The sequence below is a fragment of the Cryptomeria japonica genome, chromosome 11 (assembly GCF_030272615.1).
Source record: "Cryptomeria japonica chromosome 11, Sugi_1.0, whole genome shotgun sequence".
NCBI lineage: Eukaryota > Viridiplantae > Streptophyta > Pinopsida > Cupressales > Cupressaceae > Cryptomeria > Cryptomeria japonica.
In genome coordinates, this window is record NC_081415.1 from 178293375 (window position 1) to 178365463 (window position 72089).

At 35.6% G+C, this 72089-nt stretch overlaps 1 protein-coding gene across 1 annotated transcript; it reads left to right on the forward strand.

Moving 5' to 3' along the window:
- The first annotated feature begins 22432 nt into the window (after positions 1 to 22432).
- LOC131036916 (lysM domain receptor-like kinase 3) lies at positions 22433 to 51042 on the forward strand. The gene is made up of 11 exons (XM_057968925.2): positions 22433 to 24502; positions 35887 to 35958; positions 41162 to 41452; positions 41866 to 42011; positions 42152 to 42241; positions 42370 to 42475; positions 46595 to 46746; positions 46890 to 46987; positions 47097 to 47244; positions 50544 to 50651; positions 50780 to 51042. The coding sequence occupies exons 1-11, from the start codon at positions 23800 to 23802 to the stop codon at positions 50942 to 50944; spliced, it is 2079 nt and encodes a 692-aa protein (XP_057824908.2). The 5' UTR covers positions 22433 to 23799; the 3' UTR covers positions 50945 to 51042.
- The last annotated feature ends 21047 nt before the right edge of the window (positions 51043 to 72089 follow it).

Genomic DNA, 72089 nt, shown 5'->3' on the forward strand with positions numbered 1-72089 from the left:
AAGGTTGTCTTCCACTCATCTCCCTCTCTTATCCTGAATTGATGGTAACCGCTCTTCAAATCCACCTTAGAGTAGTACTTCGCTCCTGCTAGACAATCCATCAAGTCCTCTATCCGAGGCATAGGAAACCTATACCTGATTGTGATCTTATTTATGGCTCTTGAGTCCATACATAACCTCCATGTACCTTCTTTCATAGGAACCAATATTGCAGGGACAACATAAGGGCTAATGCTCTTCCTTATGAACCCTTTTTCTAGCAACTTGTGTACTTTCCTTGCAAGTTCTTCATTTTGATCAGGGGTCAATTTATATGTTTCTTTGTTGGGCAATGTTGAGCCTGGTATAAGGTCAATATAGTGACTCACATCTCTGAAAGGTGGCATGGTCTCTGGTTTGCTTCCTGCAACTATACTCTTGTCTCTTTCTAACAACTCTTTCACTTCCCTAGGACCTATAGTCCTTTCTTGCACCTTGTCTTCCATTTTCTTTCTCACTTCTTCTCTTGGCTTCACTACTATGGCAAAGCTTGGGGTACCCTTCTTTCAGATTGTCTGCATAAACTCCTCTTTACCTAATAGCATGACACTAGTCACAACATGACTGTCCTTACCATCATCTGGCAGTGGAGGCATAGTGTATTGCACACCATCTTTGGTCAACTTGTAGAAATTTTTCCTCCCATCATGTCTCGAGTTTACATCATATTACCATGGTCTTCCAAGGAGTAAATGGCAAGCATCCATATTTGCAACATCACGCAAAATCTTTTCTCTATATTCTCCTATTTGGAAATCAACCCAAACTTGTTCACTTACCAAGGCTTGTTGCTCTTTGCTCAACCAGGAGACTTTGTAGGGGTAGGGATGAGGAAGTTTCTTCAATCCAAGCTTCTTGACCATCTCAGTTGAATCAAGATAATCATTTGACCCTGAGTCCACAATGACTCTACATACCTTTCCACTTATCTTGCAAGTAGCTCTAAACAGTGTCTTCCTCTATGGTGGCTCCTTGATGGGTGGTACCTTCAAGAGGGTCCTTTGGAACATCAGACACTCCCCTTGCTCTGGAGTTCACAATTTGGGTGTCCTCCTCCTATGCCAAATGAACTCTCCTTTCTCCACCTTGACTGTTAGAGCCTTGTTTTTCCAGGCATCTAAATGATTGATGGCCAACTTGATTACATGTGAAACACCTTCCGGTGACACATTGGCTCCTCTACCCCCAAATCTACATCAGCCATTTGGTCTCCTTCCTCTAAAACTACTCCTATGACTTGGTTCTCCTTTTGATTCCTGATTACTTAACTCTCCTTGTGGTTTAGGAGATGTTCCTCTTCCACAAAATTTGCCTCTTCGTCTAAAGCTGCTTCTTCTTCTTCTTCTTCTTCTTCTTCTTCTTCTACAGATTTGAAAGGGTGCTTCTTAAACTTCAGGAGGGATCTCTCAATGATATAAACTACTGAAGGTGCATCCATTTTCAGAAATATCAAATTCACAAACTTCACAGGAAAATACATTTCTTTGTTGGATTAGGGTTTCACGCGGAATTGCCTTCACACTTCATTCACATGGAAATATTCTTATAGAGCACTCTAAACCACTTTCTCATTGAATGCAAAGTGATAAATGAGAGGGTTCGGTTGCTATTTATCATTCACATATCTAAATTTTAGGTGTAATACATGCGCTTTCCCTAAACCTTCGAGATGCCATGTTTTCACAAATTGCTCCACAAAAATTCTCCAGTGGATCATCAATGACGCTCAATATCTTCTAGATATCCTTCTAAAACATCTACAATACCACAATATACAACTACTAATAATATGACAATCTTCCAGCACTAACTTCTGGCAAGGGAGAATAGGATCTTCTTGAAAACTCCCCCTAGGCCAGAGGCCTTAAATCAAATTCTCAGAGGAATTTATAGCATTAGATTTAGGTGTGGATCCATTTCCTGCATCAGAATCATTGTTCTTTACCCATGTCTTCCTTATTTGATTTCTTATCTCCTCCACTTTCACTTTTTCTTTCTCATTTATTTGCACATTCTTGTTCTTGTCTGCCAGACCATTCCTATTCACATTCTTGCTGCTGCAGAATCTTGCAATGTGACTGGATTTGTTACAGTAATAGCAAACAACATTTCTCTGTCCATATCTATCGTTTCCTTGATTTCCTCTAGATTTGCATTGATTAGCAATGTGTCCAAACCTACCACATGCATAGCATCTAATATTCCTTCTATTGAAAGAGTTATTCAACATACTTCTACATTCACTTGATTTATGTCCATACTTATTGCAATTGAAACATTGACCAAAGAAATATGGACTATTTTGATTCATTCTACTTCTGCATTGACTAGCTCTATGACAAAATTTGTTGCAAACAACACAATTACCATTGAACTTTTGAGCATTAGGTTTTTTTATCGAAGACCTTTTAGTTTTGTTCTTCTGATTTTATATCTTGGGATTGCTTTGACTAGATTTAGAGCTTTCACCTTTCTCTAATCCAGGACCTTGCTTGTTATCTTCCTTCTTTTGGCTTCCAAGCATCTCACCAAGTTTGGCTGAGATAATCTTAAACTTTTCCTTGTACTCATTTGCAGTAGCAAGTACATCCCTAAGAATGACAATTTGCCTTTGAAGCTCTTCCTCATTGTTTTTGGATTGTTACAGTTCAAGCTTTAGCTGATCATTCTCATAATTAATTCTGCACAATTTGTCATATCTATCTTTCAAGGATTGAGTAAGATTCTCTTTATTTTTCTTTCTTCCCTCAATCTCCTTGGTCAACCCCATCACTATAGATTCTATCTCATGCTTCAAGAAAACATTGTCTTTTGCAAGATTCTCACATTCTTTTGTCTTCTCCTTCAAGGCTTGACTCAAGCGATCATCATCTATGCTTTGGCTTTCTTTCTGCTTTAGCTAATCATAGAGTTCCTTTCTCTTTTCCCTAGACTTGTTCAATTTCTCTTTCAATGATTGAATGAAATTCTCATCATCCTTAAGGTTCGCTTTCAATTCATGGACTTCAGCTTTGGACTAATCAAGATCATCTAGTGCAACAAGAAGCTGATGTTGAAGACCACTGGAATCCATTGAATCACCTTCCCGAATCCTCCTCAAGCTATTAGAATTCTTATGAGGAACTAGGCTCTACTACCAATTGTTAGAATAAAGGAACACTGAGAGGGGGTGAATCGGTGTTCTGCAAACTTTAGCTTTATCAATATGCTTTTTCAACCACTTAATACATCAAACCAAAAGAAAAATGCAAGAACACAAAACAATCAACTCCAACATCATAACACAAAGATTTTATACATGGAAAACAAAATCAAGGGAAAAACTATGGCAGGGATGAGACCCACAAATGAGTATACTCAAATATAAAGTTTTACAATGAGAATGCACATGCATTCAGGCACACTGCCTACAAATAAATTACAACAAATCACTGAAGTACATGAACTAAATAATAACATCTACTTCCTGATTATAGTTCCCGTTAAGCACATTTTACAAACATTTCATATTTTGCCTTATACTACTCCAACCCATTGTTCTGCAATAATCTGGAGCACAAATATCTAACTTGTGTATGTGAAACTATGCACAATTGATCACCAACACCTTTCTCCTACACACTAATATCCAAAATAATCATAACAATTGATCTTATATATTTGCAACAAGAAATCATATCCATCGCTAGTCGACTCAAGAACACTTAGAACATTGTTGAAACGTGTTCACATAGGTGGCTCAATCCGAACTCAAATACCAATGTGGACCAAAATAATTGTCCACACACTACCACAACCCTCAGACAAAATACCTACATCACAAAAAACATTACCAAAATTGATCCACATAATTTGCATAAATATTATCAACACAAGACTGCCATTCTGCACTTCCAAACTAAAAAACCAATACACAAAGGCTTCAAACACACAAACCAAACACCACCAAAGGCTATAGCTCTGGAATGGGGCAATCTAGACATCCATCTACCTTCCCTGAAAACAAAATGATAACCCAAAAATATGTACCAATAAAAATATTGAACTTTTGTCAGATACTCTATTCAAGCATGTCGGACTTGAACCAATCTTCAATCTATCTTCCGGTAGGTTCAAATCACATAGTGCGGATGGGATTACTGACTTAGGTTTCCATCAATGACAACACTGAATGACCTGTGTCATGTCTCTTTCCAACATCCCCAACACCTTTGATTAAATTATAAAATACATTTGATTGAACCCTACAAATCAATTTAACTCAAAAAATATTAAAATTCATCATATTGTCAGAATTTTTATTGAAAGTAAATACAATAAAAAATATTTCCTAATGATAACAAGGACACTTTAAGGATTGTAATAAAAGTTCAAAATCATTCATTGCATTCACATATATAATATTTCATAACCCACCTTCCTAAAATATGACACTAACTTATACCTGCATCATATTAAATACTTTTGACTTTCATGGATTATAGGTATCATAGATGCTTGGCTCTTTTCTTTTGAAAGATGTTTGATCTTCACTAATGTTTAGATAAATATTTTTTTCTATTATGCTTTACACGTGGAGGATTACTTCTTTCATTCACCTTTGATAAATAAATCATAACTTATAGATATGACAAGATGTGCAAGATATTGAAAGCTATCATTTATTTTCTCTTGGGTATTTATTTGATTTTTAATTTTGAGTTTGTTAATAGTTACACTTTTATTCAATATTCCTTATTTATTATTATACTTTACATAGCATAGAGACACGAGTACATACTTGATATTTTTCTACCTTGTTTTATAGTCATTCTAGTACCCACTTATTTAGTAAACATGATTTTTACCATTTAAACTCTCGTGGAGCGTAAATAATCACAAAAAATCCCTCATTTCACTTGGAAATGATCCTTCACATGGCAAAACCATGTTCCATAGGTCTATTCCACACCTTTCCATCATATGGAATACAAACACACTACACCAATGTCTACTTGGATGGTACCATGTATGTTCATGTCTTGTATATTCAAATTTACCTTTCCTACCAAAATATTTTATTTTTTAATATTCCATGACCCTAAATAATCTATAACATTCAAAGTATATGTACACAAGTTTATTTAAGTGGATGAACTAAAAGAGAAGCATCTAACACTCTTCATGCACCCATCTACCACATCTAGCTTCGTCTAACACACCATTTTGAGACACCTAGAGTATTCTTCATTGTTGCATATAACTGCATCTATAGTTAAGGCTTCATGAACCTATACATAGGACTAGACACTCTAAAACTCTTTCAACTACTTTTGTTAAAATATGCGTAGGGGTTTGACCAAGGAATGCCCCTAAATGTGTCATAAACACAAAAAATCCCCATTCAACATTGACAAGTATTATAGAAAGCACAAATGAAGTTGATAGTTGTAGGTAATATATATTTGTAGGTCTCAAGGATGTTACCACACAACTGCATACCACTATGATGTCACTTTAGACACTAACATGCCATACATGAAACTAGGGTTTCAAAAGGCACATACATGCACAATACTATCTTTGATAGATTCAATAAATTTAACACATGCACAATACCATGTATGATCATGTATTTTAGATTCAAAATTACCTTTCCTAGTCAAATATTTTATTATTAATAAATCCATGCTCCTAATTCATCTTAATGCAAGAGCATCCAAGCTCACAAGCAATCCTGCATCACTAAAAAAAGTAACTTGTTTTTTATGTTCAAGTTCTTCAATTTTGGTGTAGGCTGGAGCTTCAAGAGCATATTTTGGAGTGTTGAAGGATAAAATATTATTTTATAAATACTTGGCTTCCATCTCAAAAATAAGAGGCAAATATTATGTTTAATGTGATTTTTTTTTAAAGTATTATATTGCATAATTTCAAGGTTTCAAAGGTTGAAGGGATTCATTGTCATATTATAAATTAAAAATTAATTAATTTACTTAATTTTTATGCCTAAGGAAGTGTTCATAAGGCAATTTACCTTTTGCATTCCATTATTGTTTTATTCTTTCATTTTAGGTGCTTAAAATGGAGGGAAACGCTAGTGATTTTTGAGAAAATAATTAAACACTCTTCATTTTCCACATGAGAATGAGTTGGTTTATGTTTATCTTCATTTTTAAAAGAAAATTATAATAACAAGGTGTTGGATATGGTGCAACAAGCTTGGGTTTCATATTTAGGAGCATTTAATGAAGAATTTCAAGCATAAACAAAGGAATTTCAAAAGAAAACTGGAGGGAAATAAAAGAGCAAATTTGAGTACATCTCTGCGATTGCTCACAAGGGTTATAATCTCTATGAAATGAATCATTCAATGGTGTTAAGAAACAACAATCATTAGCAAGAAGGTTGGAGAAAGAACTTTTAGGTTGCTCCAAAGGATTGTATAAGTAAGACTGCATGAAGTATGAAGTTAATCTTGCAAAGATGAGAGGAATAGAGGAAAGAAAAAAAATGAATTTGTAGGTGGGTTTGTGGTGATCAAGGAAGCCATAAGATCTATAAAATGAAGTTAAAATCAGATTTTCAAAGAGGAGTGAAGCCATATAAGGCATGCAAGCCAAAAAAGATATCACAAAGTCAATTAAATAGCTCAATTTACACATAAGCAAGAAATAATTAAGAATATCAACAATGTATGAGTACATATTGTTGGAAATATGAGTTGTTGTCATTGATGTCAACTCGTTTCGTATTATCATTGATATTAAAGTAAGAATTTAGTATAGTAAAAATTTCAATATGAAGGAAAGAGCATTAATGTATTGTTGTTGAGTGTTTAGGGATTGGTGTGTGATCTGATGAAGATATTGAGGTGTTTCAGGAAGATTGATGTAGTGGAAGTCTCAATATGTAGAAAACATTATTTATGTAGGAAAGATTTTTTAATGTCTTGGTGGGAGAATGTCTTGCATTCCTCTGATATGTAAAGACTATGTGCTATGGTTATGAATACAATGTCCATATTTTTTGTATATTGCACTATCAGGTTTGCAAATCCTCTATGGCTTAGTTGGCAGAGTTGATTGTTGATGTTTCTAATAGTAAGGTTGTCAGTTATAATAGGTCCAGAAAAGGTTTGATGGCTTCTGTATATGTGGATTCATGTGTTATAGTTTGGAGGATTTGTTCATGTGGTCTATGTAGTGTTCCAGTTTAGTTTTTAGGTGATAATTTGATCGACAAGTGTGTTGGCAAATGCACACTCCAATGAGACATTGTAGGTGATTGAAGGTTTTGTCATTGATGGCAACCTTACAATCCTATGACACTGACAAGGCAATCCACAGGCACCAGCAAAGTCAGATTCTACACCAGCACACAGACCACCAGCACCGACAGTGAAAGGAAGCATACCAGCACAGAAGCTGACAGGAATTTTGTTTGTAATTTATTTTGTTTATTATTGTAAAATCATTGTAAACCGACTTGGCAAATTGCAAAATGACTCATATATATAAGAGATCATTGTAGAACAAATATGTAAGTATGAAGGAATGTAATTAGGCGAAATAAGGCAGACCTATTATGTGAATTATAGGTTAAGGGTTTATGTATGTAGTAGAGCTATAAACTGGTACTGGATCTAGCATAGTAGATGCTATTTTGAAGCAATACAAGACACTGGATTTATATAATCCATTTTGTAAGTCAGTGAGACTTCCCATTTTGTAATTGAGCAGTGAGCTCTAGGCACTTGGCCTTCCTGCATGTGCAGGCCCCTCTTGTAGCAGTAATATTCTCTTATTGGCCAGTAAGTGAATATTGTGGGTCACAAATCCCACCAAGGTTTTTCCTACACCGGTTTTCCTCGTTAAAACTACTGTGTTATGGTGTGTTTCTCATGTGGTTGTTGTTATCTTTGTTTACTGCATTATTTCTTGTTTACCGATATACAGTATTAATATGCTTTACATGTTTTAAGTCAAGAAAATCAATCAACCGGTTAGATACTGATTCACCCCCCCTCTCAGTATCTATGGGAATCCTAACAATTAGTATCAGAGCTTAGTCCTCTATTTTCAGAAGCCTAACAGCTTGAGGAAGATCTTGACACTGGTAGAGATGAAAAACTTGATGAAGCAACTAGAAGCAGCTCTCTCAAACTATGATGCAAAAAAATTGAAAAATATCAAACTTGAAGATGATCTAAAGGCTGCTCAGGATATCATTCAAGCACTTCAAGAAAATCTCACCATTTCAAGAAACAAGAGAAGAGAACTTTGGGAAAAGATGCAAAATGAGAATGATGAAAATGAAACTCTTAGTGATCTGATGAATAAGTTGAAACAAGAAAACATGACAATAAATAATGAGATGCAGGATATGACTATGATATTTTGTAAAGAAATTGAAGATAGAAAGAAGAATGAAGAAGACTTGACTAGAAGATTGAATGATGCTGCAAATGAAAACACAAGACTTAGTTATGAAATTGATATGTTGAAGACAGATCTAATGCATGCACAAAATGACTCAAATGAACTCATGAGACAAAAAGGTATCTTGGAAAGAGAACTAGCTGTTGCAAATCAACATAGAGAAAAATTCAAGAAAAGCTCAGAAGAACTTGGTGACTTGTTAAAAAATTAGAAACCTAATGGTGACACTAATGGTCTTGGCTTTGAAACTGGTGAAATCTTCGGTATTGCAAACAAACAGGATCATGGCAAACCGGTAAGACAACCTACTGCTTATAAATTTAATGGCAAATGCTTTAACTGTAACAAGTATGGTCATAGAGAAAATCAATGTAGATCTAGAAATTATCAAAATACCAATACACCCACCGGTCAATGTTCAAAATGCAACAAATTTGGTCATAATTATGAAAATTGCAGAATGAATGTGAGATGTTATATTTGTGGAAGATTCAGACACTTATCTAATCAATGCAGAACACAAACCTACATAGGTTATGGGAAAGCTATTCAGAAAAATAATGTGACTTGTTATGCCTATAACAAGATTGGACATATTGCAAAATTTTGTAGAAGCAAGTCCTCATCGATAAACAACAATGGTACTAGTTTGAAAGGTAACGAAAAGGTTGAAGAAGTAAAGCAGGAATTCTCAAAACAATGGATCAGAAAATCAGAACTAAATGTTGATAGGAATATTCCTCCACCGACAGAACAGAGTAACACTCCACCGGCAGGAGAGTCTTCATCTAACTGAAGAAAATTTCTTTGAGGGTTTGGAAAACAAATGTGAAACATGCTATTATTCCCTCGGTTGATGGTAAGAAGTTAAAATTACTTCTATACCAAAAGATAAAGTTAAGTGATTACTCAACTGACAAGCATTAAATGTGGTGGTTGGCAAAATGAACATTATAAATTAGTGTTTTTGGCTCCATTCTACTTCACCGAACATTCAAACATTTGAAGAGCACAAAAATTCTGAGCAAAGTAGCAAAGCAATTCAGCAATCAATCATTCCTAAGGCAGAGAAAGGTATTTATAATCATGGCATCTTCTTCTATACCTGAATTCATAGCAAACCCTACAGTAGTCAAAGTAATCAAATGCCCTAGGCCCGTATTTCAGTTAGTTCCTGAAATAGCTAAAAAGGATGACAATGTTGGTGCATTTTCTCAAATCCCCAAAGGAGTAGTTTTTGCAGAAGACCCTAGAATGTACATTCATTGCCACATAGAAGAATTAGGTGATGAGGAAATTAAGAACATATATAAGACTGTAATTTGTGATTGTTCTAGTAATGTGAAACCTGAACACAAAATAGTCGAAACCCTAGGATTCACTAAAATCCTCAGTATTCTAGAATTCCCTAAGGAAGTGATAAGGATAGTTTTAAGTAGGGTTCATGGTGAATTTTTCTAGTTAGACTCAGTTCACAAAATAACTAAGGAGGCAGTAAAAGCTGTAACAGGGTTACCTTCCACCGGTAACAGACCTGATAAGACAAAGAAGGTCTCAAATGACCTAGTGACAAACCTGACAGGAGCAACATCTAACAAGAGATCTTTAAGAGTGAATGATGTAACCGACATCAATGTCAGATTCATTAGCATGATTTTAGGGTATAAAACAACACATGCAAATAGGTTAAACTCAGTTTCTAGTTTATGCATAAAGAGTGCTTATGACATGATCAATGATAATGCAAAAATTGATGTGTGTGAATGGTTGAAGGATGAACTAATTGACAATCTTGGAAAGATCAAGAAAGACAAAAAGGGGACATTTAGATTTGGTAACCTACTTATCTGTTTAATGCTACATATAACAAAATAGGTGCCTGGTATAGGTAACAAGAATCTTGGTTTTGACATACCGGTAGGCAAACAATTGTCTGATTTACTGCACAACATGGGTGAAAACAGAGAAAAGTATTAATGAATACTTTCAAGCATTGAAGGCCCGGATGAACACTAGAGTAAGATTATCACAAACAATTGTAGATAAGTATAACAATGAAATATGCTTTGTTATTAAAAAGGATGAGATTTGGATGAAAGCAGTTATCCCAAGAACCATTTGGGTTACTGAAATGGGTTATGAAACCGATGACAACATAATTGAAACATATGCAAAAGCCCTTCTGGAAGCACCTAAGGAACCAAAAGAAGAGGTATTTGGCAGTGCTGAGACTATTGAGAATCAAATTCAATCAAAGAAAAGAGTAAAGAAGGTAGAAGCAACAGTGAGAAGAGGATCAAGGCAGGCTAAGGCTATCAAAGAAGATGTACTTAAACAAACCGGTATCACTGAAGATGAGTTACAAGCACAACAACCAGAAACTCACCTTTCACCGGTAGCAACTTCTTTGAAAAGTGACATGTCAGCTGCATTTAAAAGAGTTGTGATAAAAAGACAACCTTCACTGGTATCCACTCCTTTGCCTAGAAGAACCAGACAAAAACAACAGTCAGTAAGGCCCTCGGCTAAGAAGATAACTCCAAAGAAGAAAAAGTTAACACCAAAGAAAAAGACTCAACAAAATATTGCTCCAATTGATAAACTACTAGATGAAATAACAGAGGATAGACAGCTGAAAAACATCAACAAACTATATGATACATTATCAGTTGATGACAAGGAGAAAGTTGAAAACAGTGCAATTCTACACGTGGATATCTATAAGAAATTTTTTATGCAAATTGTAGATGAAGTACCGATAGAACTATTTAAGAGACTTGAAGCTAGAAGGCAAGCTGTTATAGAGCTTGACAAGAAAATAAAAATTGAGAAACTACTTGTTGTTTATCCTGTTAACTCACCAAAGGAGATAGATGATATGATCTCAGAGGCTAACCGGACAATATTCTCAACTGCACACCGGCATGTAGCACTTATGGTTGGTAGAGTAAATGAGGTTATAGAGGAAACTGCTAATGCATGGGACATATTCCTTGTTGAGAAGGAAAAGTAGGAAGAGTATAGAAATCCTAAACCTATCAAAGTATATCAGAAAGATAAGGATAAGGGTAAAGGCAAGGTTGGTGGACCTCCGAGCATAAAAATAAAAGATAACTTATCCCCACCACCTCTGAATACTCCACTGGTAGTTACAACTGAAAGTCAACCGACTAATGAGAGTATGGAGATACCACAAGAGGACACAAATCCAAACTCTGAGGTGTTATACACAGTTGACATTGATACTCAGAAAGTTAACATTGTGGTAGATAAGGACACAACTGGTAAGACAGATATGGCTAGTGAGCCACCAGTAACTGATAACACAGAAGGTAAACTGGCAGATGGTAACACCGAGCAACAAGCAGAACAACAGGCTGAGCAACAGGTTCACACAGAGTCAGTACCACCGGCATCAACTGAGCAAGACAAACCTTTTCTTAAGGAAATCGAAACACAAACTGACCTACTAGAGGTCACCACAAGCAAGGATATTGCTCCCACCGGTGGAATATAGAATGTTCGCACTTCAACTGCAGGATTCAAATCAACTAATGTAACAGAAGTTGTTTTGTACTCCTTAAAGAAAATAACTAATTGTATCTGACAAGCATACAAGGCTATAGATGATACAATTCCAATTTTGAAGATGATAGCTCCAAAATGTAATGTAGACAATAAAGATTCTTTGAGTCAACTTGACACTTTATCTAAGTATATTACTGACAACACTGTGACAGTTGAACAAATAAAAGAGGAAGCATTCAAGGAGAGGTTAGAAAAAGAAAAACACAAGTTCTTTGAGGAAGAAATAAAGAAGTGTACAAGGCAGTTTGACACACTTCTACCAGAATTATGTAGCACATTAAAGGAATTCAAAACTTTGTACAGAGATACTTGTAAGACTAACTTTTTGACAGTTGATATAGACAAGAAGATCAGCAAGATACAGGAGGAAATAAATCAACTAGCTGACAATTTCATTAACTCATCTGATTCATTATCAGTTTTTGAGCAGAAGATAACAGGTCTTGAGGAAGAACTATTAAAGCTAGAAAGAGAAAAGGAAAGAATAAAAAGTAAGGCTAAGGATATTAAATGGAGACTAAGTCCACAACTGGATTACCTCGCCACCTTAAGGAAAGAAATATCTAATGCCCTTGTTCAAGGACAGAAAACACTGACAGAGCAAATGCAACACCTCATCGGTACAATTCAAAGGATAGAGGCCGCAATAAAAGACAGTAAAAAGTTCATTGAGAGCTTGAATCTGGTTTTGGCAGACCTTTTTCAAATTGTAACCAAATGGTTACAAGGATGAAGCTGGAAACCACACTCAATTGACACTTTGACAACCTTTGTCATTGATGCCAAAGGGGGAGTAGTGGTATGAGAAAAATCCAATAACTTAGGAATCATCTGCTCAGGGGGAGCACACATTTTTTGTAACAATTTTTGGACTTCAATTTTTGGATACACTTCTGAATTTTTCTCATGAGTTTTGCCATCAATGCCAAAGGGGGAGATCGTTGGCAAATGCACACTCCAATGAGACATTGTAGGTGATTGAAGGTTTTGTCATTGATGGCAACCTTACAATCCTATGACACCGGCAAGGCAATCCATCGGCACCAACAAAGTTAGATTCTACATAGGCACACAGACCATTGGCACCAGCAGTGAAAGGAAGCATACCGGCACAGAAGCCGATAGGAATTTTGTTTGTAATTTATTTTGTTTATTATTGTAAAATCATTGTAAGTCAACTTGGAAAATTGTAAAATGACTCATATATATAAGAGATCATTGTAGAACAAATATGTAAGTATGAAGGAATGTAATTAGGCGAAATAAGGCAGACCTATTATGTGAATTATAGGTTAAGGGTTTATGTATGAAGCAGAGCTATAAACCGGTACTGGATCTAGCATAGTAGATGCTATTTTGAAGCAGTACAAGACATTGGATTTATATAATCCATTTTGTAAGTTAGTGAGACTTCCCATTTTGTAATTGAGCAGTGAGCTCTAGGCACTTGGCCTTCCTGCATGTGCAGGCCCCTCTTGTAGCAGTAATATTCTCTTATTGGCCAGTAAGTGAATATTGTGGGTCACAAATCCCACCGAGGTTTTTCCCACACTGGGTTTCCTCGTTAAAACTACTGTGTTATGGTGTGTTTCTCATGTGGTTGTTGTTATCTTTGTTTACTTTATTATTTCTTGTTTACCGGTATACAGTATTAATATGCTTTACATGTTTTAAGTCAAGAAAATCAATCAACCGGTTAGATATTGATTCAGCCCCCCTCTCAGTATCTGTGGGAATCCTAACAAAGTGAAGTTATGATGTTTTGAGTTTTTTGTTGTTAGTTGGTCTAGTTTCCAATTGACTGTGGTGGTGTATCCTACTTGGATCATATTTTTTTGGTTCATGTTTTATTTGGAAGATGAGTATGGTTAATGTTTTAGGTCTCACCATGACATGTGTAGATCTGCATTTGTGTTGGAGATTTATTTATTTGGCCAACTAGCTAACATGCTTTAATGCTTATCTACACGTTTCATTTGATGCCGACTTTGGAAGATGTCTTAGTATGCGAGGTTCATTGAAATAGTTTGAAAGGATACGTTATAATTTTTTGGGGTCTTCTTTATCTCCTCGAGCACAATTGTTGTTATTGGTTTGGGTGGCCAAATTTATGTAATATTGTTTATTCGATATGTGGTCGACCTAGTTAGAGATTGTTGTGAAGAGATTCAATGATGATATCTTCAATGTGAGAATGTTTAAAGATTATTTTTAAAGCTAGATGATTTTATCAGGACATTGATCACTTGACACATTGATCAATTCAAATTAGCTTTTCTTTTCTCTGTCGGAAGATAGTGAGTCTCTTGGTAGCTTTATGTATCTTACCTTGAAACAATTTGTTTCAGCTTTGAAAGTCATTTGTATCTTTCCCTAAGGTTGAGCACCTTAGTTTTGTAAGTCCTCTTAGGAGCAATGGGTTCTAGAGGCAACATTGTAATATATTATATTTATATTATGAGTTTATTGTTCATGTGTTTATTGTGTTTTATGCTTTCATAATTTATTTTTGTTGTGATTATTTGCTTATGGTTTAAAGATTGAAGATAAAAAAATCAAGTACTTTTGAAGTCCAGACTGATTCACCCCCCTCTCAGTCTTGTGGTGTATTAAAAAATTGGTATTAGTGAAAGGTTTCTCTTAAGAAGCTCAACTACTTGAGGAAGGTCCAAGATGGCACAAAAATACACATTCAAAGCTCTAAGGTTTTATGGCACAAATTATGCTTATTGGAGAGAGAAGGAAATATCATTTGGCTACCATGTCAACTGAGATTTGGGAAAGCATTAAGAAGGATTATACTGCTTTACAGAATGGTCCTACAACTCTAGATGAAATAAAAACATATGAGATTAATGCAAAGGATACAGTTGCAATTGTCACCTTCTTGAATGATTCAATGTTTAGAAAAATCATATGGGCTAAGTTAGATAAAGAGATTTGGGATAAGTTGAAGAGCGTATTTGAAGGTGATGAGAAGACCAAGAAAGCTAAGATTGTGAATCTAAAGCACAAGTTCGAGAATGTGAGAATGTTTGATGATGAAAACATTGAAGGCTATATTCCTTAATAAAATTGTAAATGCTCTTAGAAGTGTTGGTGGATCAGTAGAAGAAAGTGAAGTTGTAAGGAAGGTAATGACAACATTACCCAAAAGCTATAAACTGAAGAAGTATGCCATCGAGGAAAGCCATGACATGGATAAGTACACTTTGAATCAACTCCTCAATTCGCTCACTACCTTTGAGATTTCTAAATTTGATGACATCAAAAGGAAAGGTGGGAAGCTGCATTCAAAGCCACAAAAAAGCCTAAAGAAGAACCATAAGCGAATGAATACTTGGATGAGATTGAAGCAAACTTTATAAGAAGATTGAGGAGAGGAAATGGCAAGTATAGAGGCAAGTTACCCCTAAAAAATTTTGATTGTGGAAGAATATGTCATTATGCTTCTATATGTATGTATAAGGAAGATTATGGTGGAAGACCTAATGATGAAAACAAAGGAAAGGAGAACTATAGATGAAATAATAGAGAAATAAGAAGAGATGATGGATAAAAGTATAAGAACGGTTTTTGTTCAATAAAGGCCTACTCATATAAAGAAGAAGACGACAATGACTCAAATGAAGAATCTTTTTTCCTAGAACTATAGAGGAAAAGAATGATGGATGGTCCAAAAGTTCAGAAGAAAAGAAATATATAAGTATGAAGACTGCTCTACGTGCTATAGTGGAACCAAAGACATGGATCATCAACTCAGGATATTCAAACCATATGACCAATGATAGAGATAAGTTTATTAACCTTGAGAAATATGATGATGGATTACTTAAGTTTGTGGGAGAAAAAGCTATACATATATGTGGAAAAGGAAGCATCTCTATTGATGGCAAGCATATTATGTTAAAGTTCTAAGACATAATCTATTGAGTATGAGTCAGATGTATAGCAAAGGTTATAAGGTTATATTTTAAGCATCTAGATGTGCAATCGGAAAAGGGAGCTCCAGAAGATTGGTTGCAAAAGGTACAAGGACTAATGACAATGTCTACCATGTGAAGAACAATAATGAAGGCAATTGTTTACTGGCACAAGTTTGTCATCAGACTAAGGATGCATCTATGATTGTAGCTATCCCTGCTACTGTAATAAAGATGATTGACTTGAAAGATAAATTTTGGGCAAAGATTGTAGAAGAAGAATTGAATCTGACACAAGAAAGCTAGACAGATGAACTTGTACCTGACCCTATAGACAAGAATTTGTAGAAGACTAGTGGGAGTTCATGAACAAGAAAAGTGAAGCTAGTAGAGAAAAAATTATGAATAAAGTGAGGAACTTTGGTTAGATTTGGAACATGAAAGTGTCTAAGAGGTTTCATGCTTATCCTGTTCAAATTAGTACTCATCAATTTTCAATGGTAACTATTTTTCATGCATTAAGTTTGGACATAGAGCTAGTGAATGCAGACCTCAGATTATATCTCAATTGTTTATATAATTGTAACAAGGTTGGTCATAAAGCTAATGAGTACAGAAGTAGGATAATGTATAATTTAAATAATATGAATGTTCAGTCTTTCAAAGGATATTGTTATACTTGTAATAGTTTAGGTCATAAGGCCATTGAGTGCAGAGGTGTTATCAAAAGGGGTGGAATTATTAGAAAAGATAGATGTTTCATAACAAATGAAAATGTTTCTTACGGTCCGGTATGTTTCAACTGTAACAAACTTAGACACATTGCCAAATTCTACAGAGGAAGAAATGGGAAGAATGGTCCATTAAAGCAGATTGATATCAATGTAGAAAAGGAGAAGATACAAAAGATGTGGGACAAGGAATTATAAGAAAAGGAGGAAGAAAAATGTGAGGATGGGTCCACACCCTTTGGTGGTTCTGATTCTTCTTCCAATAGCTAGACAGTATGCACTATGTGAGGGGGAGAGTGAAATGAAGATCATATGATGCCCCCTTGTGGATTGATGCTAAATATTTTTTCATCATGACAAAGATTCTAGTATCTACCTCATCATTGGCAAGCATCTAGAAGTATATAGAGGATGGACCATGCATATAGATGGAGAAATTATTGATATCACAAAGATATTTGGGCTCTTGGAAGTTGTTGTGTTGGTCCAGGTCTGAAAGCTAACTTTGACAATGTAGGTATACTAGAGGAAGAAATAATTAAAGATTATGTTGTTGGAATGATCCCAAAGATTCAAGAAGATATGATAGAAATTATAATGAGAAAAAGGGAGGTGCATCTATCGAGGGGGAGTTGTCTGGTATTTGTTTATGTTTCTTGAATTGATGTTGTTTTTGTTCTCATGGGAGCATACAAGGATGAGGTTTTCTAAAATCCCTCTCAGGGGGAGTATTGTAGTCTCTTGTTATATTTCAGATGTGATGTACTCATTGGGAGAAAGAGTTTCAAATGAAGGTAGAGCTATTCAAATGTGTGTTCGTTGTCCTTGATGTCAAAGGGGAATGAAATTCAATTTAGTGTCCTTTGTCCTTGATGTCAAAGGGGAAGAGATATACAGGTTGAGTTTAGTTGTTTTTGCTTGATGGCACATGTGTGTTGCCATCAATGACAAAGGGGGGAATGTTGGAAACATGAGTTTTTGCCATTAATGTCAAGCTATCTCATGTTGCAATTGATATTGAAGTAAGAATAATATAGTAAAAGTTTCCATATGCAAGAAAGAGTACTTATGTATTGTTGTTGAGTGTTCTAGTATTGGCGTGTGGTTTGGTGAAGATGTCGAGGTGTTTTCAAAAGATTGGTGTAGTGGAAATCTTAATATGTAGGAAACACTATTTATGCATGAAAGAGTTTTTAATGTCTCAGTGGGAGAATGTCTTGTATTCCTCTAGTATGTAAAGACTATGTGCTATGGTTATGAATACAATGTCTATGTTTTATGTATATTACACTATCAGGTTCACAGATCCTCTATGGATCAGTTGGCATAGCTGATTGTTGATGTTTCTGATAGTAAGGCTATTTGTCAGAACATGCCTAGGAAAGGTCTAATAGATTTTAGATATGTGGATTCATGTGTTGCGGTTTAGAGGATTGTTCATGTGGTCTGTGCAGTGTTCCATTTCAATTTTCAAGTGACAATTTGATTGGCAAGTGAAATCATGATGTTCTAAGTTTTGTGGTGTTAGCTGGTCTAGTTTCCAATTCATTGTGATAATGTATCCTGCTTGGATCATATTCTTTGATATAAGTTTGCTTTGGAGGATGAGTATGGTTAATGTTTTGGGTCTCACCATGACATGTGTAGATATACATACATACATACATATATATATGTATGTATGTATATGTATATATATATATACACACATATATATTTATATACTTGTGTGTGTGTACACATATGTATATGTATATTTATATGTATATATACACATATATGTGTATATGTATATTATATATATATACACATGTATATATATATATATATATATATATACATACACACATATGTACATATATATACATATATGTATATATATGTACATATGTGTGTATGTATGTGTGTGTAGTGTATGTATATATACATATATATGTGTGTGTGTGTGTACATGTGTATGTATGTGTGTGTAGTGTATGTATATATACATATATATGTGTGTGTGTGTGTGTACATATATATGTACATATATATACATATATGTATATATATGTACATATGTGTGTATGTATGTGTGTGTAGTGTATGTATATATACATATATGTGTGTGTGTGTGTACATATATATGTGTATATATGTACACACACACACACACATATATGTATATATACATACACTACACACACATACATACACACATATGTACATATATATACATATATGTATATATATGTATATATGTATATGTACATATGTATATATATATATATATATGTATATGTACATATGTGTATATATATATATATATATATATGTATATGTACATATGTATATATATATATATATATGTACATATGTATATATATATATATGTACATATGTGTGTGTGTGTATATATATATATATATATAGTGTATACATGTGTATATATACGTAACATATATGTGTGTGTGTGTGTGACATGTATACATATATGTATATATATGTATGTATGTGTGTGTATGCATATACATACACACATATATATATATGTATATGCATATATATACACATAATATATATGTATATGCATATATATACACATACACACATATATAATATATACATATATACACATAATATATACACATATATGTATATACATATATATCAAATTCTTACATATTGTCATGAAATTAGTCTTACCAACCTTCCCTTTGATCAGCTATTTATGTATGTATGTATGTACATGCATGCATGCATACATACATACATACATTTGATCAAAAGGAAGGTTGGTTAGACTAATTTCGTGGCAATATGCAAGAGTTTGATATACATGTTACAGGCTATAAATAAAATCTGAGATAAAAGTTAGCATACAAATACATATCGATTATCTTTATGTGCAACAAGTTCAAGTTCATAATTTACTAGTAAACATACATACAACCATCCAAATTCACATGAAATCTTAGCATAAAGTCCATCAAAAATAGTTTATACATATTGCTTAGAGAGGGAAATAGGGCCTGTTACTGGTTGTTGCCTATGTTCTTGTCTACACAGTACCAAAAATAGAGAAATCGACCCCCTGTCTCAGTTGTTCGTTGTCATTCCAAATGGTTCACCAATCAGTAATTGCCCAAGGGTTGGTTGTGTGTTTCGCCCAAAATTACAAAGTGTTTTTAGGCCAAAAATAGTGCCTCTTTTCGTAAAGGCATTCTCCTATGTTTATCACTAATTTGACTATGGTTTTGCCCTGTTTTTGGGCACATGCATCGCTCCTCTACCAAGTCGACTATTTAAATGGGGGAGTTGCCGTATATTTGTCTGCCAATGTTTTAAAATCTGCCACTTATTTTATGAAATTGACCCTTCTTGACCTGCAGTGTATATATATATATATATATATAAACATTATGAAACAAAATAAAATCTTTGATTTTTCTAATTAAATTAATTTTCACAATTAAATAAATCATATGCAAAGTGCATGTCCATTAAGCTGATTTTTTAAATTTAAACAATCATGGTGCATAATCATCAATAAGTCAATCATAAGACATATAATTCAAATTTTAACTAATCATGAGACAAGATGTACAACGTATACATGTTAGAAATAATTCTATATGCAAGATGAATTCATTTACGTGAGTGTGTATGGGATTCCGTCATATCAATCATTGTCAAACGGCTAGGTCAACCATGTTTTCGTCTTCAACATGTTCCCTACACTCACTAAAACTCAATTCTTGGTCAATATGTTAGTACATAAATCCATAATCATAATAAAAAATGTTAGCAATAAAATAAAATTCATCCAACATTTGAATCTAAATGCATGCATTCTTAGTAATCACAATCAATTACCATTCTCTCTCTCACACACACACATTTATCAATGCATCAAATAACATATGTCCAACTGTCTTGTCCATTTTCCATTTATTATTAATATTAAATTCATGCAAGCAAAATTAGAGATGTGACAAGCCATGATCATGTGAAGGCATGGGGGTTTGAAGATTTGAAGGCATGAAGTGCCTAAAAACATTGTAATGTTTTGAATTTTATCTCTTGTTGAAATCCTCCATGTATGTAGTTGTTCTTGAGGTGTTTGTTATATAAATGTACAACTGAAAGTTTCAATCAAGATATGTTGTTGGATGCCTAGGGTGTAATTATATATTAAATTATAATTTAGATTCTTTGAGAATCTTGGTTTAGTTGTCATATGCATTCATGAAGAAGGTGACATACAAAAATGACATTTTATGTTCATTTTGAACTCACTAAAAGCACTTTCCCAATTCAAGGCACTCAAATTGATGAGTGAATAATTTAATATGATAGACAAGAATCGTATGAGTTGGGCATTCTATTTTATAGTGCTATGCTTGAGGATTTGAGTCATTGGGGGTTGTGATCCACCTAAGATGTCGTTGGGGTTATGTTTACTATTTTGGGAGCTAGTTGATTAGACCCATGTAATGTCTATGTGAAGTTATTGATGCATTTGCTATTTTTAGAAGATGTTCTCCAAGGTGGGCATGTGGTTTTCGCATAATAACATGGTCTTGGTATCTATTAATTTGGTAAATCATTTAAGTGTTTTTCTTCTCTAGGTTCTTACATATTGTGAGTGAGATAAATGTTTTAGATAAGATTGTTTTATAGGTACACAAGTGCTACTAGAGCATTGATAGAGAGAATATAGTTTTAGTATATTATATATATTTCATATTTAAAAATAATACATACTTGTCCTCTTTCTTGTGTGGAGCTTTTTTCTTGAAAGAGTTTCTCCACATAAATCTTGTGTTGATATGGTTTGCTAATTTATTTCTTATTTTCGATTTATGCAATCTCTTTAATCGTCTTATGACAATCCTTGTTTAAAGAAATATTTTTTTTATTTGCAAACACTTGAAGAACAATTTATTGATATAGTTTCACCTTGTTGTTCAACAACACCAAGACTAGTTAAGCATGTCCTTACTAAAGGTGAATACCTCATTACTATTGTGTATAGTCTACGACTTTTTTGAATGAACACAAGAGGACATTCTACTCTATACATATATTTCTAATGGCATTAAGGACAAAGTATCCCTTTGAATTAGAACCTCTCAACTAGTGAGTGGACTCTCAAAGGATTTCAATGTGATTGAACATCACAACAATTGCAATTATAATTATTTAACAAAATTATCTAAACTTAATTATCATCAAATACTAATAATGAAAATGCTTTCAACCTATTTACAATTACATAGTAAATGAAAAAAATGATAAATATGTAATATAATTACCTTCTTAATTAAAAAAAATAACATTTATAATTAATTTCATTACTTCCAACACTATATCAACCAATTCATTTAAAATAATGTTATCTGGAATATAAGAATGTTCTTAATACATCTATCAATGTGCCCATCGACCCTTAGAACAATTGCTGATTAATTAAATATATACAATCCCATAAACCAAAATATTTTTTCCTGCATATTAATATATTTATCTCTGTAACCTCATCCTAAAATTGCTGATCTTGTCCCTCATGGAAGATTTTTTATATTCCTGATTTTCTCATTCTTGATTTCGGACTCTAAAAAGCGTTAACATTGACCCCGCCCATGATGTCCAAATCATACGGTCCTGTCCACATGATCAATAAATTAAAAAAAAAACATTCAATCTACGTGATCGGGAAGAAATAGGCTCAGCTTCTGGAATGTCCTCACTCCCTTGGACTATAATTTGCACAGATACAGTTTTGATTAGACTAGACCCTAAATGATTTACTATAATAACGAATAGTTTACTAAAACTATGTCATATCATGTTGCCAGCACAAAATCTGTTGGGTACAAGAGAAACCTGTTTGTTTTCCATTATATGTCAGTACAAAGCGAAAGTGTGACATTCATGGTGAAGTTGGCCAAATGGCCCACCTTATTAAATTTAGTGGACTTAAATCTTGCTGTTTGTAGTAATGACTGAACAGTATATCCTCTAGTTTGCAGTAGTATATTTTCATCTATGGTGGTTTTTTTCGTTGAAGGGGGTCTTGAAATGAGGATTCTGCACATAATTATTTTAATCACTTAATTCGATGCTTTGAAAAAATGAGCCTGCCTTGTTGAAGTTAGAGCTTGTCTGTGAAAAATCTGATTTTGTGCTCAGTAAAGTACTAATCTATATAGGTATCCAGCTAATTCGTTCATTCGTGTACAAAGGAGGAATAAGCTTTTTGCATAGAAGTAGGAAAAAACTGAACCATGTCTTTGTTTGGAAAATTCAGCTAGAGATAGTCAGATTAGTAGATTAATTGGCGGAATTTCAGATGTTTGATTGTTCTGTGCTAAAGCTCGTGCAGTTTTATTTCTAGTGGTATATGAGGGGAACTAAGCTCTGGTTTCTGTGCACATGGATGACTATGCCGAGGGAAGGTTTTTTCAATGAGACTAAGATTGTAAGAAAATTTCAATTGTGATGCATGAAACAAAATTTCTTATGGTGGGTGGGGAAACCCGAATTTGCTTTTCCAAATTATGAAAATTTGAGGATGAATTCTGTTTGTATAGTCCAGGTTAGTTGTGGTAGGATTTGATGGGGAACCGATTCTTGGTTTAGAGTATACGGAGAAGGTATGTAAGTTGAGGAGTAAGCTTGTCTATATTTGTTTGAGAATCGCTGGTAGTTGAGAAAAACCCAGGTTTTGTTTTTGCAGAATTCATTACAGAAGCGTAAAAGTGGGTTAGCAATATGAAAGGAAAATTACTGTTTTGGTTGTTCTGAAAGTTCCGATCCTAAGTGTTTTAGGCATCTTTGATGGGTTTCATGTATTCCCAACTCTGCTACCATCAGAAAGGAAGCTTGCCATTCTAATTGAAGGCTGAGCTTGTTAATCTAATTTGGTTCTGTGACGTCCAGTAATACTACTGCTTCACCTTTCATGCGGATTATTACAGTACTAAGAGTACCTCTATTGCTATGTCTTAGCTCTCTCTAGTTTTCCATTAAACAAGCTATCTTGGCATGTTGGTTCTTCCAAATTACTATCAAAACACATCTATTTTGGCTTTCTGATTTTTTCAATTGAAATTAATGACAATAATCTGCAAGTTATCAAGACACAAGCGTCTGGCTTGTCCTCTGAAACAAACACCTACAGTAATGTCAATGAATCATTTTCAGCCTCCCCGAATTATCATTCATCCAGTCTTGGTTTTGGCTGTTGCATCCCTTGTGTGCAGCTTTACTCCAGCATCCGCTTATTCTTCTGCCCCTTTTAATTGCTCTGATACTACTAGTGTGTGCGAATCCCTTATTGCTTACAAGTTACAGTCCACTGATACACTGTCAAAAGTTCAGTCCCTGTTTGATGTTACTCTTGCAGAACTTACATTTGATCAAAGCTCAGCTGTTAAAGCTCAGTATGCGTTTGTAAACAAGAGTTGTGGCTGCTTCCAAACTAAGAAACAATATCTGACTACAACTACATATACTGTCACGAATAATGATGGGTATTTGGCACCAATGGTGGAGAGTGCTTATGAAGGTCTTGCACAGTTGCCCAATGCTTCTAGAATTGCACACATGGGAGCGGTGGTGACAGTGTACCTCCTTTGTGGCTGCTCGAGTGACGCTTCAAACTATCTCATGAGTTATGTACTGCAAGATATGGATACTCTTTCATCAATTGCCAGTAGATTTGGAGTGAGCATGCAAGATATCGAAACGGTGAACAATATCACAGACCCAAATGTCCTTTCAACTGGAAAGGTTTATTACATACCGTTGAATTCAGGTGAGAAAGTATCCTATTTGAAACTCTTCATTTTTTTGAGTTTTTGTGTTTTTTTTAAACAGAAGAAATTTACTGCTTTTGTTCTCTGTCTATCTTATATGCTTGCAAAATCTCTCTTGAACAGAAGACGGTCTATTCTGCAAACAAGAACCTTAGGCACCACCCCTAACAGAGATAGAATCTCAGTTTTATCCTTTTGACCCTATCTGCTATTCATTCCTTGTCGTAGGAAGTAGGAAACTGAAAGGTATTGGTTCGTCTAGAGGCTCCATGTTTAACTTTGGCGGGAATAATGCTAAGCAGTCTGCATAAACCATTCTTGTAAACGAGAATTTCTTCCAAGTCGTCGCTACTATTTCCTTTCATATCTCTCATGTTCTCCTTCAGCAGTTTGGTGGATCCTGATTTTGCCAATATTATTTCCAGAACTATTTTCTTAGATGCCTTTGCACGTTCCTTGACGTAATTGTTTTCTCAACTATTTATTTTGAACAATTTCGTTATGTTATCCAGCGAATGTCTCTACTGGCATCTGAACCTGTTCCGATTTGGTGGAGACTCAATTTAAATGTAACCATCAGATCACCGTTCTCTGGACAAATTCAAGTTAAAAAGCAATGTTTTTTTTAAATATAATTCAGGATCAAGTATGTATAGGAGTCATCAAGACGTATTTAACTAAAATAAAGAGATCATATGATTATTTCCTTTAGATTCAAACAATTATATGAATAAATTTGTAATTGTCGAACGAAAACCATGTCCTTTTTGGAGGATTCTTTAACAATGCTTCATCTCCAAGCCATGAAAATTATGAATTTCCATGCGCATATGTTGTTCCTTATATAAACCATCCTTCATTCTGTATAGATCCTGTTGTCCTAAAATGCGATCAATTTGATGCCCTTAAGTTGACTTCACTTTCTCTGATTTAGATGACAAATCACCTGTGCAACTTAAGGCTTATGTAAGTAGTGTACAGTTACTCATAAGAAGCTTCTTCTATAAAGTTTACAGAAAATATGCAACAAATTTCAGCAGCCAAAGAATAATGAGGTGAAGAGTTACACATATATAGAATGAAAAAGGTTTCCTTGTTCTTTCTAAACGAGATTAAATTTTTTTCAAAAAGGGTTTCCTTGTTCTTTCTGTTCATTCACTTGGGTTAAGTTTGCTTGTCCTTTTTGGAGTGTGAGGAGTGAGGTGTTACCTCATCCCTTGGGAGTTACAATTCTTGGAGGGTGAGTTGCCATCCTCTTCTCCTCAAACCTTCCATAAATGCAACTCAATTTCATTTATCCTACACATTTCTATGAATGAAATAGCTGGATTTTGTTCATTAAATGTTGCAGTCATTTCTTTTGCATTTTGAAGTTATGTCATTTATTTGAGGAAATAGGTTATTGTAAGTAGCTTTAGGCATTTGTTCCTCGGGCAGAAATTTCATGCTATTATCTGAAATCTTACAGACATCATTGAGCCCTATTAATGAAATGTAGATTAGTTTTGAGACACAGGTGGCCCTAAGTGGTGCATGATAATTATTTTGATGCCTAAGGAGAGTTTGTTATGGCTGAAATTATCATTTAATCTTTATTCCAAAATAAAGTTTCCAATGATGGCCTGAGAAATTTGTGGTGTCCACATTGCAGCTCCAATGCCAAAATTACTACAATTTGGAAGAGAAATTTGTACTACTTTTATCCAATTAAGCATATATTGTTAGCTTAGTTTTCGGGAGCTGATCGAAATATGTTTTCAATTTATAAAATAATTGTAATAGTTATGTTTTGTAGATACTATTGCTAATTGAAAAATACAAAAAATCCATAGTCTATCTGGGGCAATGTTGAAAGACTCCATCAAATTCATAAAGGCTAGGATTTACTAAGCTCAAATATAGAAGATTGACATTTAGTTGGCAGTTCTTAATAAATCCAGATGAGACTGTAGCTTCTTAGGATTTACCAAGCTCAAATATATAAGATTGACATTTAGTTGGTAGTTCTCGATAGATCCAAATGGAACTGTGACTTCTTAAGCAAAGGGATGCCTTTGTCTTTTATAATTTTTAGTTGTAGTAATTTTATAGTAGATCTTGGGTGATGATTCATTGGCTGTGAGAATGTGTAAATTCATTTATAGCAGTATAGACAGAATTCTAATCTCGTGCCATGTTATCCCTCAAGAGATTCTTTTCATCTTGGAAATGTAAATATTAAGTTTTTCTAGGTTCCATGTCAGTTATTGTGCTTTCTTTTATATCTCTTTTATTACTTTCTTCTGCAATTGACTTGATGTCGTCACATCATATGTGGTTCCCTTATATCTAGTCAATCTTCTAACCTCCTTGAACATGATGAAGATTATTGACCCTATAGCTTATGTTATCTCTACCAAAGACTAGAGGTCAATCTAAGTGCTCAATTCCGCTATTGTGCTATAAGCTGATTTTTTTCAGCTTTTAGACATCATGTTTATTGGCTATTGCTGATTCTATGTTGATCTGGCTAACAGTGAGATGACAGTCCTTGCAAGCATTTTGTCTTTCAAATTAGCCCACTTTACGTCTTAAGTAGTTATTATCATAATTGTATTGTAGTGCATTTCCTTATTTCTGGGAAAAGAAAACTCACTGTGGTCTAAGTAGATTCTCCAAAGGCAATTCTAGTGACTAGTAAACTCATTTCCATGGTCTGTGGTACTTCCAAACACATCCTTGAGGCTTGCAGCATCTTCAAGGTCATCAATATATATTCATCGAATGCTGCACACTTTTTTTTATAGGCACTAGACAATCTGGGTAGATTGCACGTGGCACCATCAAAACACACACTGAACCTTATGCAGTCTTCATCATCAACTTCGTTAAGATTTTAAATACGTACAAAGCAAACCACTTAGGTCCATTCTTAATACGTGGTACCTTCAAGTGCTGAATGTGTTGCAGCCTTAATCATTGAAAGGGCAGGTTCATCTGTTACATCTAACACTGTTTGAATCAATCTTTAGAAGGTGAAGAGTTTTGTGGAAGGTCAATCATTTCAACTTCCATAATGCTTCTTTAGCATTGATGGCTTTGCAATATTGTGCATACACTTGTACTATCAGATTACATAACTCTAGTCATAGCATAGATGAAGCTTGGAGGAAATAGACATTCATATATCTCTCTTGAGTATTACCATGTACAGAACACACATTATAATTTTGTTCTAGTTCTATTATCTTCCCTGCAAGTAATTCTTTGATTGGTATTCAACATCTCTGAAATATTGTTAATATTGCTTCCACACATACAACACATCTAGCTCCACATAGTTTAGAGTGTAGTGAGTTGTCACCTCAGATACTGCTTGGGGTAAAGATTATATGGTGTTTGATGCTTGCCAATCTAGTTATATTACCGTGTTCCTTTTCTAGAACTTTCATCCTAAAAGAGATGCCTCTACCATCGGGTTGTTTATGATTGTATTTAACTGAGTACCATGAAATGCCTTCAACATCCAGGAGTTTCCGAATGTATTTAATTGTATGAGGAAAAAATGTAATTAGTTACATGTCATACCTTAATATTTGTTGTGGTTGCAACCTTAATTATTAAATTGCATCTAAAAATAATTGTCCTTTTAATGCTTATATAGATATATTGTTCTTTTGCAAGTTATTATCATTACATTGTTGGTGTTTCTGTAGGGTGATCAAGAGATCGTATTATGTCTCATGTATTCTTGAACTTGAACTTGATTTATCTTGAAGGGAAGTGTTGGTGTCTGTTTTATCATCTACCAAACATTAGAATAGGATACCCGAAGATATTCTATCCTCTCCTGAAAAATCACCACTGATTCCAACGTCTATATGTGCGAACAAGCGACTTTAGTGAAATAGCTTCTTGGGTAGTGTATGCTGAAAATCTCAAGGGGGACTTACATTTAACAACTGTCTTGAACTGCTGGACTTAGATGGATTTAGCAACTTTAGGCTCTTCTTTTTTTTATAGATTTTCTGGGGATTAAGACTTTCAAAAGAAAAGGAAAAAGGGATAGGGTTTGAGAAGGCTAATTTAATCCTACGAACTCCAGAGACGGTATCAATTGGGTGCTCTCGAGAAACCAAACTTTGCTTCGCCACACTAGGGACAACTACACAAAGCCGGTGCAATCTTCAATGGATTGTGCTTGTGATTAAGATGTTGGGATGCACAGAGGATGGGCTCAGACTAACTTTGCACGGTGAAATGGAAATCATCCATACACCAAAAGTATGAGCGGAGATACACCATCGATTGACACTTATCAAATCCTTCATTCAAATTAACAACAACGAAAGCAAATCTAAATTAACTTAACTAAGTTTTGAGGAAATTGAAACAATGCAAATCATTCAAACAATAGGGATTACAAAGCAAGCGCACATGCAATATATTATCTGGAAATGACCTTACGCAACAATACATCAAAACCTCACCCTCTCCAAATGAGAGGAGGTAACCTTATATAGTTTCTCAAAAATAAATGAACGGTCGAGATCAAACAGTGATCAAGGGCCAAGATTGAAAGCTACAAACCCTAATTAGGGTTTCCCAAAACTAACTACCCTTGACCAAAGAGAAAATTACATTTGGGACACTTGTCCTTCTTGCTAAATATGAACCATCAATGAAAATAGAAGGTTGTTGCATTGTGAAGTGTGCCCTTCTAGAAGCTTCTGGATAAGTCAGGTTCATCGAACTTGGACATGTTGACTTGGAATGATCTGATTGGTTGGAAGATGACGAGGCGCCACCTCAACGTGCTGGATGTCTTCCTTGAATTCTCCAATTTGTGTCAAGAAATTGTCTAAGTATGGAAATTTGATTCCTTCTTGTCACCATTTGATTCTGCTTGGGAGCTTGTCTTTCAGGAGATGAAATCTTTTCCATATTTTCACCAAGTTTGAGAACTTTTCTTTCTTGATGCCTTGAGATTCTTTCAAGTGCCTCGAATTTGGAGAAGAAATCCCTTCGTGAAGTATTTCTCATACTTAGCCAAATTTTGGCCCTCTCTATGCTCGGACGAACCTTGCCCATGGTCCCGTCTTCAATTCTGAATTTGGCTTGAAACTCCATTTGTGTTTTTTGTGACGATCCTGCCTTCAGCTGCCAATTTATGTTGCGCGGGAGGAGGGTAAAAGCTCTAGATAACCCCTTGCAAATATGAAATGATGGGATCAAGCTGTTTAGGCATTCGCTGTGATCATGCCCTCCCTCTCAATACCCCGAAATTTGGAGAAGGATTTCTCCTTGCCTTCATCATAATTGAGGAAATTGGAATTTTCTCTGTGAAACATTTCCCACACTTAGTATCTTCACGCCCGGATGAACCTTGCCCGTGAACTTGTCCTCAATCCTCCGTTTGGCTTGAAACTCCAACTGCAATCTCTATGATGATCCCACTTCTATTTCCTCCTGCGACCTATAAAACCAAAGGAAAATAAGTTAGAAATCTATCTTGGATTAAAGAAAATCGAGGCTGCGAATGGCTAAGTGTTTGGAGATTTCATTTCATTCTCATACTTAGCCATAAAAACTGAAATTTCATTTGAAAATCCTTCAATCTCAAGGATGGTTGTGATCGTAAATCAACACCAAGTGCTATAACTTCGAAAACTTTCTTATACTTAGCAAAAAAAAATGATTTTCCTCCCCATAGAAATTCGAATAAATTCACTAAAAATCATTTCTCAAACTCTAAAAAATACTCAGAAAATACATAAATCTGCATCATGAATTCAATTTCACCTTCGAATGGATGGAAGTAAGGCTGGAAATTTCTCAAGAATACTCAGAAAATTCAGGAAAGATTCAATAATTCTTCCTTATACCAGCTGGCTTCACTCAAAAATCTGTGAATCCTTCGTCACGAAGTTTGTCCAACTACCAGCAATATCAAAACTTTCTCCAGATGAACTTCAAACTGAAAATACTTTACTATGCTCTCCTTAGTAACTTCGAACTTCTTGGTGTGTAAAAATGAAGTTACAACAAAGTATTTGTAAACAAAGTTGAATCTTCAATTAGAAATACTTAAAATCGTCCAACTCATGTTTCCAATTTTAACTTCACCCTTTAGGAAAGTGTTGTCATCTTTCCAAGTTCGAAGAAAATATCTTCCAAAAGTTTCCAATTTGGCTACAAGTTCAAAATGTTTGGCAATCTTCCAATATTCCCTTTCAAAAAAACTTTCTATCTTGGTTTTTAAGTTCGAAATCTTTATCAATCTTCCAATATTCCCTTCCAAAGAAAAACTTTCTATTTTGTTTTTTAAGTTCGAAATCTTTATGGATTTTGATGACATCACTCAAACTTGTTGACTTTGTTTGAGCCTCATGCTTGGGCGGACTTTTGGAGACTACCCAAGGCATGGCGGAGTTTGAAGGACACCAAAGGCGGACTTTTTGAACATCTCTTACAACCTTTTTAAGGCCTAGGGCGGAGTTTAGAGGGTCTATAACATCATGTGTAGCACCTTGGGCGGAGTTTTATCTTCCTCTTCATCATGGCGGATTTTTTATAACTCCCTTCATGGGCTGCCTTTCTACTAAGGCATAGGGCGGACTTTCTTGACCCCTCTATGGCGGACTTTCAAGGTATCATGGAGGGCGGAATTTGAAGGCACCTACTTCAACATAGAGGGCGGACTTTTGATGTGACCCCAAGTCATGGCGGAGTTTAGAGGGTTTTCAACATCATACTTAGCACCTTGGGCGGACTTTTGGCTTAACCTTTTGCATGGCAGACTTTTGAGACTTCTCCATCAAGGTGGACTTTCCAACTCCCTCTCCAAGGCGGACTTTAGGAAGGCAGAGTTTAATGTTACCTCAAGCAAGGCCTAGGGTAGAGTTTAATGTTACCTCATAGCCTCTTTAACATATATGGCAGACTTTGACATCTTGTTACCAAGGGCGGAGTTTGAAGGCTTCTCCTTGGGCGGACTTTGATGCATATCCTAGCCAAGGCAGACTTTGGACTTACTACCCAAGGCGGAGTTTAGGAACATGTCTACATGGCGGACTTTGAGGGGTCTTCAACGTTGCATCTATTTCCTTGGGCGGAGTTTTGGAAGGTCATCAAGGAGGGCAGAGTTTTGGAGACATGACTACCAAGGCGGAGTTTTAGACTACCTCCTCAAGGCGGGCTTTAGGCATCTCTCAACATAGGGCGGAATTTAGAGCTCTCTCTTCAAGGCGGACTTTTTGAAGGCTCTCAAGAGGGCGGACTATATATGAAATATAACATTTAAGTATAAGCATACTTTAAGTTATATTTCATATATATTGTTAGGATGTTTGAGAGTGGTTTTGGATCTCTAGGACTTATAATGCAAAATCTAGTTTTTGGAGGATTCTCCAATTTTCCAGACTTAGTCAAATTTCAGGATCAGGATGACATTCCAGACTTAGCCAAATTTCAGGACATTTGAGGATCAGGATGACATTCCACACTTAGATGATTTTTCGAGCTGATTACCCTTTGAATGCGCCATGACCCCCTAAAATATAGGAACTTAGCTTTTTGGGTCAAAACTTGAAAATTTTCAATCACGATTGAAGCAGGTCAGTGCCGCCAGTACAAACCCTAGATTCCCATTCTGTAAAAGCAAAAAGCAGACATCCCTAAAAAATAGGGAAAACTTTCTAAAAATAGCCATACTGAGGATTGGGCTAAAAATGCCAAAAACGAAACTTCCTAAAAAATAGGAAAAAGCAAAAAAAGCAAACTTTCTAAAAATAAAAAGTTGTCCAAATTCGTCCAAATCAATTGCGATCTTCGTCCTTTGGCCTTTCTAGGCACTTTGGCAGTGTCTAGACTCTGTTATCACTTGGCTTGCAAAAACTAGCTTTCAATCTCTAGGACTCGAACCGTTCACAACTGAGCAAGGCTTGGCAAAACTGAAGCGGAAGGCCACAGGACACTAACAAAAACCATAGAAAGCAGGAAAAAAGGGAGGGTCCCCATTTGCAATGGGGCGATGTGTGAAAAAGGTCACAACAGGAAGCTTCAACCAATTACAAGATGTTCCCTTAAAGATTCTTTATGCAATTGATATCTGTGCTCCCCAAGGTCATGTAGCCAAAGCCTCTTAGGTTAGGACACTCTATAAGGGGCATCATTAGATCTTTTATTAGTATCTTCATAGTTATTAGCAAGGATGTTGGCTCCTCTTATAATGCTATAGATTAGACCTAGCTCACCCATTCTGGCTGCTTGCCATCCTTGAATCTATATTGTTTGGTGATGAGTCTTCTCTCTTGCATGGTTTTCTTGCTTATAGAATTACTTACAGTCATCTTGGTGGTCTCATGAGATTCCTCTTTGAACAGACTAGGATTTCTGCACTCTAGGTTACTCCCTCATTTTTGTTCATCGGGATGATTTTTGTATTTGTTTTACTTATAGTTATCTTTAAGGTTGTAGCCTCTTTGGAATGTTTTTTAAATCCACTCTTTCTATTATCTCTATTAGTATCTTCAAATCCCATTGACCTATTTTGGACACTCGTGGACATTAATTGAATTTCTTTCTTTCTTTCTTTCCTTACAAGAGCTCGCCTCAAGGCTTCTTCATTCAAATTCTAATGTCTTAGGGATTTTATCTTCCTAGTGTAAGTTCTAGTTTTCTTTGAAACTCCACCATTTGACAGATCCTTGGAATGAACCCCCAACAAATTTACGAGAGATGTAAAGGTTTTGACTTCCCTACTTAATCACTTATAGTTATAATTCTTTGACATAAATCTTTAAAATCTAATTCTTGTTGCTTCAGAAAATCCATTTAGCTTGGGGAATAGGATTAGCTAGGTCAACCTTAGCATAGACTCATACATAGGTAGATAAATAATGTTCTCTCGTAACACAACATATCTTCCGATTTCTTCCGGCAAGAGATTGAGAATCTCATCCCAAAATCTTGGGAGAAGTTTATAAAATCATAACCATTAAAGGGACTTTTGAAGGTCACTACTGTTCTAAATTGAACATGGCAGATCCATGGCCTTAACTCTATTCCCATCAGATGTAGTCTCCACGAAGAATCTCCTCGCAAATTTGTAGATTTTGAGAAGGTTGTGTGAAAAGGCCTTTTCCTCCATAGAAGATCTCTAGCCTAGGGCAGGTATTTCACTTTGGACCCATTCCTTAAGTCTTACACCCCATGCCACTCTGCTATACATTTACCTTTAAGGACATGGTCAAGTAGAGTGGGTTTTCCAAAACTTCATTTGGAATTTGAACAACAGGGATCTCTATGAATGTTTTGTTGGAACATCTCCAATCAAAATGTTATCTCCTAACTCTTCTTTGATATTTTTATTACTTCTTCCTCTTTATCCCCATCTTGTGTGTAATGCCCCCACGTAAAAATGAAAAAGAAAATAGTTAAATTATTAAATTTAGCACTGAAATTAAGGAAAGGTACCTTCAATTTCATTAAGGAGTGAAAGTTATAACAAACTAAAATTAAATTGAAGTTTAATATTATCAAAAGTCAAGGAGCACTATCAAGAGTTGTCTGTGAGGAAAATATGGTATTTAAGAGAAATCGGGAGGGAGAAGGAATCGCCATTGTGGATACATTTTTATGTTTGAATTATCACTCCTTGTGGAGCGTGGAACGTGGTTCAACAACTTGAGGGACGAAAACCCGCAAGGTCTGAAATTAGAGGACAAAACCCCCCTAATTTCCAGTCCTGATTTAGTGGATAGAAACCCCCAATTCAAGCAGATCTGGAGACAATTCAAAGACATTTGAGTGAAGATAGATCAATGCGGAATTGGGATAATTAATAGCACTCACAAAGGATAAGTTCTGTCTTTTTAGAAACATATTCTAAATATAATATATAAATTAAAATAAACTGCTAAAGATGCAGTTTCTGAAGTTAATATTATATTTATAATTAATTGGGCTACTAGAATTGTGAATTGGATTTTATTATTTAAAGAAAAGTAAGTAAAATTTAAAAGGGGACATTACATTGTTTGCTTTACTTCTCCTTGATCTTCTTGATGTTAGGGTTTTGATCCCTGACTTCTTTCACCGAGTCTTCCATAAATGAGTTGAAATTATCTTTGACTAGACTAATTGTGTGCTCTAGATCACCCACTTTCTTTCATAACCTATTTCCATATCATCTTTGATCATGTATGTTGTCTTGAATCTTATCTCTTTCTTGACTCTATTCTCCAAATCTCCAATTCTCCAATCCCATTCCTTCTCTGTTCTACCCTTCATCTTGCATACTCACTGAATTAATTATTTTACAATATCAATCTCTCTCAAAAAAAAATTAAGCTAAGCCAAGCTATTTATATAATTAAATTTATGATTCTTGTATATTTTGGTAAGTATCATTAGTATTTTAGATGTTTTATAAGGAATTACTTATGTTTTTAAAGAATTCTGCCAGTATGCAAATTGATTTTCTCAAAATTGCGTAGCTAATCAGAACTTAGAACTTGCTTGCTCTTGCTGCAAAAGGTCTGAGGTAAACTGATTATTGTATTTGTTTCTTGCTAAATGATTCATTTTCCTATCTATATTTGTAGCCAATTTACTAGCCTTGTTTTTTCATGATGTAGATTTGTTACTATTTGAGAATCAAATCATATCATTTCCTGTTTTGTGGTATAAATTTTCTTAATCCTTTGCAAAAGGCAATCAGTGCATCAGTAACAGACATTTTTCTTTGGTTTATTCCCTCCAAAAAGTCCAAATCAATCTTAATACTAGTAGCTGTATTCAAATTTTTGCAATCCCATGCAGTGGGCTTCAGGATCTAAAATCACAGAAAGACAAGTCGCATGTGATAAGGAAACATATGCTATAGGATTAGTGGGAACTTAAGCTAGAAAATTGGAGCCCCTAAATTTTTGCCCTCCGACTTTTAATGGCTGCTTGTGGGGTGGGGCTAGAAATTTCCCCCACTAGCTTAGGGTTTTGTGATCCATGTGACATCATTAGAAAGCATCTGAATTTCTTAGATTCTGGCTAGTGGATTAAAGAAGAAAAATTTATTTTTCAGTATTGCGATTTTTAATCAAATTATGTGATCACTGGTTTCCTAAAAATTCTCAGCTGAGATTTTTAACCTTAGCTGTTCCTATAAAAACTATGAAACTTTCTGATTGTTAAAGGATTTAAATTTTAAATTTTGTCAGCAGCACCTGCTGAGATTTTTTTAGTAGTCCCTTTCCATGGGACCATGGCATAATTGCACTATCTTGAGTATTGAAGATACTATTTTTTGAGATAATGTCAACTAATTCAAAATTAGGTATTTATAGGATGTTGTGGCAATAGATGTCTTCTGAATGCTTATGTTTAATTTGCTCTTTATCTGCAGTTCCTGGAGTACCATACCATAAAGAAGAAGAAATTTCTCCAACACCTTCTCCAGTTGCAGCTCCATTGAAAGGTTTGTTATATTATTTCTGAATTTTATTCTTTCAAAAGTGTCATTTAGAAATGTACCTTTTTAAATAGCAAGACTAGGGAGTCAAAATGTTACCTAATTGATTAATACCATAAGTTCCGTATGGTCTATGCCTAGAAGAATCAATGTTGTTTAGATGTGAGAAAGCCATAGTTGCCAACTATTTCTAGAGAGATATTTATTTTCTAATTATAGGTTCATTCAAAGTGGAAATATCTGATAGCTTGGAGGAAACCAAACCATATGAATATTGCAATAAACATGCTTACACAGAGTAGTAAGCTGAAAAGATGCAATTTTTCTAATTGTGTAGAGTGTATTTTATAGCTATGTGTTTAACATCTAAATACATATTTGAGTCACAATAATGAAATTTAATGTAACAAGGTAAAGGAGAAATCAAGTATAAAATTAAGTCAAATTACTAATTTGTCAGTTATGTTGTATTTATAATATTTATTCTATGTTCTTTTCACTTGTATATTATTTTTCCTTGTTGCAATTTTCACTTTGCTTTATACTAGTAGTGTTGTTTTCTCACTTCATTTGAGTTTACTCTTTTGTCTTTCCATCCAAGATTAATTTGTCAAAGTTGAAAAGCCTTCTCCATGTATTTGCATCTATATTTGCTAGCCTAATTCAATTGTGTACTTATCAATGTTACCCCAAGTTTCTGGGATGGGGACAAAAAGGGAGGGGGGGCACATTTAAGAGTTCCCAATTTTTCGGGCCATTTTTGGGTACAAGGAACGGCAAAGGGGATGGCTATATAAAAAATTGGGAAAATTTAAAATAAAGAAATTTTAATTATTCATATGATAACATCAATAAAGCATGCATATATACATTATAGAACCTTAATATATAATATTTCTATTAAATTGATAATTCACGTGAGACTCAAAGTCAAAACAAATTAGCAAAACAGAAAACCTTAATTCAAATTGCTTTTAGAATTCATTGTCAATATGCATGTAATGTTAAAAAATAACATACGAGTTACAACAAAATGCCCAAAGGCTACAAGTTTCACTTTTAATTACAATACGAAAATATAAAAAAAAAGAGTACATTGCTGCCTCTAATATGCATCTCTCCACACTACATCAAAATTAGAGTCCTCCGAGTCATTGCCACTATGAGGATTCACTTCATCCAATGGAACACCAACCAATCCCTCCAGTGCCTCCTCATCAACTTGGGTGATGTTTCAGGATCAACATCCCATCGTAAAGCTTGAGTTTGCTGATATCTTGGAGTCTGATGATCCTGATCTGCTTGTCTAGAGGAAGCTATATTCCTCTTGTTGGTGTGGACAGAGCCATATGTGGACCAATTCTTCTTTGTAGCATAGCTACTGGCAACCTATGAAAGGAGGCAAATGGAAAGAATCTTCGACTGTGGTGTATCCTTCTAGTGCCATGTCCACCATCTAGTAGGGTCACTTTGAGCTAATGTAGCTCTATCTATCTTTGACTCTGGTAAAAATGTTGGACCACGAATGTTTGTGAAGGCAAGTCATTATGTGCAAAGTTTTGAAGACTCCTCATTTGAATACATCTTTTGAAAGGCCTTCATTAGCCCTTCTTTCACCTCTTCATCATCACATAGAGGGAACTTTCCAGCCTTTGGTGCATACTATTTGGGATTTAGAGCAAAGGCTGCCATATGAAGTGAGGTGTTCACTATGTTCCACTTGTGCATCACAATGGGTTTAATATGTTGCTCATATAGTCCCAAAGTAGGATCCTTGGCCAAAATTGTTTGCTTCATCTTTCCAATCATGTTGTAAAATGTCTTATATATCTCTCCAAGATTAGGAGAGTCCATATGAGCATATCTAATGACATTTGCAATAGGTGAGATGTAAGAGCAAACATATATGCAAAATGCAAACAAAAAGATAATAAAAATAAAATGACAAGTTAGACACTTTGAAAGTTGAAACATTGAACAATAAAATTAAAATATTAAAATCAGAAATTTAATATGAAAATGTGGAGTTTATTAATTTAATAATAAAATCAATGGCTTACCTCCAAGTTGACCTTTGATCATCATCAAGGATCCTTTGTTTGATGGCTCTTCCTTCAATAGAGCTTCAATTAGGCCATCTACTCCACTCTAATTCACCATCATCAACTGTAGAGGCTCATGCACCTCAAGCATCCTCTCTAACAAAATGAATTAACTAGCATATCTTGTCTCAATAGGTTTGAGGAACTCCTTTGAAAACATCCTAAATAGAGCAAGTGAGATGTGGTGGTTGCAAATGAGTATTTGAATATCTTTAGCTTTTGCCACAACTTGCTTCGCCCAATCTATTTTCCATTTGTATTTCAATGCAGTGTTCAATTCATGAACACATCATGGAATCCAAAAGATGGGCTTGTAATTACCCTCCAACATCATACCAACCAATTTGCATGCACTTGCTGAATCAGTGATCACCTATACAACATTTGAGGCCCCAACCTCTTTTATGGCATCTATCAAAATGCTAAATTGGAAGTTTGCATCCTTACACTTCTTTGACCAATCCACGACTCTAAGAAAATAAGAGCCAACCGGGCATGTGACTATGATATTGATGAGTGGCTGACGTGTAATATCAGTCCACCCATCCATTACAAAAGAACAATCTATTGTTTGCCTCATATCCTTCATTAGCAAATTAACCTTAGAATATTCTCTATCTAGGAGGGTAATGTGTAGTTTATGATCTCTAGGGTGTACAAATTAGGGACCAATCGAGGCTACATCTTTGATCATTTATTTGAAATAAGAGGAACGAACCACATGAAATGGGATGGCATGGCATAAAAGAATTTGGCAATGGAAAACTATGTTGCATCTCGTGCCTATGCATTAAACATACTTGCAACTATCCCTCGCCTTTTCACCACCACTAATATTCCTCTTTCCTCTTGTGGCAATATCACTAGTAGCACTACCAACCATGAATGTCATAGGCATACATGATAGTCCACTTGCACCTTGAGACCTTGTTTCTGCCTCCATGTCTAATCTATGAGCCTCTAACTTCTCAACCTCCCTTATATCTGGGCAAACTTCAACTCCATGACATGTAACATCCAAGAAATGAGATCGTACCCTTGTGCAACTCTCTCTAAAAGTTGCCTTTCAAATGTGACACAACCACGCCCTACTCCCCCCTGAATTTTTACTTTTGGTATCTACAACTATCACAAGTTGGAGAAGAGGTTTTTTTTTTTTATGTTAAAAGGGCCCTTCGCATATTTTTCAAGACTTTTGAAGGGCACTCAAATGGATTTGGTGGCTGTGCACCCCCACCCCCAACACTTCCACACTCTGATGAGGCTGAAACTCTTGCATTTGTTTGAGTTTCTTCCACTTCATTGTCACTACTATCATTCTCAGTATTGCTCATGTTGGTTTTGTGAGACTTAATAAAACTTTAAATTGAAAAATGGAAAAAATGAAAAATTAGACATTTCTTACTTGGAAAAAAACTTGAAAAAAATAAATAAAAGGATAGAATGACTTACCTTTGCCAAGAAATTGTTGCACCACTACCAAATATGCCTTGGATTCAACCTCTCTACACCTTCTCCTTCAACCTTGCTAAAAAAAAATGTTTCTCCTTCAACTGCAAACCCTGCTAGTGCAATATTATTTTGAAGAACAATGAACATAAAATGAACTCATGCATTGAAAAGGAGCTGTTTTTTCCATTTAGGGTGACCTGAGGTGTGGAGGCCAACTAAAAGAAATAAAAAAATGTTTTATAAAGCATTTGAGTGATTTTTTATTTTTTAAAATGGTTGGAAAAAGGGGTTGGTTGGTTGTCCCCAGGACGGTCAAGGGATATCCCAGACATCCCTGGATCCCCTTTGCAAATTGCCATCATCCCCGCATTTTAGGGCATTTCCTGGTGTTTGGGAGAATTTGGGGATGGCTAGGGAACATTCTTGACTGTCTCCCCATCATCCTGGGGACATCCCAAATATGGGGATGCATCAAAAAGGGCTAGGGATGCATTCCCAGGTAAAACTAGTACTTATGGATAGATCATAGATGATTTTTTATTGTGGAACATTTATCTCATGTGACTATTACTCACTTCAATATAGGTCATTTTGTGCAAAACATAAAGTATTTTGTTTTTGGGTTGGACTAAATTAGTTTCTTTGATTTTCTTTAACAGCAAATTTTTTTCCCACAATTCTTTTCCATATTGTCTTTGTCTTAAGACAACCTTATGATCCAAACAAATGCTAAATTGTCTATCTCCTAGGATACGGCTTAAATGCACCCTAAATATTTCTGTCTATTTAGATAATTTTTCAGCCACATCTGGAACCTGTATGGATGCAGCATGGTGATGTGAGGCATATCTGAAGCAACACTATGATCTGTTGTATAGTGCTTGTGCAGGCTCTGCAGAATTTGCCAACTATAATGATTCATTCTCATTGAATCCATCTCCTGTATTTGTGCATGCATTATCTGCAAGTCTAAATCAAGCATTCTTTCTCTCGTGGTGCAACTCTTGAATTCATGTATTGTAGTATATATTATTGGATACTATTAGTATTGATATCTACCTTATTTTTTATCGTCTCTTCTTCTCTGTTTGTCTGTTTCATCTCTACTATGTGTACTTATCTGAACAACTTGCAAGTATTTACACGTGGAAGTAATGTTTCTGATAATGTAGTCCAAATCAATGTACTATTGTTGTACAAGTATATATTATAATTGAAAAAAAAAATTAAGTCGTGAAAAACAATTAGAACTGAGCTTTGCATCAATGTCATAACTTTTAAGTACAAAATGAGCATTTTCTCAATGATTTGGAATAACTTGATAAGATCATTTGAAGAAACGAGTTTACACTATGCAAATGTGTTTGGCTTGAACTAATTTAATCTTGATATAAATTATAATTTTCTGACATTATTAATATTAATGTTATTGTTTGTCTATAGATTTTCATGTATAACATGATTATCATGCAATATTTTAAGATCATTCTTTTGATCAGGACTGTGCAATGTAGTAGTTATCTTGCAGCAGTTTAAGATAACTCATTTGATTAGGAGTGCAATGTAATAGTTATCTTGCAATAGGTTAATATGAGTCTTTTGATTAGAACCGTGAAAATTTGAATTTTTAATGCTTGCTATGTATGAATTTGCAGAATTTTCAAAAAATACCAAGAGTCGACTCTTTTGGGGATGCTTATTGGGGTTGATAGGAATTGCACTAGTTTTGATTCTCACAGCATCATTGGTTTATGCCTTAAGGCACAAATTTGTCTGTTTTCAACAAGAAAAGAACAGTACAAGTAACAGTGCAGGACATGATGTTGAAAAAGCTCACTTCCTCTGTACTATCAAATCTCAATTGTTTATGGGAAGCTGTTTTTGTTGCCATGGAGTGAAGAATGGTCCCACTGACTTGAATGATGAAGAACCCACCGTGACAAAAGGTATTGCATTTTATCTTATAGATTTTAGTTTTTGAGACTTTAGCCAATTTTTAATGTTTCTTGTTTGATTTTATTCTGCTAGTGAACCTTATATAGTCATGCATGCCATTTGTGCTTCGGCATATTCAGAGATTCAAACAGCTAATACTTCTTTTTGACCATGCTATTTTGATTCGTTTTTTAATTTATATTGACAACTTTGTAAAATTAAATCTTGTTTTGCAAATTGCATTTTTGTTTTCCATAAGTAATAAACAATCAATGTTATAACCCAGTCCATCACTGTAAAGCATATACTTATTAATAATTCTTAAGATGTTTAGCCTCGGTGAATTCTGACATAAGTATTTTGAGATTGTGAGACTTGATATTTATATAGTGTATACTTTGTTTCATACTGTGTCATTTTGCAGATCTGATGACTAGGAACTTCAATGCGGACAAACCAATAATGTTTACATATAAAGAAGTTCTGGCTGTAACTAATAATTTCAAGGATTCAGAACTTCTTGGAAAAGGTGGATTTGCTTCAGTTTATTATGGAATATTACGAGATCAGGTGATTGAATTTATCCATTTACCTATCATTTGGAAGAAGTTTGATTTAACTTGCTTAGAAGAATAGAATGAATCTAATGTTTTTGTAACAATATAATACATTGGTCATCATGTGGGACCTGTTCTTATTTATGAATGCAGGAGGTTGCTATTAAGAGGATGAAAGCTACTAAAACAAAAGAATTTCAAGTTGAAATGAAAGTTCTTTGCAAAGTTCATCACACCAACTTGGTAAGATTGCAGACCTTTCTGTTGACGATTTTATGTTGTATTATTCAGTATCATAGAATTATAGATTCTCTTTTATGCAAATGACTTTCATATTCATCTCGAATCTAAGATATTTTTTCTATTACAAGGTAGAGCTGATTGGCTTTGCAGCAAGTGATGACGAGCTCTTTCTTGTCTATGAATATGCACATAACAGCTCAGTCTGTACTCGGCTTCATGATCCTCTCAGCAAGGGTAAGTTGTGCTTTTATCTTTTATAACTGCAATGTATACCAGAAAGAAGAATTCAAAATTGAGAAATAGTTATTTTCAGGCCCAAGGGGAAAGTAGTTCTTTCCAAGCACAAGGTAATGGTCGTGTACTCGTGTCAACTAAATGTGGTACAGCATTATGGTTTACAAAGTAAATATAAGTGAAGCTAGTGTGGAGTCCTTTTGCACGCGTATTATGAATTATTTTTAATGTGAAAAATAACGTGTCGTTACCACAACATTGTTTCAAATTTTCACATTGTAGAATAGTACAAATTATTCCAAGACTCATGAAACGATTTTTTACTCTCTGTGGTAGTACCAGATGTTGGGTCTCAAAAAGATTGCTGCACTTCATAGAACCAGATCTCATTCATAAGGCCAAGGTTGTCATCATGCAAGTGAAATCAGCTCATCAATAGAATGTGGAGGATTAATGGCCCAACTCTATGAGAGTAGGTTAGATCTCCTACACTTCAAGCTTAGCTTAGACTCAAAAGGGTATTGCCAAGAGTATACCTTAACAGGTATTAAACTCGTTCAAAATATACAATCAATAAACGTTTACAACCAAACCCAACTTGATGTCTTGGTCACAAAGAATGTCACTGAACCGAGAATAACTGGTTGCATATAACCCCTATATAGCTGATATGCATGTGCACATACAACCCGCATGAAATGGAATCAATTAAGACCTCACTGAAGATGTTTTCCCTTGGTCATATCACTGGGTTAGAAATGCACAAAAAATTACTCCCACTACTGATTTATGTTTTGATTTGAAGGTGAGATTGGTAGCAGTTCCAAACGGGTGACTATTCATGGGCAACAGAGTCACAACAATGAAAAGAGGACAAATAGGAAAAGAAGAACATGTAGCTATGCAGTTACATACACCAAAGAATGCGAAACCTTACCACATAACATACTAATCTAGACACAATTGCATATATTCATACATAAAATAAGAAAGATCATTGCAAGCCTTGCAATGTTTTCAAAGTGCTGCCACATTCATCTAACTCAATTTTTCGTTCATACCAGCAAATGTGGTAAAGGAAAATCCCTATCAACCAACAAAATACCATGGAGATATTCTACAATAAAATCTCATTACAATACAACTCTTCTCCTATTCCACATGTCTGCAACCTCTCAATGAATTAGACTATGACATTAATGGATGCCTTCGCAATTTTTCTTGGCATCTGAAGAACACACAATGAACCAACCTCCTCAAAACGACACTAAAAACATTACATATACCACGGAGGAAAAAACCCTAAATTTCAACATTGTAGCTTGGTCAAAATCCTCAACCCGGGTTGAATCCTGCCCAAAATGGGTGTTGCAAATGGAAGGAAAGAATCTGCAACTAATTTTTGGTGGTTGAGAAGATGAGCACCATTATTACGGGTTGCTGGAACAAGTAGAGGGAAGAACACACCAAGATTCGAATAGACACATTATTGGGCTAAAAAGCACATTAAAACTTCACCCACACGTCAACACCACTTAAAATGCAAGAAGTAAAGGCATTAAAATTCATAGATGCCCAACAAGAGAAATTGTTAGGGGTCAAGCCATCGGCTTGCATCGTGCCTTCACCATTCATTTCTCTCCTATTGAAGGTTCCATGGGAATTGAGAACCAATGGTTCTTGGTTCCTATAGAACCTCTGGTCACCTTCTTTACTTAGAAAATTTTTGAATTTCGATTGGTGAATTGATTGAAGACATAGGAGAGGAAAACACAACCAAGGGAAAAATTTGACACAATGACCTCTATTGCGAATTTCATAGGCACACATAAAGGAGGGAACAATAGCGAAAAGGGAAAGACTTTGAGCTCCAACACCACGAATTGTTTATGGTTGTCTGTGTTTGAGAATCAAGCTAAGGTAACTGTAGGCTGATGAAAGAAGCCATCTCTCTTTTTGTGGGGTTGCAACATTGCACATGGAACTAATTTGATAAATTTGCACGCGGACAATCACTGGATGCAACATTCAATATTGTTCTAAAATCCTCTGAATAATACTTCTAATGTCAAACTTTTAAGGTTTTTAATCTTTTCTCAGAAATCAGAACTATTGTACATGAACTATTTATTCTTAGTTACTCATATCATTATGAAATCAATGCCTTTTCTTTGGTTTTATAACGTAATCATTGCCCTGTCACTTGTTATAGCACTATATAATATTTATCTTATTAATATAAATATTATGCATTATAACCACAACAATGTTCCAAAAATCTTTTTTCTAGGGTGGTACAAATTAGTCCAGGACTAGTGAAATATGTTAAATCCTTTTCAACTTGCTCTGTGATAGTAATATGAATTGTTTTTTTTTCGTTGCCTCTATTAAGTATCAAACTGATGAACTTTAAGGCTAGTATAAAAGCACATTTCATACGAGATCACAACAGCAGTCATGGAACTCATTTGATAAGTCTGCACTTATGGATAATCATGAGATGCAACATTTAAAGGTGTTCTAAAAATCTTTGAACAATGCATCTAGAGTCAAACGTTGAAGTTACTATTTTTTTGGTCCTTGTCCATTAGATGTTTATTCTTAGATGCCCTATTCCTCACGATATCAATGCTCTTTCCTTGGTTTCATTACAAAAGTAATTATTTTGTGGTGGTACAGTGAATACTTGTTTTATTAATATGGATATTATGAATTGTTACTGCAAGATTGTTTCAAAATCTTACATTCAAAACTGGTACAGTTAGTCCAATATTTATGGAAATATCTTAATATGTTTTTACTTGTTATGTTGAGAATCAAACCAAAGGACTTGCAGGGTAGTACAAGAAGCACATCTCTCCTTTAATGGGATCACAACCTTGTACATGGAATTCATTATCCTTGGTACTTTCTCCCATAACAGAAATTTCTACCGATCTCAAAGATCTATAGGGGGATGTCTCTAGACTTTAAAAAAGCTTTAGATAAAGTTCTTTGTGTCAATTTATGTCTCCTAGAACATCCCTTGAAGATTGGGAAACTTTCTATAGATTTTTCTCAAATATGTTGTATGGATTACATTGGATTTTTCTAAAGTGCTGACATGTTATTGAGAAAAGCTAAAAAACAGAAGAAATACACTATGAGCCTTGTAATATTCGATTTTTGGCATATAAAATTTCAAGGTTTTTTTTCTAATTGAATTCGAAAGAGGTATTTGTATGAAGAGAAATAATAACAAGGCTTAAGATGTGTACATGCATTAAACTTTTATCAGTTGAAAAGATGACCATCTCCAAAGATTCCGTTACCATGTTTTTATAAAACTCCCAGTCTCTAGTTGCCATTTCCACTATTTGCCATTTCCAGGTGATTATGGTTTAGAATATAATTGTTTATATCATGATGACGATGATTATCAAATATCATTATAATTAATATTTGCTTTGGTTGACATCCATTTCAATACTTTAAAATTTTTATTTTTTTATTTTTAAGCATTTTGGTATTGTGCATTCTTTTAAGTTGCATATCCATTGTATAGTTATTTTTTCTAAATTTAAATTATATATAGAAACATCTTTTTGTTTTTTATGGTTCCAACATTTTGGGAAAATATGTAATGTTTTCCTCCATAACATTATCGGTCCCAGTCCTAATCACCTAGTAACTATGGTGAGTCTGCACTTATGGACATTCACAAGATGCAACAGTCAATATCGTTCTAAAATCCTCTGAAAATTTCATCCAAATTCAAATTTTGAAGAAGTTATTTGATTCATAGAAATATTGTCCATTGTTCGTAGTTACCTAATTCTTTATGAAATCAATGCCGTTTCCTTGGTTTGGTTACTCGGATGGATTTTGTAAGTCAATGATTTTATCTCTATGAGAACAATTCCTCCCACAGTTTAATTGTTAATTAAAGACATGAGGTCATTTTAAGTTAAATAGGTTATGGTCTTTAGTTTTACTTTCAATAAAAAATTTAAACTTTGTAATCAATCCTAATTTGTCTTTTATCCTTGAAAACTTCTCATCTTTTAGCATATTTTAGTCATTTAGTGAATCTTGCACAAATGTTGTGAATCTAAATTTGTCAGTCTTGTGTATTTTTAGGATATGCACCTTTGTCTTGGAACACCCGGGTTCAAATAGCTTTGGATGCGGCAAAAGGTCTTGAATATTTACATGAGCATACAAATCCACATTATGTTCATCGAGATATTAAAACTAGCAATATTTTGCTAGATAACAACTTCAGGGCTAAGGTGAGGTTTCTCATGATTAATTTCCTATCTTAATGTCTTTGCTTTGAAATGGTCCATTCTGTGAAGTAAGTGAATGGAAACAGTATTCTGTGCACTATGATATGTTCCTTGGTTCTTCTAAAGCGTGCATACTGTTTCTTCAGATTTCAGATTTTGGATTAGCCAAACTCGTAGGGAAAACTGGTGAAGGTGAACCATCGGTTACAAAGGTTGTGGGAACATTTGGCTATTTGGCTCCAGAGTAAGTTAATTATACAACATCAAACTTCTGTAATGCATTAGCATGAGTTGAGAATTCTTTTTGATATTCTCTATAGAATCTATCTCATACTATTCATCATGTTTGTTAGGTATTTACGAGATGGACAAGCAACAAGTAAGAGTGATGTCTATGCCTTTGGAGTTGTGCTATTTGAGCTTATATCAGGAAAAGAGCCAATTGCAAAAAATAAAGGGCTGTTGCCAACTGCACCAGAAAGGCGGTCCCTCATTTCTATAGTAAGTGTCAACGATAGACATAAAGACTTCTATCCATTTTTAAACTGTGTTGAACTACTTATAGTCTTATATACAATTTTTCTTTCAACAGAAAGGAAGATTCTTTTTTTTTTTCTGGACACATGGAGTGATCCCTATTATTGTTATATTGTTTGTTTCTCATATATGGATTTTAAAGCTTTGGAAAGCTAATGCATGTCTTTTTCATTTATATTTTACTATATAGTTTTTCTAGTTTCACAGATTTTAGATGCATTACGAAAAGCACAATATCAGATTAACTATTTATCTATTCTTATTAATATTATCAACTGAATGGAATTGGTGGGAATGAGCCATGAAACTTTGTGGAAACTTTTCTGACACAGAAAATGTCTCACAGCGATAATTGAGCCACAAGAAGCTGGAACATATGTATGCTTCAGATGAAAATTTCACAGCAGAGTCCCACATAGAAGTCTACAATTTAATATAAGGCATCTCATATGAACTGTGCAATCTATCTACATCAGTTCATCAATCCTTCAAAAATAAAGATCAATGATTGTGCTACAGTCAAAATACCCATTTGACTTGCATTAATTCTTTAGACTATTCTTAGTTCTCAGGTATGGTTCATCTCTGGCAAGCCTATTGAGTGTCCTCCATAGTACCCATTTTTGTAATTATTCCAACTTAATGCAAGTAAATTGAGAACATTTTTTGAATTGGGGTCCAAACTAATAATATCTGCAATATACTTAACAAACCAGACAGATCAACTCAGCACTTTTCAGTACATACTCTGTGTCGATTAATGGCATCTATCCTTACCCTAAAATCTCAATTTAATTACCCCAACTGTATACAACTACAGCTATATGCATGACCTTTTCTCTTATCATTAAATTTTCCTATATAAATGTTACAGTTTCCATTCCCAAAGTCATTAACCTAATTGACATCTACAACAGCATACCTCCTCAAACCACCTGCAGTGCTTATTTGCATGGTTGAAGTGTATTCATCAACAGTCAATGATATAATGTGGCCAAAACTAATGATAGCATTCGGCCCTTTCGTTCTTCAAGGTTCATGCGTATTTTGGTATACTACAATTCTTGTTGGCAACATGCATTAAAAGTAAACATCGAATTATTTGTTTATTTATTTTGAGCTAGTGAAGCTCAGGGCTCAAACACATGCATCATGTTTGTTTCTTTTGTCTGGGTTGTGACCCTGGCCATTAGGGAGGACCACTTGAAGTCACATCACAGTTCATCAACCTTATATGTGCTCATGCAATGGTTCCATTCAGCTACATGTGATCCTGCTGATCTAGGATTTCTCCAAATCATAGGTGAAAGCGAGCAGGACGTGAACAGTAAAAAATCTATGCTTTTACCTCACATACCAAGCCAGAGACAGAATCACTTGTTGGGGTCCCATTTACAGCACATGCTATTCTATATATTGGAGAAGGCTTAAATGCCATGTTAGATAACTCCAAGAAGCAAAATGTGACTTGTAATCCTCAAAATATGATCAGCTATCAGATGTTTATGAAAGACACTGATATCTGGTACTCAAGCCCTTGGTGTGTCAGTTCACTTAGACTAACAGGTGCAAAGGTAAATAGATTATACCTGAAAGGCTTAATAGATTTCTATCCTCAACTGGTAGATTAAATGCCAGGTACCTTCTCAGCTCCAAAATGATGATGAAAGGTGGTTCTGAATCACCAGCTGATATCTTGGAATTGAAGAGAATAAATCTCCAAAAGGAAGCGCTTTCAAGTTCAAGAATAAGTGGCTAGAAAGTATAGTTTTCGGTGAAATGATTAAGTAAATCTGGACTAATTGGAGGAGTTGAGGAAGTGGGTGAGATGTTACTATTCTACACTCAAGTTTTCAGTTTTAATTAATTGATCACTTGAGGGTTTTAAATTTTTAATATTCCTTCAAATGCCTTGGAGAATGGGATCCATTGTCTCCATATTGTTATATCCTAATGGTTGAGGCTTTGGATCATCATCCCAAATATCTCAAAGTGCTTTCAAGATAACTCAAAGTACCCCAGGTCTCTCTGGATAGGAATTTCTATACACACCTTGAGTTCATGGATGGCACTCTTCTTTTCACATCACTTATCACACGAGACCCATATGATTAAAGACCTTTTGCATTAGTATGAAGAAGCCTCTGGCTAAAAAGTTCAGGATGAAGTCCCAAGGTTTATTTCCTTAATGTTCCTCCTACTGAATAGAGTTTTCTTGCTAGACATTTGTGGTTTGAAAAGGCAACAGTGACTACTTACCTCCTTTCCTCTACCTCAAAGGTTGGAATGAAAGACATCAATGGAACCCTGTTCTGGATAAAGTGTGGGCAAAACTTGTTAGATGAAAGGAAATGGCTAACCTTGGTAAGGAGGATCGCATTGATCAGCTTTGTTCTTAACTCTCTTTGAATTTACTGGTTCTCTCTTATCTGGGCTCCTAGAGTGGTTATAAAAAGTTTGAATAGTATTATAGATCTCTTTGGTTGCAATTTTAAACAGAAAAGTATAAATTCCCTCGTCTTCCCCAGGAAACAAGACTATGTTTTTAAATTAGGGGAAAGCTGAATCAATAATCTTAGCATGGTTAATCGGGCTCTTATGACCAAGCTCATGTTGAGGGTCACTAAGGACTATGTTAAGTGTTTGATTATTATGCTCTGTGCTTGGTATCTAGATGAAAGGGAACCTGAAAGAATGGTAACACGTTCACAAAGAAGTATTCCCCAGAGGATAGATCTAGATTAGCATAAATTATTCCAGAAACCTGATTGGGAACCTCTCTTTCTGGAAGATTCAAAACAAAGCTAAATCCTATTTTTCAGAGGATGCTTGGATACTAGATCATTCCCTTCGCCTAAAATAGGAGTGTGGAATCACAATATTTGTTTTCAGTGCAAAGGGCTCATGCATATACAGTTTTGTAATACTCTATACACAGTAGGACAGCTTCATGGGACCGTAAAGCAGTGCCCACATTCATGGAATCTGTCGAGTTGCACGAGTATTTCTCAACTTGATGCTACTACAAATATTTATGCTAGGTAGGATTATCAGATTAGACATGTAAGTCTTCAAGAATAGGGACCAAAAAGACATTGTTTGTCCTTGCATGCAGAAGAAATAAGCAAATGTCTGCCCTTGAACTCCAGCTTACTTGACTAATGAAATGTTAATGTCACTTTACCTTGTTCTTATATTATTTTAGTTCATTTATATTATCAAGAAGAGGATCATCCAACTTGTGGCCATTTTTGATACCACAGATGTTATCTGCTCTCCGAAGCTCCCCCAATTCGACACAAATGAACAGTTTAAAGGAATGCATAGACTGCAATCTAATGGATTTATATCCATATGATTGTGTATATAAGGTTGGTGTTTGTACATATCTTGGTTCAGTTTTGAGTGTTTTCTTTCAAATCAAATTTTAAAGAAATTAAGATATGTTTCTAAGAATATTGTGTTTAATCATGTAACTTACACATTGTTAAAAATGAAGATGGCCATATTGGCAAAGCAGTGTGTGGAAGAAGACCCCATCTTGCGCCCAGATATGAAGCAAGTCGTAGTGACTCTCTCCCAGATCTTGCTTTCTTCAATGGAATGGGAATCTTCACTGGCAGGTAACAGTCAAGTCTTCAGTGGGCTTAAGCATGGCAGATGATTGAACGCTTGGCCAGTATCATTCATATTAGATTACTTCCAGTTTTTCACTGTAAGCCTTACTGTCTATATAATATATAAAAAGGGTTTCAAAGATCATCTGGTCCTGTATTCTAGAAATTTGACAAGAAGTTTTCTGTGGGATTAAATGAGGAAGATGATTCAGCACTTAGCCAGCATCATTCATACTAGATGATTTCTATTTCTCACTGTAAGCCAAAGTGTCTATGCTATGTAATATAAGGACGTTCAAACTTCAAAGATCCAGTGTTCAATTCCGAAAATCTGGCTATGCAGATTATAGCATAATAAAATCCATGAATTATCAATTAAAATTTCAAGACTACCTATTAGTTTTTAGTATTAATGAGCTTACAGATAATAGACTAAAATTTGATAGAATCAACCTAACATTGTAATTCTTGGAAGGAGCAGATTGTTATGATCGTTGGAACAGTTAATAGAAACTAAACCTGAGAAGTTTTACAACTTTACATCATGATCAATAGGAAACTTGAGTTCAAAGATGGGGGTCCCAATCCCCGTGCCCATTTACATTTACTGCTGACTATGCTTTACCTAAAAAGCAAGAGTGACTAAAATGTAATCGGTAATTTCGATGAGAAATTTTAAAATGTAATCGGTAATTTCGATGGGAAATTTGCGTGGATATATTTCGACAATCATAAAGGTCCATGAATATTTCTATGCTTTAAAAGTTATAATTCCTTATAGCTATTTCTGTTTCAAAACTGCTTTCAATATCTATTAGACACAATGTACAAGACAATGTTTTACATGCTATGGCCAACAGATGATATGATTTTTGAGATTAGATTCTATTGTTCATAGCATAGTAGCAAAAATCTTCCTTGGTATTGACTTGGCAAACCTGAAGATTAAGCTTTTTTCGAATTAATCAGGAAAAATTTGGGAAATTAAACACTAAAAAATTCATAAAAATTAAAAAATATGGAAAAAACAGTCTTCTAAATTTCATGATAAATTGGCATTAAATTGTGCCATGATTCTCTTGTGCATTGCCTTAGCCTGCAAAAAGAATCAGCTATCCAATTCAAGTAGGGTTGCTTAGCAGTCTGAGTCGTGATTAGTCAGATAAATCATAAATTTTTCAGATATTTGCTACACTGGTCCATAGTGCCCCCCTTATAACATTAAAATGCAAAGATGATGAATAAAAGTACAGGAAGGTCAATCTCCAGATGGTTTTAGATGCTGCCTATTACTAAGAATAAGTTAGGCCACATTTAAATGTTGATGTAAGTATGTGTAATGTTGGGAAATTCCTCCCAATTCTCAAATGCGTTAAACTAGGGTCTTCTCAGCGGTGTGCAGGTGCAAGGTTGGCTTCATATCTTGGGTTCCATACTGAAAGCATGAGAAACAATGAACACTAGATATTAGAAAGAATTATGTAGATGCACATAAAAATAAAAATTATAGATCTAAATCATCATGCATCCAATGGATGAAGTTTAAAAATTATAAATCTAAATCATGATGCATCCAATGGATGAAGTTTAAAAATTATAAATCTAAATCATGATGCATCCAATGGATGAAGTTTCACTCTTGCATCAGCAATTTTGTCAAATCTTTAGTTCCTTGACTATGATTTTCTCCCAATAGTTGTTCCTTTGAATCACAGGTTCCTCTATCTGCATCAACCACTTCATCCTCTAAGATTACAATTGTTCCAGCAAGTAGATTTCAGTTTCATTTGGTTAAAGGACCCTCCTTGTGCATACAGTGTACATGAGAGAAGATAGTGAGATACAAATGTAGACTAGGTTCTTTGCTTTCTTCAATGAATGAAACTGTTAATACTCCATTTCCTTTTACAAGATGAAGAGTTGGCTACTTGTGAGAGCAATCTTGTTGTATATAATTGCAATTCAGGGGTTTCACCTCCATTGGTTCCATCACCACTTTTTAAGGTCTTTCTTTGTATGCATATCATATAAGGCTTTCATGAAGGGGAAATCACTTTGCCCATATGAAAGCTAATAATGAGGGAACCTCACCTTAGCAAAATCTTTTTATTGTAGCACAAAACCTCTTCATTACCTTTCTATATTTATATGGAGATTTTTCTTGGTTGGTTTTGTAATACCACTTAAGATGTGAAGACATAAACAACAATGAAGGGGTGTGTTAAGTTTGTATTATCTTCCATGTACTCTTTCTTCTATCAAAGGATCTCAAGCAAGACCTAACATCTTTTTTTCTTAATTTTTTTTTTTTTTTTTTTTTTTTTTTTTATTTGTATTCACTATCGTGGAATCTGGAGGTGTCCTCACCGAAGCAAGACTAATCCCCTAGTGTGTACGACCCGCTCACAAGGTAGCAACACACAGAGTTAACACAATCGGGACTCGAACTCAAGACCATGGGGAGCATACCCACGCCTTCAGTTGCGATCCACGACCGGGCGAGCTAGGGCCGAAGCCCCTTTTTCTTAATTTTTTCATACATAGAATCCAATTATTTCTTCATAAATTTCTTCCAAGTGTGGCTTATCTAGATTCACAAATTTGATCACCTCACATGTGCTGAATAAAGTCATTACCAATTTTATATCAGCCTAAAAAAGTCATCAAGGACTATACATATCACCTCAACTATGGTATGATGTAAATCGTCTCCAACCTACCCATGCATCACTAATTGTTGTGGAACACAAAACTTCTGTGATTGCATAAAGATAGTCAAGACGCATAATGTAAAAAGCAAACTATGTATCAATAGGTTACACAAGTGTAAATTTCTTTTGTGTGGTCATAATTACACAAAGATCTATATTTTTTCACCCTTTTAAATAACACGAGTTCCACTAAAACTTGTTGATACCTAAGTATATTATTCAACAAATCCACACAACACGATGTCTAAATTTCAAAATATACCAGTGAACCTTTTTGTACGAACAAACCTTCTACTTTACAAACAAAGATAACATTTGTAACAAACTTGGACTACATCTAATGCCTCCACCTCCTAGATGGTGTCACAACAAGCCTTGATGGATCTTTTTATGTTTTTGTCTAAATAATCTATTGCCTTAATAAGATGAAGGCATTTGTTGCATGCTACCACAATATTAAGAAGTGGATGATTTTAACATCTATCTGTCTATCCATCACAATGTTGCATTCTTATAAACCACTCTTTTTATTGGTCTAGTTTGTTGCTCTAGTCAAACTTTGTCTTTAACAATTAGAGAAGACCCTAGTTTATATTCCTCCTAATTCAAGTCCCCCTCCCCCCACCCCCTTCACTTGATTTGCAAAATATAAATCATGCGACCATGCTATAAATTAGTCAAGTGATGCTTTATTGGAGATTTCTTCAATCTCACTAGAGAAATTGAACATGCAATAGAACAAACATGAGATCTCTTTAAAGTCAACAACGACTCCAACAATCATAAGTAATGGGGAATTTTTAAAAGGTGAAAATACCAAGGAAATGAATGCCTCCCCAAGATAGAACATGAATGGGCAGATGTGAAGAGGAAGAAATCCCCTACATCAAAACTCAAGCATCTAGTGTCATTAAGATCTTTCAAAGAAAAAGGGATTACTTTGAAGAATGCAATATGGTGGGAGACCCATTTTGGGGTCGATACAGATTTTGTTTTTATATATTCTTATATATGTGGGAGTGGACCACATGTCCACAATTTTCGAAAAAAATAATAATTTTAGAATTTTAAGTTACAAGTCTACACTCAAACTTACCCTACAAAGTTTTAGAACTTTACATGCAAAAAAAATAAAAATTGAAAACATTGACAAGATTTTTTTTTTTGAAAAATAATAAACATGAGAAATATACAAAGATTTCAATACTGACTTAAAAAACTCTAAAACTTGTTGAATGGATACAAACACGGATGGAAAAATCATAGAATCACAAAGGTCAAACAAAAATTAACCTACATACAATCATTCAGTCATTGGTTAAATTACTCTCTTGCAAATTTTGTTGCTCTTGTTGAAATTTTGTATGTTGGCTATGAAATGCATAGCAAATATTTTCAAGGAATTTTTAAGTAAACTTTATAAAGTGATTATAAAGTTGCAAGGAGATCTAAGAGCTAGGTAAAGAGAACATAATGGTATATAAGTAGAATTGTAAAAGTGAAAAAAAATGGTTGTCATGAATACAAGGAGAGAAGAATTGATATATCAATAGAAGAATAACTTAAAGTTTTTTAGAGGTAACTTCATTCAAGGAAAAAACAAATGACCAATTGATGGTTTGAGTATGTAAAACAATTATATGAGAAAGAATCAACGGTTAAAGTACCTGTTGACGTGTGTTTTTTGACCATACCAACATAAAATAAAGTTTCCCAATAGTCACCTTATCCTCTCTTGATCAAAATCAAATGTATGCTAAGATTGCAAGAAGACTATACATTGACTCCAAGGTTCCAACTGCGTACTAGCAACTTTATGTGGATATAGGTTCATGTGGTTTGATGTTTGTTGGTAATCCAGGGGGACTCATATTTGAATCATTCTTTCACTTCTTTGTCGTGGCTAGAACTTCATCATTGGATATAGCAATTCTGTGATGCTTCTTCTTTGAAAGAACTACATTGGAATGAACTGAAATTAAAGGGGAAAGGGTTAGAAGGATCTAAATCTACTCCTAAGGGCAGTGATATCAATAGATAGTGCTCTAATGGACAAAATCCAAATAAACCAAGTTCTTCTTCACCAAGATCAACTACAACTCCACAAGAATTGTTGCAATCTTCCAAGGATGTTGAAGGATTTTCACATCAAAAAACTGCATTTGAATACCTAAAACAATGCAATCCAAATGACTATCCACAATCGAACTTAGCACTAATTTAGTGGCTCAAACTAACTTTACACTACAACTTATAATCAACAAAATGCAAAAAGTATGAGCCATGGAAATTCATCAAACACCATTACATTCTCCACTGAAATCAAATAACTTTATGTAACAATTGAGAAATTGGAAGAACACCATGCAACAAGTTGAAATAAACATGAATCCATCATATCTTCAATGAAATCATTTTTTTATTTCTCCAAGTCTTACAACAATGTCTTCCTCTTCTCCTACTCTACTACTCTAAGTCAAGAAGGTGAAACCATGCAAGTTTTGAAAAATAACTTAAGTGAACACCATCAAAGAACAATGCATCACTGTTATTATCTCAATAACTTATCGCAACAATTTCATACAAATCTCCCTCTTTACAAATGAAGGGGTTACCCCCTATATAGGCCTCCAACATTGATTACATGCAAACCCTAATTAGGGTTTGACCCAAAAGGTTCCACACACATGATGCAACAAGGTGGGAATAAACATTATTAACTCATCATGTCCATTCATCAATAAATTCTTGCTTGCCAAAAACGACGTCCATTGTGCAATAGATCACCCATAATGCCCTGAATGCTCCACCATCGCCAAAATCGTCTATATGCAATAAATGCTCCATTATCTCACCATGCATTGACTCAACTACCACTTGGTCAAATATTCCAGGAATGAATGCGCCACCATGTTGCCATGTGTTCAATAGATTCTCGCTATTGAAGTGGACTCCACCATCATAGAAACCTCTATGGAATATTCTCTTTACATGTTGCCAACTCATCCTTTACAAGAATCATTCCATTCCAAGCTCACGAAAGACATTTTGGAAGATTTTCCTACCTTTGAGGAATTTTAACAATCTTTTCCACCTTTGAAGGACTCATGTATGCATGGAAATTTTGGAGAGAAAATTTTTTGTCCTGAAGGAAATTTTTTGCATTCTAGTTCATACTTCATCTTGTAGGGAGATTTTCTTGACCATTGACCATTTTTGATATTCAAGGAATTTTGTCCTGAAGGAAAGAACTTCCAACGCAGTCAATTTTTCACTTTTTTACAAGAAATTTGTCCTTAAGGAAGGAATTTCCAACACTTAGTAACAAAGCATTGTGACATCATCGGGTTGTGAAGGAAGAAAATTAGAAGATAATAGTACAATTGAATTAAGCATTCAAGTGGATGGAAACTATTCTTATGTCACAACAGAGGAGGAAGCCATTGGAGTGAAGATCAAAGAAGCAATGGAATACATCCAAGCAAGGAGAACCACCCAAGGTGATTGTCAGCATGTGGAAGCAAATGAATATATAGAATTACAAGCTATTGAAGATCATCAAGAACTAGAAATGGCGGACTTAGCTCAAAGTAGAGATGATGTGAGAGATTTACAAAGTTCATTTATCCAATGACAATTTAAACATGAAGAGGGAAGTGTTTCCAATACACTTCAGGAAGGAATAATCCTTGATGAAGAAGTTCATGCATGCATGCACAAGATGGAAGCAGAGTACAAAGAGCAATTTGGGTTGGGGTGAGACCCATTATTAAAGATTCAAAAGGAGCTAGTAGTTGAAACACTTCATGTTTCCATTTGAGTCTGGATTTCATCATCGCGTGCCTACTAAGGATTGGAATTCTGAGTTGCATGTTGTGGATGCAAGTGGGATGATACATCACCAGCTTCAACCTCCTGACGCAACAATGGATGATATGCAAGAATTCTTGCTCGGAGATGAAGACCACCATGTTGTCTCTTTCCTTGCTCCTAAATTTGAAAGTTATGAATCTGATTACAGAAATTTTAGGAAGAACAACTTGCTTATGGATTAATCATGGTCCAGATGAGTTGCCCCAGTTGCTAATCTTTGTCGAAGTTATGCTTGAGTTTGAGATTCGTATTATGAAAGATTACTTTTCTGATTTTAAAGATGAATTTGCAAGGCTTTGAACCATGACTAATGTCATGTTGCTCCTACACATCCTAAGAAATCATGTTAGGATTTGTAGATATTTAGGACTTGTGAGTATTGTCCATTCAAAATTTGCGTTCCTATTAGACTAGGTTTCCCTTTTGTGGATTTTGGTTTGTTTTGTTTTGGGTTTTCTCTTTCCTTTTTTGGTTTTGGTTTGTTTCGTATTGTTTTGCTTTGGGCTTTGGTTTTCAGTTTTTAGCCTTTGGTGTTGATTTCCTTTGATCTTGTCCGCTTAAGTGGTTTTGCTTAGGTTTAGGAGTTTTTGAGTGGTCAAAAATGTTTGGAGTCTTTTTCTGTTTGCAAGTAGGGTGTTGATGTTTTGCCTTGTGCAAGCCTGATTAATGTTGTATCTTGACACTGGAATCTTGAGATTGTCATACTTCACATGCCTAATCAATTGCTCTAAGTCATTTATATTTCTTGGAAGAAGTTATGGCTGGTGAAAATCCTACATCTTTCTTCAACGCTATTGAAATTTCAAAACCCATAGTAGGATTCACTACTTACGAGCCAAAGGAATTGACGGAAACAAGAATGCAATATCAAAGGGAAAGGAAAAGATGAAAAAATGAAAAGTTATATCAAATTATTGGCTTTGGGAATATGTGGATAGCTCCATCGGGGCTATACACGCTCGACTGGTAGTGGAGTAATATTCGTGGGAATTTTAGAGACAACATTGTTGGAGCTATGGACACTTGACTAGTAGCAAGGCAATGTCCAAATTGCTTTTGAAGTATAGAAACCTTTAGCTTGCCATGACTGATTCTAGGAGTCTAGATGGTCTTGTGAGATGGAATTAATGCATATGCACACACTTAAGCAATCTTAGATGAATGTGTTTTAACCTGGGTTCTAGCCCTGAAGTGTTTTTCAACAATTCCCCAGTGGATTGGGTTTTTATCTTTGAAATGTTCAAGAACATTTATTTGGGTTGGGGCTAGATGTTGTGACGTTTTCACACATCGCCCCATTGCAAATGGGGACCCCTTACTTTTTAGGTCCTCTTGGTCTTTTGGTTTTGGTTCTTTGGGTCTTCTCACAACAATGTCTTTGGTCTCCCCGGTTTGTAAGTGTTTTGATTAAATTTGACCAAGTCTACAAGTCGTTTGAGCGAATCTGGCTAAGTTTGGAACTTGTTTTGCCTATTTTAGGGTTATGTCCTTTAGACTTAGGTTTGAGGTCTTTTCCTTAGGGTTTTGGAAATTTTGAACATTGCAATGAAATTAGAGCCCCACAAGGAAGCTACCAGTGAAATTTGAGCGAATTCTGAGCAACTTTCAATTTTTATAAAGTTCCTATTTTTAGGGAATTTCACTGCCTCCTAGATTGTCTTTATTTTGCAAAAAAACAAACTTACAATTTTTAGTAGTTTCTATTTTTAGTAAGTGTCATCTCGTCTTGATTTGCCCTAATTTTGGCATTTTGATGTACTTACTATTTTTAGTAGGTCTATCACAGGCAGATCTTGACACCGAAGACAAAGCGTTCTTAAAAAGATTTATCTACATCTAGAAAGTTGAAAAGCGGACAGTTGATCTAAAAAAATGACTTAAGTGTGGAATTCAAGCACAAAAAATCTCCTAGTGCAATGAGGAATTCACTTCAATCCTGAAATGGCATCTCGATTTGGAAAATGAGCAAAATTTGGCAAAGTCTGGTAAAGAATCAATGAGAAATTCTCACATTGGCAAAATGGGTTCCACAATGGATGGGCACCAAATGGAGGCCTTGGAGGAATTTTCCTCCAAGACAAGGAATCCTTCACCCATCGAAAATTCATTCCAAGAGATAGGGTGCCAAAATGGGGTCATGGAGGATTTTTCCTCTGTGACAAAATTCCTGCATCATGTCTAAGTGCACAAGTATTGGTATTGATCACTCAATTGGGATTGTGGAGGAATTTTCCTCCCAACCCAAAATTCTTGCAGCATGAAGTTTTGACACCCAGTCAGGGGGGTTGAGCGCTAAAGTGAGGTTGTGGAGGAATTTTCCTCCTCAAACAAAATTCTTGAAGCATATGATCTTAGCACCTATGACCGAGAAGGAGGGCTCAGCAAGGGTAAGGAAGGAATTTCCTTCCTGGTGATGAAATTGGCATTGAAAGAGGGGTATGGAAATTAAGTGAAGGAAGAATTCAAAATTCCTTCCTCGAGAACAAAATTCGCCCAAGGAACAAAATTCATGAAGAAATTTCAAGATGGAGGAGAAATGGGCTAAGAGAGAATTTTCTCTCTCCTGAATTTCAACACTCAAAATGAAAAAAATTCCTAAAAAATAGGAATGGTGATGAATGGAGAAACAATTTCTTCACAAGGAGAAAATTACACGTAAGATGAAGAAATTCCAGGAAAGTGAAAAATTGACTAAGTGTTGGAAATTCCTTTCTTTGGGATAGAATTCTTGGAAAAAGTGAAAATTGACTAAATGTTGGAATTTCCTTCCTTCAGGACAAAATTCTTGGAAAAAGTGAAAAACTGACAAAGTGTTGGAAATTCCTTCCTTTGGGACAAAATTCTTGGAAAAAGTGAAAAATTGACCGAGTGTTGGAAATTCCTTCTTTCAGGACAAAATTCCTTGAGTATGAAAAATGGTCAGTAGTCAAGAAAATCTCCTTGCAGGATGAAGTATAAACTAGAACGCAAAAAATTTCCTTTAAGACAAAAAATCTCTCTTTTTTCTCTCCAAAATTTCTAGATGTATAGGAATCCTTCAGAGGTGGAAAAGATTGTTAAAATTCCTCAAAGAAAATCTTTGAAAATGTCTTTTGTGAGTCTGGAATGGAAAGATTCTTGTAAAGGATGAGTTGGCAACATGCAAATAGAATATTCCATAGAGATTTCTATGATGACGGAGTCCACTTGCATGGCAAGAATCTATTGAACACATGGCAGCATGGTGTTGCATTCATTGCTAGAATATTTTACCAAGTGGTGGCTAAGTCAATGCATGGTGAGATAATGGAGTATGTATTGCATATGGTCTATTTTGGAGATGGTGGAGCATTCAAAGCATTATGGGTGATTTATTGCACAATGGAGCATTTATTACACATTGGGCGAACTTAGGAGAAGTGGTGCTTTCAATGCACAATGGACGCCATTTTTGGCAAGTAGGAATTTATCGATGAATGGACATGATGGGTTATTAATGTTTATTCCCACCTTGTTGCATCATGTGTGTGGAATCTTTTAGGTCAAACCCTAATTAGTGTTTGCATGTAATCAAGGTTGGAGGCCTATATAAGGGGATGACCCCTTCATTTGTAAAGAGGGAGATTTGTATGAAATTGTTGCGATAAGTTATTGAGATAATAACAGTGATGCATCGTTCTTTGATGGTGTTCACTTAAGTTATTTTTCAAAATTTGCATAGTTTCACCTTCCTCACTTAGAATAGAAGTGGAGTGGGAGAAGGGGAAAACATTGTTGTAAGAATTGGAGAAAAAAAAATGATTTTATTGAAGATATGGTGGATTCATGTTTATTCCAAATTGTTGCATGGTGTTCCTCCAATTTCTCAATTGTTAGATAAGTGCTTTGATTTCAGTGGAGAATGTAATGGTGTTTGATGAATTTTCATGGTTCATACTTTTTGCATTTTGTTGATTATAAGTTGTAGTGTAAAGTTAGCTTGAGAAACTAAATTAGTGCTAAGTTCAATTGTGGATAGTCATTTGGATTGTGTTGTTTTGGGTAGTCAAATGCACTTTTCTCAATGTGAAAATCCTTCAACATCCTTGGAAGATTGCACCAGTTCTTGTGGAGTTGTAGTTGATCTTGGCGAAGCAGAACTTGGTTTATTTGGAATTTGTCCATTAGAGCACTATTTATTTATATCACTGCCCTTAGGAGTAGATTTAGATCCTTCTAACCCTTTCCCCTTTAATTTCAGTCCATTCCAGTTTAGTTCGTTCAAAGGAGAAGCATCATAGAATTGCTATATCTGATGATGAAGTTTTGGCCACAACAAAGAAGTGAAAGAATGATTCAAACATAAGTCCACTTGGATTGCCAACTTACATCAAGCTACACGAGCCTATATCCACATAAAGTCGCTAGTACGCAGTTGGAACCTTGGAGTCAATGTATGATCTTCTTGCAATCTTAGCATACATTTGATTTCGATCAAGAGAGGATAAGGCGACTCTTGGGAAACTTTATTCTGTGTTGGTGTGGTCACAAAATACACGTCAACAATACCCCTAAGTCAACATGTCAATGAAACTTTTCACTTTACAAGAGGTTAAGGAAGGCATTAATAATTTAGGTGTAAAAAAGGCTAGGGATAATGGTTTAGCCTCAAGACAAATATCTAAAATGTGGGATGAAAATCCTTGCTCCTCGCATGATGAAAATATTCAACAAAATCATCCAACACGGGTTTCCAAGAGATTTGGTTATCATCTTAGCAATACCCCTCTTTAAAAGAGATGTTAACAATCCTTCCAACTATTAAATAATCAATCATCAATTCTTTGTTTGCAAATTTGTTTGATAGCATGATTGAGCATAAATTAGCAAGTGGAGAGAGAGAGAGAGAGAGAGAGAGAGAGCAAAACACTCAACAATTGATCACATAATCACTTTTGAGGCATATCATGAAAATATTTGCAGTGAAACTTTAAGTCAATTAATGTGGAATGAAAGGAAAATATTATAGGGTCTAAAAAGTCATGAACTACCAAACATAATTCAAAGAGAACTTGAGGACTTCAAAAGGAAAAATAATAATAAAAAGAAAAATAAATCATTTTCTGGCAAATGTGTGGCTCGATGAGGATTGCAACGTTGCAGAGAATATTATCAAGGACCTAGGTAATAGTGTTCATGATTGTAAAAGTAAAACAAAATGGTGTTCATGAATGCAAGGAGAGAAGAGTTGATATATCTAGGTAAGAATAATCCAAAACCTTTTTGGAGGGAACTTTAATCAAGAAAAGAACAAACACAAAATAATATAACAATTACTCAATAGTTTGAGCATGTAAAGAAATTGTATGAACATGAATTGGGGTTTGAAGCCCCCCTATGATCAACATGGTAATGAAACATTTCACTTTACAAGAGGTTGAGGAAGGTATAACTAAATTAGTTGTGGGAAAGGCTAGGGAAATGGTTGAGCTTCATGATGAGTATCTAAAATGAGGAATGAAAATTTTTGCTCCTCAAATTGTGAAAATATTTAACATCATTCAACATTGTTTCCAAGAGATTGGGTTGCAAGCTTAGTAATATCCCTCTTAAAAGTGAGGATGTAAAAAATCCTTTGGACTTTTGGATCATCATGTTCAATTATTTGTTTTAAAAGTTGTTTAGTAGCATGGTTGAGTACATGATCAACAACTACGTAAAAGAAGAAAAAAAGAGAGCAAGAGGGTAGCATATTTAAGACCAAAGCACTAAACTATTGATTAAAAAATCAGTAAACCATATCATTGAAAAAGTTTAGAATGACAAAGAGGAAGCTTATCACTATTTTCTTTATTTTGAGAAGAATTTTGACACAATACCTAGATATGATATGATGTAGAATGAAGGATCTTGGTATCCTAGTGCAACTGAGAGTGGCTATCAATGGGCTATATAAAAAGATTTGGGTAAAAATCAAAACTTCTGCAGGTACTTTAGAGTTGTATGAGTGACATTGGAGTTAAACAAGGTTGTCTATTATCTCCTACTCTCTTTGGCCTTTACATCGACAAACTTGAAGAATGGTTGAATCTAAAGGGTGGAGATGATGTTCACCTAGGATAATGTGTTCTCAAGCTTCTCTTGTGTGTTGATGAATTGATTCTGATTAATAGGTTTGTTGTGAAATTTTCACACATCGCCCCATTGCAAATGTCGACCCCCTCTTTTTGTTGAATAAACCAAGTCTTTTGCAGTTTGTGTCGTCTCTTAACCCTAAGTAATGAGTTGTAGGGTCTTGTTGGTTTGGATTATGGCCTTTGGAGGTGATGAAATGTCTAAGTAGTGGATGATTCCTTAAGGAATATACAACCTAGATAGGATACAACCTTAATATTGTCACCAAGTCGAGAATTAGGGTTTTGATGTATTGAGAAATGCATTGTGCTTATTCCTTTATCCTTTGAACTTTGCATTTCGCTAACTATTAACTTGATTGATACTTGTACTTCACAACATTTCCTTGTCTTTTTCAGGTAAATTGCAGGGAGGACTTTGGATGCTAAGAGGACATTATTAAGTGGATGATATCATCATCCAAGGAAGAGATTACATTGATAGAACAAAGAATGCACATGCAGAGGAATGGAATGATGGATATTTGGCTAAGTGTTAGGATAACTTTGAGAATCAATATGAAGAAATGAAAGAGAAACAACCAAGTTTTGGTTGTCTGCAAGTGTTTTGAGAAAATTTGGTTGTTTGGAAGCTTGTATTGTCTATTTTAGGGTTTTTATCCTTCAAACTTAGAAATGGAGTCAGTAGCCTAAGGTTTTGTGAAATCTGAACAAAGCATTGAAATGAGAACCCTTCAAAGAAGCTACTAGTGAAATTTGAGTGAATTCTGAGGTCTTACTATTTTTAGTTTCACCATAGCCCGGATTGGCCTAATTTTCCGTTTAAAAAACTTAGTACTATTTTTAGTAAGTGTCATTATATCTTGATTTGCCCTAATTTGGTGCTTGGAAGAACTTACTATTTTTGGAAAGCCTATATCTTGCAGATGGTGGGACACTGACAACAAAGCATTCCTGAATATCTAGTTCTAAATCCGAAAAAAGTTGAAAAGCAGGTAGACGATCAAAATTTTGGCTAAGTCTGGATTTCTTTCCCAAAATGGCAAAGGCACGAAAAGTCTATTCTTGGGCATGAAGGAATTAATCCTTCATTGAAAATTCCTCCACTACCTCAAAATTGCGCTCAAGCACAAGAGGAGAGTGGATTTCCTTGGTCAAGGAAGTTTTTTCCTCCCTATAAAAATTCCCCCTCCAACTCAAATTTGCACCTAGGACAAGGAAGGAGCGCATTTCACTGGTAGTGAAGGATTTTTTAAAAATGCCAAAATTCCTCCTTCCATGCCAAAATACACCCAAGTATGTAGAATTCCAGGAAAGTGAAAAATTGGCTAAGTGTTGACAATTCCTCTCCTCCAAACTCTAAACTGGACAAAATTCTTGAAAAATGAAAACAATGGTTAAATGTCATAAAATTCCTCCTTTAGGATAGAGCATGCATGAGCATTCATAGAACAGGAAATGACAAAACTTCACAAGGAAAGGAATTTTTCCTTCTCCAAGGTTGATATGCACTCAAGAATTCCTCAAAAATGGTAAAGATCATGAAATTTTTTCCAAGGAAAAGATATGCTTTAGTTCCTGCCAAATGCACCTAAGCACTTTTAGGGCATAATAGACAGGATGAAATTTCATTTAGGAAAAATTCCTACTTTCCCTTCCAAATGCACCCAAGTATCTAGAGAGGCAAGAAATGATGAATTTTTTACTAAGTTTGGGAGGAATCCTTTGTGTGATTCTGTGTGCACCTAAGCAAGAAGAATCCTTCACCATGGAGAATTGGCGCCCAAACATGGAGAATCCTTCCGCCTATATCCAATGCGCCCATATCAAAAGAGTGACCGGAGACATAAAATTGAAGTTCCTAAGGATATATTTTGATAAAACAGGGCATTCTTAACAAGTCAGAAAATGATAAACACCAAGAATTCATATATCCAATCCAAAGACAACATCATGACATCGAGATGCATGGAGGTCCAAGATGAGCATATCTAGTTTATGACATCCAAGTTTAAGAAGAAATCTAGTCTCAAGAAGTTCATGGAGGAGGAATTCCAGTTCTAGAGAATGCCAGTTGAAAGACCTCAAGATTTAAACAAGTACAGAAGAGAAGAATTTACAACTATCTTGAATTTCCTATGAAAGTCCAAGATCTTAGTCAAGAAAGAATAAGGAGGAATAATTCCAATTCCAGATGTTGAAGGAGGACATTCAAAGTTCCTGAAATCCAATTCAAGTATGAAAGACATCAAGAATGACAAAATCATTGACAAGGAAAGATAATTCAAAAAAGTTAATCAAAGGTAGAACCTTGATCACAAAATGATGCAAAATGGAATATTCCTCATGATGAGTCACTAGGTACACACGACGTCCAACATATTGAGGTGGCACCCTTTCATCTTCTTTGAGCAATCATGTGTTTCCAAACCGTCATGACCAAATTCAATGCGTTTGCCACTAAGGAAAGGGATAGTAGGCGTGCTATTTTGGGTGAGAACATATTAAATGCTTGATGGAGTGGTGGTTCATTTAATGCATAGTGGCTTCCTTACTTGGAATGATGAGTCATTTAATGCAAAGTGGACATGATGCCCTATTTATTACCAAACATACTACTTGGTGTCACAAAGGATTCATTTCTTATCAAACCCTAATCAAGGTTTTGCATCTTGTAATCTCAGTCCTTGATTTCAAATCAATCTCGATCATTCATTTGTGGGAGGATCTCTATAAAAGGTCTTACCTTCTCAATTGTAATTCATTGGATAGATATCTCATTAGTTCAAGTAGAGATCTCTTGCTCCTTAGAGTAGAAGTAGAGTAGGAGAAGGAAAAGACATTGTTGTAAGACTCGTAGAAATAAAATTATTTCATTGAAGATATGGTGGATACATGTTTATTTCAATTTGTTGCATGGTGTTCTTTCGATTTCTCAATAGTTAGATGAAGTATTTTGGTTTTAATGGAGAACGCAATGATGTTTGATGAATCTCCATGGCTCTTACTTTTTCTATCTTATTAATTATAAGTTGCAGTTTAAAGTTAGCCTGAGCCTTTTATATGGATGCTTAACTTCAATCATTGAATGTGCATTGTTCGTTATGATGGTGTTCAGTGTGATATGAAAATTCTTTGAATAACCCCTGGAAGATTGCACTAGTTCTTGTGGAGTTGTAGTAAATTTTGGTGAAGCAAAACTTAGTTTATTTGGAATTCGTCCATTAGAGCACTATCCATTGACATCATTGTCCTTAGGAGTAAAATAGACTCTCTAACCCTTTCCTCTTTAATTTCAATTCATTTTAGTTGTGTCCGTTCGAAGCAAAAGCATCACATAATTGCTATATCCAATGATGAAGTTCCAACCAACATTGTAGGAGAAGTGAAGAATGATTCAAACGTAAGTCCCCCTTGGATTATCAACAAAACATCAAACCAAACGAGCTCATATCCACATAAAATTGCAAGTGCGCAATCGGAACCTTGGAGTCACCTCTATGCAATCTTACCATATGAGGGGGTCTTTGTTCTGTAGGATTTGAAAAATACAAATCCATAGAACCCAAAGAAACCTGCATGCAAGAAACCTGTCACAGAGAAAGAGAGAGAACGAAACAAGGGTTTTGGCTCTGACAAAGTGAAAAGATTTATTATCAGAGAAAAATGAATCAAGAAGTAACAATAATACAAGAGATCAATCCTTATAAAGGAGATCAACACCGAAAGGAAAACCTAACCCTAAGGTGAGTGCATTTAATAATTAAATATTAATTATTAAATGACTAATATATGCATAAAGTGAAATCTTAAGAGGAGAGTAAAGTTAATTAATTACTTTACTCTAACACCCCCCCTTAAGATGAGCTACAATGCAGCTACAAACAATGCAGAAGAAAGCAAAGGAACTACAATGCAACAGAGGGTCTCGGCAACAAGGCCTGATCAGGTACCCAAATACAAGAAAATCTCTATAAAGCGGAATAAAGGAGAAAACCCAGTGGGAAAAAACTCCTCTCCAAAAAGAGATAAAGAAACATGTTGAAAAGAAAACATGAAGGAAGGAAGGCCTCACTAAGACCCCCCAAGGACAACTTCCTTCACCCCAAGCATGGAGCGCAACTGAAGATAGTGTGGAGATGCCAAAGGTTTAGTGAAGATGTCTGCAACCTGCTCCTCTATAGGAATGTACTCCAAGATGAGAGAACCATCTTGAATCAACTGCCTGATGAAGTGCATGTGGATTTCAATGTGCTTTGTCCGTTGATGCTCCACTGGGTTGCGAGAAATGTGAATGGCACTCTGATTGTCACACCAAAAAATAGTGGGACAATTTGGAGGAAACCCAAACTCTGTCATCAATTGCCGAAGCCATAAAACCTCCTGACTAGCTAACATTGTTGCACGGTACTCAACCTCTGTAGATGATAATGCAATAGCAGACTGCTTCTTGCAAGACCATGTGATAGGACCATAACCAAGGCAAAAAACAAAGCCAAAAGTAGACTTCCGATCATTGACATCACCAACCCAATCGGAGTCAGTGAAGCCAATGATGTGAGGGGATCCTAAAGTGTAGTGAATGCCATAATGAGTGGTGCCCCGAATGTACCTCAAAATACGTTTGGCTGCTTGCCAATGGCTCTCATGAGGATCATGGGAGAACCGAGAGACAAGGCCAACCGCAAAGGAAAGATCAGGACAAGAATGGGTTAGGTACAACAAATTGCCAACCAACTGCCTGTATAAAGTGGGGTCTACTGAAGGAGTAGAGCAAGTGGAAGACAAAACAACACCTGATTGAAATGGAGTGGGGGCAGACTTGCAATCAAGCATGCCAAATCGCTGAAGCATATCAAGAGCATACTTCTCCTGAAATATGGAAATCCCATCCGAAGACTGAATAACCTGTAGACCCAGAAAGAAGTGCAAGAGACCAAGATCTGTCATCTCAAACTGCTCCATCAAAGCTCTCTGAACACGCTGAATCATGGAGGATGAGTTACCTGTAAGGATGAGATCATCTACATATAGCACAAGAATCAAAAGATCACCCTCCTGACGCTGAATATACACTGTGTGATCGGAATGACAGCGTGTGAAGTGAGAGGAAAGCAAGAAAGAGTCCATCTTCTCATACCAAGCCCGAGGGGCTTGTTTGAGACCATACAATGAACGTCGAAGTCTGCAAACCAAAGAAGTGTCCTGCACAAATCCCTGAGGCTGCTCCATATAGATCTCCTCATATAGGTCTCCATGCAAGAAGGCACTCTTCACATCCATCTGAAACACTGTCCATCCCTGTGAAGCTGCAAGTGAAAGTACCAGGCGTATAGAATTCATCTTGGCGACAGGAGCAAAGGTCTCAGAGTAGTCAATACCCTCTACCTGAGAAAACCCCTTCGCAACAAGACGTGCCTTATATTTATCAATAAAACCATCTACAGCATACTTGGTACGATACACCCACTTGCACCGAACCAACTTTCTTCCCTTAGGAAGAGGACAAAGATCCCAAGTATGATTCTTCATCAAAGAAGAATACTCCTCATCCATGGCCCTATCCCACTCAAGGTGTCCTATTGCCTCTGAAAACTTTTGAGGATCATCTGAAATGACATGACTCAAAAGACTAGAACCAGACGTCTGAGCACGAGTGCGACGAGTATCCAAAGGATCACCCGCCAAAGAACCAGCTGCATCAACAGTGACACAGGCCCACCTCGGCAAAGACGGAGCAACTGGTGGTGGTGGAGATGGTGGATCATCATCTACATCATCGTCAAGAGATAAGTAATCCTCAAGAGATGAAAAGGAAGGAGTAGGCAATGAGGGAGAAGTTGGTGATGGAGAATCCATCTGAGGATAGCGCTCATCAAACTGGACATCCCGTCGAAACAAGACCTCTCTGGAATCAGGATCAAACAACCTGTATGCCTTAACATCCTCACAGTAGCCAACAAATATGAGTGGTCGGCTCTTCCTCTCCATGGCTTTCCGCTGAGCATCAGGAATAAATGCCCAAGCCTCACTACCAAAAACTCGGAATATAGAAACATCAGGCTTGACATGGGTCCAAGCCTCCTCAGGAGTCATATGTCGCAATGCCTTATGAGGCATCCGATTCTGAATATAATTGGCACAATTGACTGCCTCAGCCCAAAATGAAGAACTCATAGCTCAAGACTGTATCATACAATTTGCCATCTCCCGTAAGGTTCTGTTCTTTCTCTCAGCAACACCATTCTGCTGAGGGGTGTAAGGAACTGTAAATTGATGTTGTAAACCATGCTCAGTGCAAAAATCTCTGAAAGCTTGATTAACATACTCCCCCCCATTATCTGTGTGTATCCTCCTGATAGAAAGTCCAGATTGCTTCTCCACAAATGTCTTAAAAATCCTGAATGAGTCAAAGACATCAGACTTATACTTAAGAAAGTACACCCATGTACGTCTGGAGAAGTCATCAATAAAAGTGAGCACATAACGCGCCCCTGAAAAGGAAGGAGTCGGAAAGGACATAAGATCACTGTGTACCAACTCTAGGGCTGCTCTAGCACGAGAGGCTCGACCCTTAGGAAAAGGATCTCGATGATGTTTGCCAAGGACACAACCACGACATACACCATCAGTACAAGAAATCTGTGGAAGCCCAATCACAAGTGCCTGTGTACTCATCTGTTGTAGATATCTGTAATTGACATGGCCAAAACGCTCATGCCAAAGCCTACTCACTGAATCTGCATGTGCTATAAGAGAGGAACCAACAGTGTCTGAACTCTCAAAGCCATCAAAGCTATATAAGTGAGATGTAGAATCCACACTCCCAGTAGCCACAACCTAGTCAGGATCATGAAGATCTCGAATAACCACATCATGAGGTGAGAACTCAACTGTCTTACCAGAGCCAGAGTGGCAAATCTGATAAACAGATAGAAGGTTTGTCGAAATGTCAGGAACCAAAAGCACATCCTGTAGACAACCACCATCCAATGAAACAGTACCGGAACCCTGAACGGAAAGTTGTGCTGAGTCACCAACTGCAATATGTCTAGTGCCTGTAGGGGCAAGAGCGGTGACCAAATCCTCTGTGTGTGTCATATGGTGAGAGGCACCAAAATCTAGAATCCAAGTGGATGCTGAGGACAATGCTCGTGCAGAAAGAGCATGACCTTTCCCTGTGGGTTATGAAGGAGGCTGAGGTGCACTGATATTATGCTGCTGCATGGCTTCCTCCAAAGCCTCTAAACGTTTCCAACACCTGGAAACGGGATGTCCTTCCTTGCCACAAAAACTGCAAGGATCACCAGATTTCTTCTTAGTCTTGGAGGAAGACTCACCAGACTTTGAAGATTTGCCATGTTTAGAATTGGACTATGGTTTTGAATCAAACTTAGGTGGTGGCTTGGAGGGATTCTCACTAGCCTCTGAATCTTTCTTAGGCTTCGGTTTCTGCTTCTGTTTTCCTTTGGAGGACTGGGCTACCAATGCTTGGTTCTGTGAACCTGAAAGTGAATCCAACTGCTTAAGCTTAGCTTGTTCACGAGTCAGATGATCACAAAAGACCTCAAAAGAAGGCATGACATGTCGAGCACCCAAGGCATCCATGGTGGAATAGAAGGTCGAAGAGAAGATCTGAAATGGACCTCGAAGCTTGGAGAGGATCAGGAAAATGCACTCTGTATCAGTCTTAGTCTTACCACAACCCTGCAAGATAGATCTTTGTTGTTTGAACTTCATCAGAAAGTCTTCAATAGAGGGAAACGAATTAGGTACCAAGGAAGTTAACTCTGCCTCAAGCTGCAAAGCTCTGAACTCGTTGACAGTACTAAAAAGTCCATCAAACTTGGTCCAAATGGCTCGAGGAGTGAGACAACCCTCAAGATGAAACTGGAGACTGTCGGAAATGTGTAAAGCCATCAATCCCATAACCTGATCCATATTGTTCCTGTGCTGCATAACCTCAAAGGCACGTGTCAACTGAGGCTGAACCTCATCCAAACAGGACCATAACCCTCGAGACTGGAGAAGAGTCATCATGCAACCCTTCTAAGTGTGGTAATTATGCAGTGTGAGAGATTCAATAGGTCTGTCGGCCATCCTGTGAACTGTGCCTCAACTGCTTTGAATTTTTTTAATTATTATTAAGTGGTCTTTCAGAACTAGACAAAAGATGCAGAAGGGGTTTGGTTGTTTTCTTTTGGTGTTTGTAGATTCTGGTTTTCTGATGTAAATAACAGAAAGCAAGAAAAAAAACACCCCCCCATAATGCAAAAAACTAATCCCCAGTACGAACTGAAAGCCGAAAAATAATAGAAAGCAGTAACTGGTTGAGACAAAATTTTGAGCACCTGAAGAATTTACTGATGAAACAGACTATATATCTGAAAAGAGAACAAAACCACCTTTCCGACGCCTATTTGCTTTCGAAAAACGGAGCAAAAATGAGCAAGTTATGCCCCTCGGAGTGCAAAAAGGCTTATCGGACTTTGACTGCGAAAAAATGCAATCAAATT

Coding starts and splice junctions, on each gene's coding strand:
- LOC131036916 (XM_057968925.2), top strand. CDS start 23,800: ATGACAATAATCTGCAAGTTATCAAGACACAAGCGTCTGGCTTGTCCT. Junction 42,242..42,369: donor AAGTTCATCACACCAACTTG/GTAAGATTGCAG, acceptor TTCTATTACAAG/GTAGAGCTGATTGGCTTTGC. Junction 46,988..47,096: donor TTTGGCTATTTGGCTCCAGA/GTAAGTTAATTA, acceptor CATGTTTGTTAG/GTATTTACGAGATGGACAAG.